This window comes from Copadichromis virginalis, linkage group LG17 (assembly GCF_057382275.1).
Source record: "Copadichromis virginalis isolate Kocher_CV1m ecotype Utaka linkage group LG17, C_Virginalis_male_GT1.1, whole genome shotgun sequence".
Taxonomy (NCBI): Eukaryota; Metazoa; Chordata; class Actinopteri; order Cichliformes; family Cichlidae; genus Copadichromis; species Copadichromis virginalis.
In genome coordinates this window covers 9,375,523-9,447,611 of record NC_140634.1, presented here as the reverse complement: position 1 = coordinate 9,447,611, position 72,089 = coordinate 9,375,523, and the positions used below count along the sequence as shown (strand labels likewise).

At 39.9% G+C, this 72,089-nt stretch overlaps 2 protein-coding genes, 1 long non-coding RNA gene and 1 pseudogene across 6 annotated transcripts; all 4 read left to right on the top strand.

The window, feature by feature from the left end:
* The first annotated feature begins 26,192 nt into the window (after positions 1-26,192).
* Positions 26,193-32,760, top strand: LOC146688978 (uncharacterized). Of its 2 annotated transcripts, XM_085437044.1 has the most exons (9): positions 26,193-27,235; positions 27,479-28,068; positions 28,363-28,542; positions 28,911-29,051; positions 29,319-29,356; positions 30,104-30,120; positions 30,279-30,432; positions 31,541-31,619; positions 32,154-32,760. In XM_085437044.1, the coding sequence occupies exons 1-9, from the start codon at positions 27,034-27,036 to the stop codon at positions 32,193-32,195; spliced, it is 1,443 nt and encodes a 480-aa protein (XP_085293170.1). In that variant the 5' UTR covers positions 26,193-27,033; the 3' UTR covers positions 32,196-32,760. The 2 variants fall into 2 exon arrangements, with proteins under 2 accessions (XP_085293170.1, XP_085293169.1); XM_085437043.1 differs by lacking the exon at positions 32,154-32,760 and having other exon boundaries at positions 31,541-31,979.
* Positions 32,761-41,152: 8,392 nt separating this feature from the next.
* On the top strand, positions 41,153-45,605 carry LOC146688977 (uncharacterized). Of its 3 annotated transcripts, XR_014916038.1 has the most exons (8): positions 41,153-41,601; positions 41,765-41,894; positions 43,387-43,518; positions 43,636-43,735; positions 43,854-43,913; positions 44,003-44,093; positions 44,260-44,417; positions 45,084-45,605. It is a non-coding gene; the product is annotated as an uncharacterized LOC146688977 (long non-coding RNA). The 3 variants fall into 3 exon arrangements; XR_014916039.1 differs by lacking the exon at positions 41,153-41,601 and having other exon boundaries at positions 41,706-41,889; XR_014916037.1 differs by lacking the exon at positions 41,153-41,601 and having other exon boundaries at positions 41,706-41,894.
* A 5,075-nt stretch (positions 45,606-50,680) lies between these two features.
* On the top strand, positions 50,681-51,346 carry LOC146688976 (claudin-22-like). Its single transcript, XM_085437312.1, has one exon. The coding sequence runs from the start codon at positions 50,681-50,683 to the stop codon at positions 51,344-51,346; it is 666 nt and encodes a 221-aa protein (XP_085293438.1).
* Positions 51,347-53,780: 2,434 nt separating this feature from the next.
* LOC146688975 (claudin-24-like) lies at positions 53,781-54,155 on the top strand (annotated as a pseudogene).
* The last annotated feature ends 17,934 nt before the right edge of the window (positions 54,156-72,089 follow it).

The window sequence follows — 72,089 nt, the reverse complement described above, 5'->3', positions numbered from 1 at the left end:
GTTGTAAAGGTGGGTGGGGGACCTGTTTCCAAGGCGACAGGGGTCTCATTTTTCGCCAGCGGCCCATTCCCAACCTGTTACCAAATGAGCCGGAGCAGCACCGCTGAAGCTTCAAAGAGCAGCAGCCTCAGAGCCGCCACAGGGGCTACTAATGTCAGGAAACTCAATACTGCAGCCAGAGCTGGAAGATTTCAGCTCAAGCTATGTAGACAGATGGAGAGACAGACACGTTGTTTAGCGCTTGATTTAGTGAAAGAAAAAAACAAACTCAGCCTTTGTCAAATCTGTCTCCTGTCTTCTATCGTCCATCAAAGCCGTTTATTCTCATCAACTCCAACTTCCACCGATGGCAGCATGTCCAATTCACATTTTACTTCCTGGGACTTTTCAAAAGTTTGCGTAAAATCCGCGTGATAGTTGGATGGAAACATTCAGTAACAAGTCTGCCTCGTCCTCACTCCTTCTTCATCTACTTGCATTTCTTGCTGTCTTTCTTTCGTGCCTGGAGGACGCAAAGCTTCAAAGTTTATTTCCCTCCATGTTAACTTTTGGATGGATGCTTGAAATGGAGAGAAGGGAAGAGAAGGTTATAGCACCAGAGAGCGGACGATAAAGAAAGGCACAGGTACACACCTAAAGACATTTTGGGATTTCAAAGTTTCCTCAACCAGGAGTTCAAAGTTTCTTAGGAAAGTTTCCAGATTATAAGTGTTGTGATCCTCTAAAGGGACTCTTTAGCTAATGATTGATTTTTTACAAATAATAAAACATTTGTTCCCAGCTGGTTATAACAATGGTATCAAACATAGTGATGTTCATATAAAGATGCAAGTGTTGTTCCACAAATTCACACCTGAAAATAAATGCAGAACGAATGATCTGAAGTGCTCTACGCATGACTTTACCCGCAGTTATGAAGCTGAGTGAGTAGCAAATATTGATCATTGTTATCTCTTTTATAAAGGTACAGATATAATTCCAACAAGTCTTGCTCTTTTGAAAAGTGCAGGCTCTTATTATTTGTCCTGTTGAAACCCATTTTAATATACTCGATAAAATTTTCAATATGATTATCTTAAGTCTTTTACAAATGTCTATAGTTCTAATTTAACATTCATTTCATTGTTTAATAAATTTGTTTAAATGTTAAGTAATAAATATCAAGCATTTTTTGTTTACCAAAAAATAAATAAATAAAATTATACTTATTTGGGAACATTGTGCATGTATTCAAATTGTTATGTATTTAACCCGTTTTATCCTGTTAGTGTAACGTATATAACAAAATAATAAAATAATGTATCCCCATATATTATTGCCTGTATGCGTATATGTTGTTAATACAAACAATGGCAACGAGAAACATAGTTTTAAATAGTTCTAAATAGCATTATTATTAATATTCAGATCAATCTATTGACCTTTCAGGTCAGAAGGTCAAATTTGAAATGATATATTAAATCTTTATGCAGTACTTTCTATATGTTAGCAATGCATATCATACTTGTGTGCATACTAGAATCATAGCTTCAAGTTTCAAGCTGCAAGTTTTTTGTCAGTTGTTGACTAATAAATCATTAAGTTGACCAGTTGTAAGCCAAATTTTAATGTTTTTTAACATGAACCCACTCCACACCTCTGCAAAGATTTATCAGAATCCAATCAAAACTTTCAACTCAACGTTTACAGACAGAAAGACACAAGTTCTACCAAAAACAACCACTTATGGCAGTGATAATAAAACAGTATAAGCGAGAGCCATAGCACGTAAGCTAAACAGTGATAGAAGTCACACTCTTCTATCCTCAATTATCTGCTTTTTAATGCCAAAACTAGGAAACATATGAGCCATTTCCTGTGGAAGTTGGGTCACTGCAATGTTCAACAGTTAAGGCATAGGTAGGTGTAAAGTCAAACTTATAGCAACATCCATCCATCCATCCATCCTCATCCGCTTTGTCCGGGGCCGGGTCGCGGGGGCAGCAGCCTAAGCAAAGAGGCCCAGACCTCCCTCTCCCCAGCCACCTCCTCCAGCTTATCCGGGGGAATACCAAGGCGTTCCCAGGCCAGCCGAGAGATATAATCTCTCCAGCGTGTCCTGGGTCTGCCCCGGGGCCTCCTCCCGGTGGGACATGCCTGGAACACCTCACCCAGGAGGCGCCCAGGGGGCATCCTTGTCAGATGCCCGAACCACCTCAGCTGGCTCCTTTCGATGTGGAGCAGCAGCTGCTCTACTCTGAGCCCCTCCCGGATGGCCGAACTTCTCACCCTATCTCTAAGGGAGAGGCCAGCCACCCTTCGGAGGAAGCTCATTTCTGCCGCTTGTATCCGCGATCTCGTTCTTTCGGTCACTACCCACAGCTCGTGGCCATAGGTGAGGGTAGGGACGTAGATCGACCGGTAAATTGAGAGCTTCGCTTTTACACTCAGCTCCCTCTTCACCACGACGGACCGGTGCAGCGTCCGCATTACTGCAGCTGCAGCCCCAATCCGTCTGTCGATCTCCGGCTCCCTTCTCCCATCACTCGCGAACAAGACCCCGAGATACTTGAACTCCTCCACTTGGGGCAGGAACTCATCCCCGACCCGGAGTGGCCACTCCACCCTTTTCCGGCTGAGAACCATGGCCTCAGATTTGGAGGTGCTGATCCTCATTCCCGCTGCTTCACACTCGGCTGCGAACCGTTCCAGTGCGAGCTGGAGGCCCTCACCCGATGAAGCCAACAGAACCACATCATCTGCAAAAATCAGAGATGAGATTCTGAGGCCACCAAAGCGAAAGCCCTCCGCCACTTGGCTGCGCCTAGAAATCCTGTCCATAAAAATTATGAACAGAACCGGAGACAAAGGGCAGCCCTGGCGAAGCCCATCACCCACCGGGAACGAGTCCGACTTATTGCCGGCAATGCGAACCAAGCTCTTGCAACGGTTGTATAGGGATCGAATGGCCCGTAGCAATGGGCCAGACACCCCATATTCCCGCAACACCTCCCACAGGACACCCCGAGGGACACGGTCGAATGCCTTCTCCAAGTCCACAAAACACATGTAGACTGGTTGGGCAAACTCCCATGCACCCTCAAGTATCCTGGAGAGGATAAAGAGCTGGTCCAGTGTTCCGCGACCAGGACGAAAACCGCATTGTTCCTCCTGTATCCGAGGTTCGACTAACGGACGAACTCTCCTTTCCACCACCCTGGCATAGACGTTCCCAGGGAGGCTGAGGAGTGTGATCCCCCTGTAGTTGGAACACACCCTCCGGTCCCCTTTCTTAAAGATGGGGACCACCACCCCGGTCTGCCAGTCCACAGGTACTGCCCCTGATCTCCACGCAACATTGCAGAGGCGTGTCAACCAGGACAGCCCTACAACGTCCAGAGCCTTCAGGAACTCGGGGCGGATCTCATCAACACCAGGGGCTCTGCCACCAAGGAGTTGTTTAACTGCCTCAGTGACCTCGCCCCCGGAAATTGGCGGGTCATTCCCCTCATCCCCAGACTCTGCTTCCTCCTCGGAAGACGTGTCAGTGGGATTAAGGAGGTCCTCGAAGTATTCCTTCCACCGCCTTATAGCAACATGGGTTTGAAAATAAAACATCTGCCCAGAGTTCAGATATAATCTGAAACACCTCTGACTTTCTCAGACTTGCATATCGTAACTAAAGTGCACGAGTCATAAATCTTAACTGTTTGTACAGTTTTTTTTGTTTTTTAACTTTACTCATATTTCAATACCAAGCCACCCTTACCCCAAATATATGACCATTATCAGGTGTGTAGACATATATATATATATATATATATCCGATACACACATTTTTAGGTGTGTGTGTGTGTGTGTGTGCCTGTGCACGCTATCACTCGTCCCCTGTCTCCCATATGTGCTGTTCTTGAGAAGTTTACAGTAGGCTTCACTTTTCCATGGAATTGCTCTTCCGTGTGTGTGTGTGTGTGTGTGTGTGTGTGTGTGTGTGTGTGTGTGTGTGTGTGTGTGTGTGTGTGTGTGTGTTCGTGTGTGTCTTCCCAGAAACAACAGCTGGTACACAGAGAAGTCTCCAGTTCCACTCTCTCCCCTTCCCACAGCTTTATTTCATAACAGATTTCATGGTTTGGGTCAGATGTTAGATACAGTAGGAGCATCAGACTTGATAAAGTTCAGAAGAGCTGCAAATGTGTCATCCCCACCCCACACCCCCTGCATGAAAATGACATACTTCCAGCCTCTATTCATGTCTGCTTCTCCCTGTGGATGTCTTCTCGTTCTCTCGACCTGGCCTGGATGCGTCGGTGCACCTACTCCTCACGTATCCACCTGCCTGTCTGTATATCCATCTATCTGTCTGGCTGTCCAGGGCTGTGTTCTCTCACCAGGGTTTGATTTCAGGCTGAATTGACGCCCTGTAAGACGAGTCGAAGCCAGCAGCTCCTTGGAGGCTCCAGGGAGGGGAGAGGGGGGCGTGTGGCCAGGTTTCATCCCGGGGAGGGTGCAGTGTTCTAGGGTTAGGAGTGGCCCGGGGGGCCCCTGGGCACGATGGAAGGATGCATGGGTGGATCCGCTACCTGATGATTGTGTTCCGCCAGAGGCAGAGCAACTTAGATCATGGAGGGTAGAGCAAGTGAGTGAGAGATTGCTCGGTGAAGTTGTCTATTTCATACTTCATGGGCTTTGACTGAATTTATTGCCCCACCAAAAAGTGTGTGCGTGTGTGTGTGTGTATGTGTGTGTGCGGGAAGGAAACAGCAAGCAAAGCAATTATATGTGCAGTATGATCACCAACTTCAGTCATTCATTTTAACAGGAGGCAGTTGTTTCAGACCTGTGATCCAATCTCACAGACAGAAGCTTTGATAGACTGTCTCTTTGGAGTCACATATTCAAATCCAGTTAAATTCAAAGTGACAGGAAAGCCATGTTTACCCCCATGATATTGCTCGGCTGTGGCATGTTCCATATTCTTTGTGCAAATGGCTGTTCTGGGTTCTAAAATGTATTGTTTGAATGCTCTCTGTTTGCCCAGTATAAGCTTGACCACAGGGTTTTTTGAGGTTGTTGTTGAATAAACTGACTTCAACCTCATCTGTTACCACTGGGAAAGAACAATCTAAATCTAACATCAACATCCAATCCTGTCTCCTAGCAATTAGGATTCAGTTCTGCCCAATGTCCTGTTTTCCTGTCTCACCTCCAACCGGTTGCAGATAGTTGCACCACCCTGCCAGAGGCTTCTTCCTGTTAAAAGGGAGTTTTTCCTTGCCGCTGTTGCCAAGTGCTTGCTCAAAGGGGGCTGTTTAATTGTTGGGGTTTCTCTGTATTATTGTAGGGTCTTTGCCTTGCAATTTAAAGCTCTGTGTGGCGACTGCTTGTTGTAATTTGGTGGTATATAAATAAAATTGAATTGTTCTGCTCAGTGGATTTTTTCCCCCAATTACCATTGATTTACTTTAGAGTTTTAATTTGAAAACATGTGAGCCATAGCAGATTGGTGTATGTGTTGGGTTACAACAAGCAGCTGTATCCTCTCCAGTGTAGCTATAGGACTATGTTGCTATGTATACTGGAGATCAATTAGCCTCAGCATGTCTTATAATCCGGGATATATATTACAACAGCCGCTATAGCTCCAGCTGGATTAACTCTATAACAAGTAACTATTATTACAGGACGCAGTTAACACTAATTCTGACTCTCTGTCGCTCTACCTTTCTGACAGCCTCTCATCCGGAGCTAAGTGGAGCTAATATACCACACAACCATTTAGGACGCCAAATATAGATTCAGTTTCCGCTTCAAGAGGACCATTTCATTAGGATGAGCTGTGGGAAGTACCTTTTGGTGTAATCCTACTTGTCAAATTAACATCAAAGAATTGGCATGAGCAGAGTGGGAGGAAGAACAGCTCTTAGGGAGGAAAAAATATTTCCTGTAATTGACAGATCATCAATCAAAGATGGTTTAATGTTGTTGTTGTTGGCGCAAAGTTCATGTGATTAACTTCTGTCTGACTGCATTCCATAAACTTCCCATGCCAATCAAAGCCCAAGTTCCGGGCTGTGGCCTCGGTTGTTCTTTTGATATTGCTTTATTTGTTTCACACGGTGCGGAAATGACAAGCTTATAATTTTAGGGGGTTATTAGCGGAAGAGCAACAGTATGACACAATGACTTCCGATGTTGCAAGCTAAAAGGTTAACTAAAATACATGCACTCATTTTTAAATATCACTTCACTTTAATCAGTGTTATTTCACTTAAACAAGTGCTGTCTTTTGTAGATCATGTACTGCACTTGTTTTTGGCTGTGTAGACATGTTTTTATTTAAATAAGGCAGTGAATAGATTACTTATTGAGTACCGGTCCCAAACCTACCCATTTATAGTTTTCCTTTCCATTTTGCTATATACTAGATTTGTCTGCAGTATAAAGTTAGTTATATGAGAGAGTTTTTACCAAATTATGGTGCATGAATTTTTTTTCCATCATTTCCTGTGGCACCCAGTGACAGTCATGCTTTGTCACAGAGGTAACTATGGTACTAGCCTAAGGCCTGTGAGGCCAGGGGGGGGAGTTCACCTCACCTTTGAAGCAGTTTTAGGTTTCTATGTGCCAGGCACAGGCTTTTAGACAGGCAGCCCTCAGCCTATAGCCCCCGATAACCCCCTGTTTTACACACGGACACACAAACGCACACGTACTAGAGCGGCTGTCTTCTTTTTTTATAGTTTTGCATTTGGATAGGCTCAGCATCACAACTGGTAGCACAACACGATACCTGGACGCTACAGGCGCTGCACAGGTAGTTTAATGTGTGTGATGGCACAGCTTTGTCAGAAGGTTTTCTGTGTCTCCTACTATAATCTCAAGAGCATGGAGGAGATTCCAGGAGACAGACCGTTACTCTAGGAGGAGCCTAGACAGGGGTGCTGAAGGTCCTTAACCCATCACCAGGACTGGTATCTTGTCCTTTGAGTAAAGAGGAACAGGATGAGCACTGCCAGAGCTACAAAATGACCTCCAGCAGGCCACTGCTGTGAATGTCTCTGACCAAACAATCAAAAACAGACTTCACGAGTTTGACCTGAAGACCCAAGAGACTCTAGCAAGCCCTATACTTACTGCCTGGCAACACGGAGGCCAATAGGTATTTGTCATAGAATACCAGAATTGGTAGATCCACCACGGGCACCCTGTGCCTTTCACAGATGAAAGCAGATTCACACTGAGCAGGGTGAAACGCAGCCCAACTGAAGTTTATGTATGGACTTGAGAGAAAGACCAGTTATCAGGGCGGGATTTAACCAAGGTGTGAACAAGGATGACAGCACTCATCAACAGTCATCGCCTTACAACCCTACTATGGTCACCAACTGTATATACCGAAGCCCAAGAGGGATTTCAGGAATGAATTTGTTGCTTTTCTCAACCATCTTTGCTCACTTGCTCCTAGTAAAAATATCACAAGTTATGAAGTGAAAGTAAACTCATATCTTTTTTTTTTTTGCTTTGTTTGTTAGATGGCCCTTTTCTCTCTGATCCTTATGGCATTTCAGAGACAAAATAAAATCATCATCTCCATCATTACAGTCAAATGCTAAAATAGCAACAGGAAAAAAAGGATGAATAAAACTCAGTGTCTTAGAGTGGATCTGTCCTTGATGGGAAAGTCAGATATGTGTATTTTTAAAGTATATTAAGGTTATTTTGTCAATAACACATTCTTAAGGAAATAGTGAAATAATTGAATGTACAAGGATGGAGTATATCCTTGGAAATAAAGGAAAAGTCATACTTGTTTTACAGATGTTTTGTTCACTGCTGGATGGCTGATTTACTGTAAATAGCGTGTCAATTTGTCCCATCCGCACCATTTCCTCTTTTTCAGATTCCGCCGTTATTCCCGTAAAAACATGGAAAGGTTTCTAGCAATGTGTAAACACTGTGAACACACTTAAACACATGTATATTTATAACAGATGGAAGCATGATAAAGAATGACAACGCGATAATATTCCAGACAGTTAAACCTAACCAATGCTGTGATACCTGCGTGTTGATGTTCCCTTCACAGCTGAATTATGCAAAAGGGAGTTTTCTGGTGCTGGCTTGACAACTGTCGCCTCTTACACCTGTCTGGCTGGACTGCCTCCCAGTCTGTCTCTGATCATATAGATAGAAAGCACCACTAAACACATCTGCATAAATAATGAGAGGACATAGTCAGAGGTCCTCATGGGAGGACATAGGATTAAATTCAACAAATAACCATTAGCCAGTACCATCTTTACTTCCTTCCTGCCACCTGTTGGTCCACTTTTCATTCTATAATAAATACTTTGTTGTATGTTTCAATGTATTGATTCATATCTGCATGAAAATTTCGTAACCACTTAGGTTTTTAGTAATTGTATTTGGCATTAAGAGTTTACGCTTCACGGTACAAAGATTGTTAACATGAATCTTTATTTCATTTTCACTTTGTTTTTGGATTACACATAAAAAATAGTCCATATTAAATAAATGATCTTGGTAAAACATAAAACAGAAAGAGCAGAGAAAGTATTGTGCTTTTGCCCTTCGGCTATTTCACGTTTGCAAGCTGTGGGGAAGTAAATGAGACATGTAACATGTTGTCCACACCCACCAACACTCACGAAAACACACGGCAGTTGGCCCGAGGCGTGTTGTTGAGTGGAGAAGGACAGGTTTGTGGGATGAGGCCTGTCATTACTGCACCACATGTAGACTGCTGATTCTCTCCACCTTCTTCCCCTTGAACGCGATCTTTCTTCACTCATACTTCCATACAGCTCTACATTTCAACCAGTGTTTTTCTGTGCCACAGTTTGGGACTTTTGATACATGAACATTCTAAAACTCACAACATAGTGACTTTTTCATCTCCTGACATTAGTAGTTGTATCACTCTTTGATTACATGCTTTTAAAGTTGTATATTTCATACATGAGTGGTGCATTGTTTACTATAAAATCCCTTTTTTTAGTACCAGTTGATCATCATGTAAAGGAATGTGCAATGTTTTTGGAAGTATGTTGTGCTAATATTTTATTGTGGTTCACAGCATTTTCTTGAAATGGCCTTCTGTAGAGCCCTATGTGCATTTTAAATCATCTGCTCACTGCCCGTCACTTCTTGCTTATTTAATCTTGATATTTTGGCAATTAGTTATCACCAGCAGATCAGGCCCTCCTGTCTCTACATAGCCGGCAAGAGGCGGCTAAACAACAACATAATGTTAGAAGCTAACGTCATGCCAGTTAACGTCATACTCTAATGGCAAACAGGCGCTAATAGCAGCTAACAGAGGCAAAACAGCAGACCTTACTGATGGAAAATTACAGATGTCCTCACCTCAGCATCCCTTTCATCATCACAAATGAGATACGTTGACTCATTGACAATGTGAGGAATATGCAGAGACGTCCAGTGACTGGGGTTTGTTACCTGTCTTGACACAAATACCGATAAGCATGCAAACTTTTGTAGGCCTTTGGATCTCATCCAGTATAATTTGAGCAGTTGTTGATAACAGAAGGATATAAATTATGTGGTGTGAAGTCGAGGAGAGTAGCAGGATTGTACTTCACAGCATCAGTAAGCACATTCGGAGGGAGTAAGCTAACATCCACCTTCAGTCCTCCCTTGCTCAGTTTCAACATTACAAACAAGATGCTTGTCATGAAAGTGTTTTACTTCCTATGTGAGCGTAAACACACTTGGTGTATACTCATAGTTGCCATACTTCATCTCATCTATGTCATTTTTAGGTTTTCCACTGCTCGTCAGTATAACACATCCAAAATTTAGGTGAAGTGGAAACAGGTGGAGCAAACTAGACACAGGTAAAGACAGATGGGAAGAAGTAGAGCTAAACACAAGAAACATAACACAGAGGGAAACACCGACAGCACAAGCCTGTAAATACAAGCAGTAACCAGAACTGAAATGAATAGGTAAGGTAAATACAATTCACAAAAGTAAGAACAAAGAAATCATAAAAGCAACCAAGCGTGATTTGAGTTGAGATTTAGTGATAGGTACAGTCTGCAGTATCCAATTATTCATTCAGTGTAATCTCAGTGAAAAGGCTTTTCTGTGCTTCTGACGCATTTGGAGTGATATTTCGATTGTCATTGTACACGATATCCTGTGGGTATGGCTGTATCATTTGCCACAGGTCCCCTTATTCTTCTTCTGCTTCTTCTTCTCTTCCTCTTCCTGGTAAGAAGATGACAGCCAAGTGTGTGTCACCCACAGTCTCCTCCTACTGTATGCCATGTCGGTGCGTAATAAACCTCCTCTCTGCGCCTCCATCTCACTCCTGCAGCTCTGTCAGTGTGTTTGTTGCCAAAATGAAAAGGATTTACTGTCACACACAGAGAGCCAAGGCTTCTTACAGCATGTTCTCACACACCCCCTGTCCCTCCCTTGCTAAGCAGCATGTGTGTGTCTGTGTGAGTGTATGTCAGGTAGGTTAATGCAGCCCTGTCATCAAAGGCCTTATCTCTGTTGGACAGGATTCAGCGCTCCACCTCAGTGTCAACTTTTAGATGTAAGCACACACACACACACTCAAAATGGCATGACTTATGTCTTGGCACCTCATTAACGTTTCCCTGAAAGTTAAACTCATAACAAATACCAAACCAACTTTATTTGGTTAAATGTCAAACATGTCCGTGTGTGTTTGTGTGTAAGTGCTGGGTTTGCAGATCACTCTGGGATCAGCTTTGGAAAACTAATGCTGAAAGTATTTCTGGATCCATGTCTGAGTTGCGATGCTTTTAGTTGAATCTATTAATCCTGGAATGAGTACAGCTTGAGTTCTCAAGAACTGCACGCGCACTTTCTTCTGCTTCTGTTCTGCAGAATTTCTTTTAATATTTTAGATATTTGGTCTTTCTTAGATTTATTTCATTTTTAATTGGTATTTTTTATTACTGGAATGTTATTCAGACAATTTAATATGGTGTCAAAGCAAAAGGATTAGAGGAGACTATATTATAGTTGTGTTTACAGCCCATTCTCATTGCTTAAATGTCACATACTGATGTTTGGTCAGGGCCTCAGTGGTACCCCTTTAGTATAATCTTTTTGCATTCGACAGGAGTTCATGCGTAAGTATGATAAACACAGAAATTACTGAACCTTGCAAGTTAATGAACCTGTTGCCCCCTGAAGAGTCCATCGATGTGCGCGTGTATATAAATGTTAGACAAAGAGCTTACCATAGAAAAAGGGCTTGGATGAATGTGTGTGTAACTAGACAAATGACGCTTGTTGTACAGAGCACTTCACATGGTCATTTGTGGTGAAGCACTATATAAGTACTAATCCATTTATCGTTTACAAAGAGAAGAAATTTACCTTTTTTGCTGTGAAAGGGGGTATTTGAACCAAAATTATCGTTTTTTTTTCCTCCCTAAACCTAAACTTAAGAGCCAGTCAATCCTGAAAGTGAAAAATACTTCATTTCAGAAAAGACTCTGTGCTCTTCATAGGGTATCCTGGTGAATTTTTAAAAAAATGAAACTAAGTATGTACCCCTTCATCAGAAGGTTCCTGACTATCTGAGGTGTTGAGAAAGGCCTAGTTTCTATTGAAATAAACAGGATGATGCATTTATATTTTTTTCTGCCATAGCAAACAAATTTAAACAAAACCATTAAAAAAATCAAAAGAAGGAAAAAGAGAAAGAAAGAAATGACGTGTTCCTGTGTTCCTCTGTAATAACTGACTACAAAATATTAACAAATTATTTGCAGTTCCTCCTAAGAGTTGTGATTCTAAAAGTACAAAGTTATTAAAGACAGCTTGGTGGTTTTTCTTGCTCAGCTAGTCAACATCTTCAAATCAATAGCCAAGTGTCGACCAGTTGCTTAAACTGTCTTTCATTGGTCCAGAGTTCTAACTAAACATTGGGTATCATCTGTTTGTTAGTAGATAATCACTTAAAAATTGCTTGGACTGATTACCACAAGGTAGTTTCAGTAAGATTTCAGGTAAATGCACATGAACGAATGTCCGCACAAAACATTAGCCCCTTTTCCAATTTACAGTGTGTAACAAATAAATGGAGTTCACTTGCTTATGTCAATAGTAAAGCAACACATCTTGGAAGTTGTGGCCTGGTATGGAAGCAAGACACATATATGCAGATGCAGTGCCCAGATAGAAGTACTGAAAGCTAATGCATTAATATAACACTGCTTTTACAGTCATCATTACAGAACACCAACAAAGAGCAGCAAACAGATTATGCAGATTATGCAAGAACCTTTCTGTTCTTGCATAATCTGCAAGGCTCCACAGAGCTTTTGTCAGCCATCACAGGAAGTATACACAATAAAATAGCCTAAAGACTGGTTTCTCTCCTCTAAGATTGCTTTCTTTCTGTAAAATAACCGGCCAATGTTTTCTGCTTCTCTTTGAATCGGCACCCATCTGTTAACTGTTATCTGGGACATGAGGATTACTGTTACCACTTATTTGATGAACAGAAAGCATTATCTGTTTAACCCTGCACCTACAGGGGTGCCCACTTAATAATATCCACCCTTAATGATAATATTAATGTGTAACAAAGCACGAGTCAAGCAGAACAATTGGAGTCAAGCAGCCACAGAGCGTTTGGCAGCTTATCGCAGCGCTGCTACAGTCAAAGACAATTGGCATTATCTATAAAACAACTTATTACACTGACTATCAACTTAAAGAGGAGAAGGAGGCTGCACACATGCATGCACAAACACTCTGATAGACAGAGAGGGAAACATGCACACAGGTTTATCTGTGGGGTCAAACCTATTATTAACCCCTGGGGTCTCGCTGTTAAACTCCTGACAAACAAAAGATCCTCCTGAAGGGAATAAAAAAAATCACACAACTAGCAAAGAAGCAGACCGATAACTTGTTAAATTGAGAAAGCCACATGAAAACCATAAATAAGCTGTGATTGCTTCCTCCTCTTCCTCCTTCCTCCCACTCACCACTCACACCCCGAGGCTCACGAGTAAAGGCTTGGTATCAGGTGAAGGCTGATTTGGGTTTACCACCATTCCCATTGTCAGCGCCCTTTTATGTGTCATATTAGTTACAAAGAGACAAAGGCAAGATCGAACCAGCGGAAACCAGGTACAGCAAGAGGGAGATGGGAGGAGGGAAAGACGAGAGAGATGGCGAGCAAGGCAGAGAAAGCGGAGGCAAGCACGTTAATATCAAGGTTTTTTCCACTGAGGTCAGTGGGACGGGAACCCCTTGTGGCACACACACGCACACACAAACACAAAAAGAGACAAAAACTCATCATCCAGAGGGAAAGCAATGAAGGCTACAGTTGCTGTCCTGTCCCAGAAATAGAGGATTGGCATTTACAGAAAGGCACTATCACGTTCCGATCACAGTTAATCAGTTTATCCTGATTTATTACAACTTTAGTGTTGCTTTATTAAGTTTGGCCCTTTGGTCCTGTTTTCACTAAGCCGAGTGTTGCAAACCAGGCAGTTTAACCAAATCATTTGAAATACTTTTTGTTGTTGTGTGAGATACTGCAAATTTTGGTATCAATCCAATACCAAGTAAATACAGTACTGCAGTATGGCACTTTTGCCGATACCAACACTAATACTATCAACTTAGGCAGCTTATGTGGTGGAGATCAGTGTGTCATGATTTATGAGATGAATCACTGCCAATATGAAAATTATGAAGACATTTTATTGATCACTGTGATTTTACTTTACATAATTAAAGTGCTGTACATAATAAAACACACCTTTCAGTGTTTCATGTATTTTTAAACTGTGGTATTTTGGGGTTGTTTTTTTTTTTGGAGACCTGGTATATAAATGTGCCTGTCCCTAAAGCACTTTGGCTCTAGCGTCTGTTCTTTAAATGTGCTATAGGCTGTAAAAAAAACAGTCAACATCTGGCATTTTACACATAAATCTGCACCAACTGTGTGAGGGTATCAAGTCAATGTTAAATGTGTTCAACACAGTGCAGTGTGCTACATACTGAACTTAGAAACAATACAAAAAAGGGATCAAACCTAACATGTTAGTATTGATATGATATTAATACCACCATTGGTATCGATGCCATGAATCAAACCATCCATTTTCCTTATTTGGGAGAAAAAAGGTGTACACACATGGATACTGTAACATTTTTTAGGTCACTAAACATATAACTGATACAGCAAAACATGAACTACCCTGAAAAACTAATAAACCACTGAGTTAAAGGATTGTCAAGGCAATTAGAGGGACTATTTGTATGAAATATGTGTATTTGTGCATATGTAATGCATGTATATACTGTATAACTGCTATATCTTCATGATAAGGCCTCCTAAAAGTATATGAAATGTTTTTATTTTCTTGTGATTCATTAGTGTTATTCATGCTAATGCACTTTTTGGATACCAAGAATTATCTGATTTTTTTTCTACTGCCACACTAACTGAAGAGAAAGGGGAAGAAGAAGCTCCTCCACCCAATCCCAGGGGACTCGAATGGGAACAGTTCTGATCAGCGGAAGGACACTGAAGTAAACAATAAGATTCCTCAGGTGAGTGACATGAAAGCAATTTGATAAGAGGTGTGTAGTATCAATGATAGTCTGGTCACCGATGAGACCAGATCCCAAGACGTGATCACTCACTGGCGGAACGGGCTGTTTATAGTTACACTGAAGAGATTTGCAAACTATTTGGGAAAAACTGTTCTCTGGACTAAATATTAGTTTGAAAACATGACTTTAAACTTACAGGTTTATGTAGGGTTTAGGCACAGGTTTTAGCTGTAAGGGTAAGCCTCAAACGCATTAGCAGTTCAAGGTTTATGGTCAGAGCCAGGTGAGTCTAGAAGTGTTTAAATGGCTGATTGAGTGATACTGCAACATATAAAAAGTACCATATGAATAAAATGTTTGTGCTGTTGAACATCCTTCGAGATGCACAGTCGCCACTTTTATGCCTTTCTGACATAACTGTTATTTTTAAAGAATAATTTGTGGCTGAGCTGATGTTTGTTAAACCAAACCTACATATTTTAAATATTAACTGGCCAATATGGAAATTTTTTGCAGCGTGTTGTAGTCAAGGTTGGACACGCTTTTGCCTTCAGAACTATCTTAGCTCTTCATGGCATAGATTTCTTAAAGATTTTGGTCCATTTTGACTTGATAGCCTCACACGGTTGCTGCAGATTTCAGTCTCCAGGTGTGTCCTTCAGCTGCTGTAGCATTTAGAGATGCTCCTTTGCATACTTTGGCAGTTGCAAGTGGTTATTTGAGTGACTCTTCTATTCAACTTAAAGCAGTCTAGTTACTCCCCTGACCATTGGCATCAACAAGGCATCTCTTAACAAATATTCAATTGAGCAAATTAAAATCAGCATAACCTGCAAAAAGAAAACCCCAAAAACTTTCACATTAGAAAAAGTAATATTAGCTTCTGCCAAATCATTACGCAAATGTAATATTTTTTTCCATGTAGTTTTTGAGCTAATGAATGAACACTTAATATCCGCTTCCACTGAATGAGCAAATTGTGCATTTGATGCATTATAGCTTAATTTATTTAATTTTGACTAGTCGGATTCAAATATATTCAGTTAAAGTGTGTTTAGCAAAAAAGTGCCATATGCTATGTGTTAAAGATAAAAGCATTGAGGGCTTTGCTGAATATGTTTGCTGCTTTGTCACCTCTAATTACACTGCAGGCATTTCCCAACAAGCATCCGAGTGTCAGACAGAAGTCTTCATCGACTGCTACTTATTCTTGCTCACACATACACACACAGAAAAAGAACATATTCAGCAGCTAGCCTTGGCCTCAGTGACTCCAAGATGCAAAACTTCCATCTAGCTCCAGCTTCAATGAACATCAAGGTTACAGTTATATTCAGTGCCTTCCAGCTGCTTTAATAAACACCAGGGGTAGATGACCTCGGACGCCTGGCGTTTTTCTCAGAAAAGAAAATGAGACTGGGACTAACACAGACATCCTGATTTTCTGTTTAGCCAAATGTTCCAACTTACAAAAAAAGGATAATTATTAGTATTGTGCAGCTGTTTATCCTATTGTTTTGATAATGACCCAAAGCACTTCTTCATCAGCAGTGTGTACTGTATGTGATTCTTTCATGGCCCAGTCAATACTTTTTAATTTTGGTTTAAAAATTAAAACGTAATGCTGTAATTGTTTTTTTATTTTGCACCATCTCTCATCTGCCAGTCAGATCAATGCATGAAATGAGGATGCCCCCAACAAGCCAACCAGGCCAAGGCAGGTGTCTATGTCGTCAGGCAAGACCTCTTTCTTGTTTTGTTTTTTCGAGCTGAAAATTCTTGCTGAATTTTGAAAATAGCTGAATAGCTGAAAATGACCATTGTGGATCTCTTATTTCAGTTATGAAGCAAAAAAACAAAAACGTTTAATAATACCTGGATTTAACTGTTTGATGCAGGCTCGCTTCCTCTCCCCTACGGTGTTCTCTGGTTTCATAGCAGGTCAGGGTGGCATGAGAATGACCTGGCAGGTAGGGTCAGAGGTTACAGGGTCAGCACTATGCACAGGTACAGGGGTCATGTTACACTTGAGGAGACAGGAAAGGGGTCTTGTCACTCACTGTCAGCAGATCATAGCACTGAACCATAGCCTTCACCTCCCTGACAAATCTCTCAGCACTGTGGCCTGTAGTTCCAAGGACCAGGAAAGATGTTTAAATATGGATCAATATTGAGTTACTGACCTTGAGACAATCACAGAGACTTCAAATCAAACTTGTTTCATCCACAATGGGTGGTAGACCATACTCTAATGTAGTTATCACTAATCCCATTCATAATACCAGTGTTGGGGGGTCATTTCACAAAAATAATGCAGTACATTAGTTGATCATTTGTAGACTACTTGCTACTCTACGACTCTACTCTCATTACTCCATAACTTGACATGAAACAGACTGTAAAAATAGTTACTAGTTAACAATATAAGCCTCAGGCTACAGTTCCATTTAGCAACATCTTGAAGTTTTTACATATGAACAGAAAGCAAAGATGAAAATCAGCCTAAAAGACTCTAAAATCACTGCTTCTGTTTTCCTTTTGAAATTCAGGCATTGACTGCTGTGCTAGTGTCTGCATACACTGAGTTTTATCATCACTCTGGGTTTTTGGCTTGCTTTGTGTTAGCATGCTGCCTGCGCAGATGATGCAGACAGCTGAAGTTATGTTAGCAGTGTCATGCAGTTGATTCTGTCTTGGAGGCAGTTTGTGCACCCTTGTCCTTTTGTACAATAAAAATAAAAGTAATGTCCATATCGCCAATCCTCAAAAGCTGAAGGTTTCCTGTTCCCACACACAAACTGAAATCTACTGATTGTAGCACAAGAGCACATTCGGTAATGAATTTAGTACGGTAATGCACTAGAGTACTGCATTACTGAAAAATGCACAGTGATAGGAAAGTGTTACAGAAACAAAAAGTTTTATGTTTCATGTTTAAATGCCCTGCAGATTTGAGATATGTGGTTTTTAGAAGCCGAAACTGTCATGATTCAGCAATGCTAACAACAAAAAAACACAACAGCTAAACACTACTTTTCAACTACAGCCGAAAAGTAGCCTTCTGGCTAAATCTGGCCTATTTACATTAATTTATGTTCATTAATATGCATTGTCCCTTTTAAATACATAAATTCAAATTCAAGGTAGTGTTCAAACTTCTTAGATCACTGAAATTTTAAATAGAGCAACGTGGTCGTTGCAATGAACGGTTTGGGAAGTGCATTCATCTGGAGGACAGAAATAGTTTTTCTTACAGTAACTAATACAGATTTACACTCAGTGGCCATTTTATCAAGTGGACAATTTAATGTAACTCCACAAAACCATCATGCTCCAAAGTCTGTGTTTTAATATGTATAGTGTATATTCAGGCTGTTCTCATTCCTCCGGCATGAAATTAGGCAGTTTTTTTAAAGCCTTTGGCATTTCTCTTTCTGACACAAGGTGTTCTTTGACCTTGACTTGCCCAATTTTGGAATTAGTGAAAAAGCCTCATCATTTTTTCAACATGAAATAGTCTTGGTGTGAAGTGATGAACCTTACCATAGGCTAGCCAGAAAAAACAAATCAAATGGTAGAGTGAAAAGAAAGCAAAGCAAAGAGGCTCAAACAAAATGTGAACCACAGTCTTCCAGCTAATAAAGCTTCAAGTAAGAACCACCCTTCCAATCTGTATATCATCAGTGGCCACTTTCAGTGGCCAGTACTGCCTATTATGTAACACCGCTGGATGTTATCATGAACATCATGCAGACGCAGTCTGGCCCTGTGTTAACACACATGTACCATTCATTCTATGCTGAATTACACTGAATTGTGACCCTTTGAATGCAAAAAGAAACATTTTAAATGTTTGTCTATCCACATGCCAAGTGTGCCTGACGTAAAAAGCATGTTTTCCATGTTTGTACACTACATTATGTGATGTGAGACTTGATGCTTTACATGGGTTTGGTACTGTATGGCTTCTTTTTTTAATCTATTCATATAAGACGTCACAACATCACATGTAACACTGCATCGTTTTAAACCATGTAAATATATATTATAACCATATGACATCACTATACCAGCATTAAACTAGAAATAATATCTACTGTACATCTGCACATAGTTCACTGGTTTTGAAATCTTTATATTTAATGCCATTCTCTGTCTCCCTCTAGTGCTAACTGGCCCCTGGCTGCGAGAATGAATTTTAATATACCCACATCCAAAGTTTTTAAAAAACAAGCAATAAAACACATCACACAACAGCATTCACATGAATGTAGCAGTCCCAAAGAAGAACACAGCAGTAAGAAATCACAGTTATTCTAATAGGCTATGACCTTGTTTCCTAAAAACTGATTTCAGCAGATAGAAGAAGTCAGGAAGACTAAATGTTAAGTTTCTTGAGAAGATGAAAAAACAGAGGCAGTTCATTCAACTTTATACAGGTGACTTCTTTTATTATTTGAATTTTGTGTGCGTTGAGCTTTATTTTCCCTCATTTAGGTTTCTGTATCTGGTTATACTCATATTACTCCATACAGAATGCTGCTGTATATTTTGATGTGTTTGCAGTTTTTAGCAGCTACAGGCACACACAGATATGGCGTACTATACTGTAGATGTGTCCACTTTTCGGGATATCCAAGAATATAATAATTATGCCGTTGGCTGTTTCGCGATGTCAGAGTGTTTAACCTGAGAACTGCAAACGCACACACTTACACACACACAGATTCACCAGGCTTTGGGATCCAACAGCTTAGCATGAAAGCAAAGGTGAAACTGAATCTGTAAATTGCAGAGCAGGGAAAAGGAAAGAGAGAGAGAGAGGCCGAGAGGGATAGACAGAGAGCTGTTATCAGAGCAGGGGCGTGTGTAACCTCATCCCACTGCTAGAGTTTCCTGATCGGGTCACCTGACTGCAGCCTCGAGGTACGATTGGCTGATTGGCTCTTGTAGTCAGGTAATGATGTAAGGTGAGTGTGTGGGAACGACAGAGGGTGATAAACCTGTGTGTGTCTGCGTGTATGTGTGTATCGGTGTGTGCGTGTGGGAACAGGGTAGGTCGATAAGAGCTTTTCCCATCGCTGCCATATGACCCACTCACCTGCCTACCTAACACTGGTTATCACCAAATCCTACACAGCAGGAGGTCTGGGTGCGTGTGAATGTGTGAGCATATGCATGTGCTGATGGAAAATGTGTGCGTCTCCCTGTGTGCGCAGCCATTCAGTGGTACATGTGAGTGTTTGAATAAACCAAGTGAACAGAAAGTGCCAGACTTAGGAAAGAAGGGTTTGATCGACCAAGGTGCAAACTGCAGATTGTAATCACTACACAGCACACTCGGACGAATGACTGATTAAGATTTTAGTATGATTCAGTTCAATTCAGTTTTCTTTATATAGCACCACATCACAATAAGCTTCAAGGCAATTTGCACTATATTATAATGTAAAGACACTACAATATTAGACAGAAAACCCAACACTCAGACGACCCCCTATGAACATGTTCTTAGTGACAACGGGAAGGAAAAACTCCATTTTAACAGGAAGAAACCTTGAAGTTTTTTCACAAAATAATTTCAGTTAATTTTCTTTTTTTTTCCAGAATCCAATTTTTATTTCTATTTTAGTTATCTAAAATGTTTTGTTTGTTTTTTGTTTTTTTATCTAGTTTTAGTTTTCACCTAAAAAAAAATATTTTAGTCATATGACAGAAAAGTTCAATCTGGCTCTGCTTTGGCTAGAATGCAACTCAACATCATCCTGCAAGAGGTGAGATGGATAAGAACAAATAATGTGAGCTTAATTTCTAATGTTTACCTTAAGATAAACTCAACTTTTGCTGTTTTTTGGCTTCAGAGTATTTCCTGTATAGCACTTTAAGCCTGACTTATACAGCTGTCTGTGTACACTGACAACAGAAATAACATCTGTCATTGAATGCAGTCTGACAATCTTATATCTTATAGACTGGTTTGTGTGAAAACCAACTTTTTTATATATTAAAAATCCAAACCTGTTCTTTAAGAAAACACTGATTTACTTTTTGAGACTGGGCCTCGGCGCTCTCCGGGGTTGTTCAACAACCATATTCACATGCAAACACACACAAACACATAGACACCATCACTAACAACAGCTCCCAGCACCCCTGCCACGGCCATCCGCACCATCCAACACTGTTCCCACATCTTCGTTGCCCAAAACCTTAATTGATCTTGGCTTTTAGCTCAGCATGTGTGTGTATGTATGTGTGTGTGCGTCTGTTAGTGCTGTGTGTGCTGCATGTGTGTTTGTGTGTGTTCTTTTTGGACAGAGACAGAGAGAGACAGGAAAAGAGGGAGTGACAGTCAGTAGGAATAGATTTTCTGGGAACTGGGAGCCTCCAGGAACACCACACTACATTTAACACACACACACTCACACACATCAGCCCCCTCAAGCTGGAAGAAGCTGGCTGGTTCTCAGACACCTGGTCATTACCATTGCTAATTAGGTGCCATTAATCAGGCCTGTATGAGTGTGTAAGTGCAAGCATGTGTGTGTGTGTGTGTGTGTGTGTGTGTGTGTGTGTGTGTGTGTGTGTGTGTGTGTGTGTGTGTGTGTGTGTGTGTGTGGTTTTTATTTTTAATGTGGGAATGTGTGAGAACTAGACCAAACAGGAAAAAAAGCTTTTTTTAATGATACAAGGTGAGAGTTTTAACAATGTCGCAGTGGCTGAAAACATCCCTCATAACCAAAACAAAAACCTTCCACTTGTGTGTCACTGTCTGCCACAGTCTACCACCCACAGGGGACCCAAGCCAAGCCATATAGGGCACAGTATGTTACATAACTATTTTTTTAAAAGAAAAAAAAACGAAACTAAAACTAAACATCTTTACACTGGCTCATACTTACTTACAACTATCTCTAATTATTCTAATTGGATAATCTGACTGTAGTCTATAATTGGGCAGTTTTTTTAATTTATTTTTACATTATGTATATGATAATTTGCTTTTGTTTTTTACGCTTCCCAATTTAATTGTATAGTCCTAGCTGTGGTGGCCATTGTAGAACAAACAACCCAGCCTGCTATGTATCTATAGTGAGTGTAGGCTGTCAGTCTGTTGTCTAGCTCAACCAGGTGTCCATATTTATCTACACTGGATGAGGCTGTAGAACTTCGTGAGAGGAGTCGGTGAAGCTCACTTCTGTATGATGACTTACTAACGAGGTAAGCTGTTGAGGATATCCTGAACTTAACTTAACACCACACACAACTTGCATGCTTTCTCTTAAATAAATGTAGCAAGTTTTTAGAGTGTAGTGCTGCTATTATGTGGTTAGCTGCCATTAGCTGGCGTTAGCAAAACTTTCTTTGAAGTGGCTCAAACATTGCCTGACTCGAACATCTAGTCAATAAACTCTTATATGTAAAATATATTCAAGCTGTTTACCGAAAGGAAAATTAGATTTATAGGGCACTCTGGCCAAACATTAGGTGGTGTACTTTCAGCTTTTAACCAGCTGAACAACCTAAACAACCAGCTTGTTTAGGCGGCTCGTTGTCAGCTGTGCAGAGACAGGAGGGTCATGTGTCTGATGTGCTGATAGTAAGTAATTGCTAAAATATCTGGAATAGCTAATCATGTTTATGCATGTGTTAGAGCCCCGACTTCAGTTAAGGAGATAAGGCTTGAGGTGAGGAAGAAGAGAATGAGCTGAAAATGAGGCAGGACAGAGAGCAGTGGTAATGGAGAAAGACATAATGAGAAAGCGATGATAAAATATACATGTACAAATATTACATTGTAATATATAGTTTGAAAGAGCTATTAGTGATCTGTAGAGCTTAGATTTTTAGTGAAAACACTGGTTGTTGGACTATTTCATCATTGGTTGGGACAGAAACAAGCTTTCTTGTAAAGCAATAAAACAAATTTTACTGTTTTGTTTCATTTCATGTTATTTTCATTTCAACAGTGTTTTTTTTTTTACTGTTACAAAATTAAATAAACTTTTACACATTACATTTTACACAATGTTAAATAGGTTTGGTGAGTGTGGCACTGCTAGCACAGGCATTCGCCTTTCCTTCCAGGTTATTGGGTTAGCATTCATGCTGTGCAGTGAATGGAGTTACATATTGCTCTGGTCAAGTGGCTGCAAGTCAATTTAATGTGACAAAGCTTACATCCCACAATTATTTTCTAGATTAAAAGAAGGTCCTTGTTTGTACAAATCTGTTATCTGTCCCACTTTTCACATTGAAAGTATCATCCGTTTGACTAATCACACACATGCACAATAATGATTTTCTAATGGCTGACCTATGGTCAATAGGCTTGACCATTGCTACACACAAAACGACTTTCCTGAGCATTTCTCGCAACAGGTGGATTAGTGTGTGATCCAGTAATGCTGCACTAATGAATTAGACTATTCACTTTAGCTAAAGTTATTAAGTTAGCTAAAGAGTTGGGATGCTGTGTAAGACATAAATAAAGCTAAAATACAAAGGTTTGGACACCGTTTTGCATGTTTCCCTACTGTAGGGGTCTCTGCAAGCATACAGAGGGGGTACTCTGAGAGGGTCCAAGATGACAACTTTGGAATTCTACTAGAAACAGTCGATCATATTTGTTGTCAAAGCTGAATCCAGGGCAAACTACGTTAAATTAGCGTTTTTAGCCAGCAGCTACAATAAGCATAAAAGTTACCTTACGGCTATCATTTGTTAACATGACGCTTGTTCTTATACATGTAATACATTTATTACCAACCTGAGAGTTCATCCGCTGGTCATTCGACATGACGAATGACTTCTGAAGTCTTAATTCAGCTCAAGACGCTGTAGATTCCCGTCGGTAACACTTTCGGTCCGCTAGTAAAACGTAGTTCTATTAATCTGCGCTTGAACCAGAATCGGATGTAAGTTCCAAAAAACTGAATTTTGGAACTGAAATTGAATTGTAGAACTGAAACTGAATGGTGAGAAGTGAAACTGAAATTATTCGAGAGCTGAATTTTTAAAGGATAAAATGCCGTTTCAAAGCAAATCAATTCATTTTCAAAATATAAAATTCAATTTCAATTTACTGATGATCATTTTCAAACCATAAATTCAATTTCAAATTAGACTAATTCAAATTCGGTTTTCAAAAGCATTTATTCAAGTTACAATTCAGATTCAATCTGAGCAATTCAAATTCAAATTTAACTTATTCAAATTCAGTTTCTGATGGCACAGATTTCTGCCCATAGAGATGCATCAGTGAGCCTTGTCAGGGTGTTAAGGAGGGAGTTGGTTGCAAATCAGAACACACATCTCCTACTGTACCATTACATTCCTCAAGTGTTAGCATAGGCAACCCTCTCTCGCCAGCTCAATCAGCACTAAACAATAACAATGCAAATATAACAGAAAACAGAATGCAGGACACGTTCTGAATCGTATAAATAGAAGGTTTGAATATCCATGAGTAAGAATATATGTGGAAATAGAATCGTTCATTTTTAAAATTTCTTGTTTTTTTCAGATCTACTAAGCTTCTGGTCGGAACTGAAAAACACGGAGCTGATGCTGAAAAGTACAGTTCTGACAAAGCACAAAACAAATGTCATCTTTATGATTAAAGCCCAATGCAGCCAATCTTAAACCAATATTAAAGCATGAAGTTGATGTCATGTTTTAACATGTCAAGTTTTAACATAACATCAGTTTGTTTAGTCTGTCTGCTTCCTCTTTGTGGCTCTCAGCCCAGAGTAACAAGCTAGGCAGAAAATCAACAGGCAGCTCTGGTTGAAAAAGGAAAAAACACGGACAGGTGTTAGGAGCTCGGCGACTTTGAAAAAGGGCAAAAAGATACCTTGACAAAACATGAATAAAATATATCAAATCAGACATTATTCTGGGATATTCCAAGTTTTTTAAGCAGTTAGTTTCCACAAAAAGTAAACTAGTGACAGGGTCATGTGCACAAGACTCATCTGTTCATTTATTATGAATGAAGGGAGAGTTGACTGTCCTGCATGGTCTCATACAAGAGCTACATTACATTACTGAAAATCTTAATAGTGGGTATGAGATCAAGGTGTCAGAGCTCGCATGCTGACAACTATCCACCACCAAAAACACCTTCAAATGGAAGACTATTGACAGAACTGGACCATGGAGTGACGAAAGAAGGCTGGCCTGGCTCCTGTACTACAAACCACATACCCACAATATCTTTTTCTTATCTGCTTTCTCTTGATCTAACATTGACAGTCAAGCTAAGCAGTCACAAGATGGCTGTTATCAGTTTGATAAGTTAACCCGCACTGTTAAAAAAATCCGTAAATTTAGGGGTCCCTTTACCGTGGATTTGCTACGGATTCGCTCCGTTTTGCGAAATACGGAAAGTTTGCTGTTGCGCAAGGCAGAATTTTCTCCCCCAGCCAGAATATTCCGACGCCATTACTTTCAGTGCGGTCAGTGCCTACCTAAATTTCTGCAAGTCACAAGGAAAGTTGGAAACAGGTTGGTTGTGTGGAATGAGAATGAGAATGGAGTGCCACCTTGTTCCCCCTCGTACATTAAATTGGTCTCGATAGGCAGTTGGTAGTGGTGTGTATGTGAGTGGACGTTTGCTGCTAGCTGCATTAGCATTAGCCAGCCGCCTGCGCTTCGTAAGTACGTCAAAAACCATTTTTTCCCTCCCTCTTACATGAAATTTGGTCTCGATAGTCAGTTGGTAGCCGTGTGTGTTTCATGGTAACATTTGAATGTGTGGGTTTTGCGTTATTTTGAAGCGTGGTTTGCCCAACTAAAGTTAACGTTAGCCTATAAGTTGGATGCGCGCGCTTGTGTGTGTGGGTGTGTGTATGTGTGTAAATTAGCCACATGTGTGTATTGTTATAGCTCGCTGTGTTACGTTAGCATCCAACTGAACATGGTAATAATTAAAAGGGGTGATAGTTAAGTAGAATCAGATTTCATTGCAGAAAACATTGCAGCCCAAAGAGAGTGGCCCATGCAGCCCAACACAGATTACTTATTTGAAGGTACCTGAAAAGTGAATATGCTTCACTGTGCTGATATAAATTTATTGTTTTCATATTGATTCTGTTCTGATTCTGGCTATCCGTCAATTGGCAAATTCAATCTCTTAAAAATGTTGACTTGTAACATTTGTGGCTTTAACGCTCGGTCTTCGACTGATTACTTGAAACACTGCCGAACACACAGAAATAATAATAATGTATCTTTTTTATGTGGCCATAGGGATTGCAGAAGGAAGTTTAACACATACAGTAGCCTTGCTGTGCATATGTCACGAGCTCATGTAGACAGAAGGAGCACACAAACATGGAACCGTAATGTGTCTGTACAGTTAAGGTGCTTGTTTAATTTTTGCAGCAGTGAATATGATGATCTTAAAACTTTAAAGTGTCATTTGAGTGGTCACATAGATGAGGGTTTGACTGTAACGTGTCCCTTTGATGGATGTTCTAAGACATTCAATGTAAAGTCATCCTTTTTAACGCATATTTCCAGATACCATAAAGGGTGGGATGTTACCAAGATAGCCCCAGTTCATATATGTGAACCAAGAGAACGGTCTTTCCAAGGTGAAGGATCACATGTAGAACCTGAAGAACCTGAAAGTTTTAACATTGATGCAGAACAAAGTGATAATTTCTGCAGTGATCAAGTGAAAGACAACTTCACAGAGAGTCTTGCTCAGTTTTACTTGGGTTTACAGGCAAAATATTTGGTTCCAGCCTCCACAATAACAGAAATAGCAAATGAAATGAGAACTATAAGTGATATTCAACAGGAATATACTGTGGATGCACTAGCCTGTGAACTGGGGCAGTATGGTGTTCCAAGGGAGACTGTAACATCTCTTGGGAATAGTATATACGAGCAGAGCCCTATGCACAAGGCATTACATTCTTATTTTAAAAGGTGCATTAGGGCAAGTAAGAACTTCATAAATGTAACCAAGTCTCTGGCTGAACGGCACCAGTTGCTTCAGGCTTATCAGTCTTGTGGTACCTTGTTTCGTTCCCAGGTTCATGTCTCAGACTCAACACGGTTCTATCCAGAGCTCTATGACCAGAACATAAAGACAGTGGTTGGAGAATTTGATTTGAACTCAAGTAACTCAGTTGTCACAGAGAGTGTGCAGGTTAAAGGCACTACATATGCAAATGGAATGCTGAGCTACGCAAAAGGACTACTGCAGTTAGGACAAATAGCAAGCATTTTTGTAAAAAATGAAACTACTGTCCTACTTTTGCTTCGAGGGAAAACTGCCAGCTGGATACCTGATCTTGGACTCTATGAACTTGATGAAAATGCTTCTGACCTGTTCAGTTGCCATGATTTGAACAAACTTGATGATTATCATCCACTTTATTCTTACCAGAGAGGTACTCGGTGGCTCATTCCTCTTAAACACACACCAACATGGAACTTGTGAAAAACTATGTCAAGAAAGCAATGCCATCGCTAAGTAGCGATCAGATGGATACACTCATGGCTAAACTGGAGGAATTAGGAGTTCTCTCTGTAGATGACCTGAGCCTTGTGGACCCGGAGGACATTAAAGACACTCTGCCATTCATTCAGTGCAAAAGATTCGTCAGAGCTGTCAAAGCATTGGAAGCAGGTGAGTTTTTGCCCCTCTGTTTTAATGCAAGTTTTCTGAAACTACAAAGGTTTATTCCAAAAATGTAAAAAAAAGTTGCCATCAGCTGTACATGGCAATAATTACTCTATAATTGGTTTTCATAATTAGGTCCATTTGTATTCCTGGTTGACCCAAACTGGACATTGAGGACCAATGTATTAATTGATTTGCAACAATTGTGATGTGTTTAATTTATGGAGATGTTTGTCATGTCATCCATAGATTCACAAACTCCACCGCAGTTCACCCGGCCTGGCCCCTCATCAACACCTGAACCACAGAGGTTTCAGCTGCCCTCAACACCACCTGAGACAGCCGACTCCCCATCCCAAGACACATATTCTGTACCATGGCACAAATTTCCCTCAAAAGTCATGGATGAGTTGCGTGAAAAAAAGTACATAATGGGGAAAGACAGACGAGAGATGGTTCGGATCGTCGCTGAAGATTACCTCCATAAACACCCAGGAAGACCTGGTAGACAAAAGCTGAGGGAACTCGCCAGTATGATTGTAGGACAATATCCTGCCTCCTTCAAGCTGACAGAGCCGTTTGGAAACAAACCTTTTGCAAAAGATGGTTCTGAAACTCTCTTTCGTCAGCTGGAACACAGAATTGAAAATATGAAGAGGCCACAAAGCTCACTGAAGAGGCAAGCAGGGGGTGAAAATTCAACAAAGAAAAGGCCCAGGAATTCAGATCTGTATGGATGTGTGGCGTGGGATCCAATCATTGAGGGGGCCGTGTGTAGAGAAGACCTGCTGTCTAAACGAGATGAGTTGAAACGTGCCTTTCAAACCCAGGATCTTCAGGTGGGTCTGCAATCATCCATTACAGATACAGAAAGCTTTATTAATCCTCGAAGGGCAATTCGGTTCCTACAGTCCACCATCTAGACATACAACCATTCACACAGCAATAGTATATAGCAGGAGTAATGCGATAAGGTCTGGGTCCAAGTACAATTTAGGACACATTGTGAAATTGTAGATCGTCTGTAGATCACTATGCCCATAGTCAATTGAAATTGATACCCCGTTTTATTATTTTAATTGGTTAGTTTGACTAACTGTTTGACTGTTTGTCTAACTGCCTCATATCTTTAGGAGTCATCTGTTCGAAAATTGATGACTGAAACATATCCCATTCAGCGTGAAATCCTCAACGATGATGATACCACTATTGCCGTTGTAAAGGACGAGTGGCCGTTCCTGTTTGAAGTTCCTCACCTGTTTGATCATGCATCTAAACTCCTTGGCTTCTCTGTACAAAACAAGCTGGCACAGGTGTGTTGTTATTGTTATTATTATGATTGTGCTGTGCTGCTCCATATGGAGAGAATTTTGTCTTTATTAATCAATCAGAAAAAGATTTGCAACCAAAAAGAGAGTTGAGACCAAAAAAGATAAACTGGCAACCAATCAAATAGAATAACTTGGATGAACAATCAAATGGAATAGATTTGAGACCAAAAATCAGGAAGTGACAACCAAAAAAGCAGGACATTTGAGATCAAAACAGAACAGGTTGCAAATGAAAATGAAATAATTCATTTTTATTTTTATTTTTTTCAAAATTCTCTCCATAGCTCCAAACGAAAATGAGTGTTAGTCTTATGTACTTGTACAAAATTAACACCTTGAACCTTGAACAGGAACTTTCCAAAAAAGAAAAGGGGATCAATGACTTCCTTGACTCCAAAGGGATGAAGATGGGCGAAGGTCCAATACAGCTCATCTGTGGCATTTCAAAATACTTCAAGGAAGACTCTTATAAACTCTTCCACAAAAAAGAGGTAGATGTTGTAGATTTTAAACTGTGTGCAAGATAATTATTTGCATCCAGTGGTGAACCAAGTAACCAACCACAGTAGGAAGTATAGATTCCCCTAATTGTGCTGCTGATATTCTCTATAAACTCTCTATCTATAAACTATTTACATTAATGTTTGTGCATAATGGCTACCTCTGTCTGATGAAGACACTAGCAGATAGTCAATTTGCCAGCAGGTTTGTGTGCACTGGAAACATTAATTCATGTATCATGTCTGTCACCAAAACAGATCTCTGCAGATCCTGAAGTCGAACTCCCAGTGACCCCATTTAGTATTTATTTATTTATTGTCATTGTCAAGAACAATGAAATTGCGTTTGGGGCTTCCATACAACCCAAAAAAAAGAAGAAAATAATAAATACCCCTTAAAACCCAAGTGTACATATTTAACCCAGTGTGACTCCAATGCAATAAGACAATCCTTAGCAATAATGTTCGTAGAAATTCAGACAAAGACCTGAGAAACATGACAAAATACAACAATGCAACCCATTCAATATTATTGTACTGTGAGATATGATATCAGATATGATAGTTATCTATTTAAGAAAGAGGGGGGGGGGGGGGGCAGGAGGGGGAAGAGAATAAAGATATGATGCACCAATGCAGACCAGTTCATTGCTATTAAGAAGTTGGATATGGTTATTGTCTGTGAGAGGGGGGCAGAGAGTTCAGGAGCCTCACAGCCTGTGGATACAGGCTGTTGGCCAGTCTGGATGTTCTGGCCTGTATAGACCTGTACCTTCTCCCTGAGGGCAGCAGATGGAAAAGGTGGCGTGCAGGGTGATGTTGGTCCCGCAGGATACTGTGCACCCTCCTCAGACAGCGAGTGGGGAAGATATTACTGATCTCTGGCAGACTTGTTCCAATAATTCTGCCAGCTTCTTTCACCACCCGCTGGAGTGCTTGCTGATCGGCCTTGGTGCAGCTGGGGAACCACACTAGAAATCCATACGTCAGAACGCTGCTGATGGCACAGTTGTAGAAGTTCAACATCAGAGATCTGGGAATGTGTGCATCCTAATCAGAGGTTTGTAGTTAATCTTTTTTTGTATCCCAGCAAGCTGTTGTTAGCAGTTGTTATAAGCTGTTGTTGTGTCATATTTATTAAAGAAATGTTTTGCTTGCCTTAAAATATAGGATTTTTTTTTTTTTGTAAATGGTACATGGTTTTTATCTGTGTTTAAGGTGACCAGCAATTCAAGATTGCTGTTGATGGGTTACTTGTCAATGACCACATCACCTCTCCCATTGTGGCCTTGAGCTACGTCTTCTCCATGTTTTATGTCTGCAACGTCCAATACCCACCGGAGATGGCTTTTACTCTCGAATTCATGCAAAGGTAAGCACTCATTGTTTGGAAATACTTTGTAAATGTGACTTTGCCGTGCCTTTCTGCACCTGACCTGCTTTTTGTCAATCTACACTAAACCCGTTTGTCTGAGATGTACAAGCTCAAAATGTGTCGTCACATGCTGTGAGCTTTTAGATCAGCTGTTATTGGCTTATGATCCCCCTGAATATGGATTTGTTCAGAGATTTTGTAGCTCCCTGTTGAAGACTATTGTTGGAATAAATGTGTCATATCTTTTTAAAGGGCAGGTAACAGGCTTTTTGCTTTAAATAGTGTCCTAAGTCAATCAATAACAAAACAAACATAACATGATTCTAGTTGGGAAATGGAGCAAAAACATATTTTTCTCAGAATGGTTTGTTCACACAAAATTCGTTTGAGCTATCTCTTTAAAACCATTAGCACCTGAGACCAGGTTATGTCAGTGGTGGGCAAACCTTTTCATGTCAAAGACACACAAACTGAAATTTATTTGGCTGCAGACCCCAAACTCAAAATATGTTGTTCCAGGGACACCCCCCCCCCCCCCCCCCCCCCCCCCCCGAAGGAAAGACTAAACATATTAATTTAAAAAATACTACATAGTGGATTCATGCCCAAATGTTAATACTTGTACTGATGTGTAACGTGCACTGAATGTCACAGTTTCTCCACTCCATGTTTGAATAACCCCCAGGACAGTCCGTGTTCAAATGTGCTGTTACACCTTTTGATAGGACAATGTCAACTGTGTTTTCTATCCCCTTCTGTGTTCTGTGCATTTATAATATCCCTGCATACACATTGAGGATGCATGCTGTCATGTGTTGGTGATAAGCAGACTTCTCACCCTTGCAAACATTTCTGTATATGCGCAGTGTGAATGCATGTGTCTTGAAAAGACAAAGGAAGAGATAAGCTTAGCCACTGGCACCAGCACCACAACAACATTGGGTTCTAGACAGATGGTCAACTAGAATGATAGAGAGGTTCACACATAGGGGCATATTGAAGAAAACAAATGTAGGATTTTATTGAACTGCTCCACTCCTGTCAAGCCACACTACATGTGCAAACTTTGTCTGCATATCACTATTGTTTTGTTTTTTTTCCTCAGAGTTTTCTTTGGGGTCAATCCTGAGCGAGGCTCCAAGGCAGAGAAGAAGGGGAAGAAACGGCACTTCATTCCTCCACAGGTGTGCAAGCTGGTTTCTCAGCTGAAGGAATTTGAATGCAAGCAGAAGGAATCTGAATGGGCCATTTGAGTTGTTCTCAGAGCTCAGAAAATACCTTTTTGGACTGAATGTACACACACACACACACACACACACACACACACACACACACACACACACACACACACACACAAAGGCGAATCCAAAAACATGGGGCTTGGGAGTAGAAATACAGATTTTTACAGTATTAGGTGAGTTCAGATGTTTTAACTAGATGCCCACAACACACATGCTGCAGTTTCAAATCCCCCATGTTACGGGGGAGGGAAGGTGGGCGATATTTGTCATTCCAGTTAAGCTTTTCCTGTCATTGTGGAGTTGGAGGTGCAAGTTTTAATTTTTTTTTAGTTTTAAGTTGTTTTAAGAGTTTTAAAAATCTCTTTATGGCATGTTGCACAGTCATCCTTCTAAGGTCATGGTTGTTATTGCTGCACTGATGTTTTATAGAAAAGTTGTATAATGTAATACTTCTAATGTTCTATTTGTTTTTTGTAGAAAGGTCAGCCACTGGTTGCAGAGCTCTGCCTGTCGGTGTGATATGTGGAGTTGGAGGTGTAGGTTTCTGCATCCTCCTGGAGGGGGCTCCTCATTTTGCACTGACAGGTGAGACAGCAACAGCAATGCTGGCAGTTTTATTGTCTTATTTTGTCATTGTATTTAACAAATTAATTTGTTATTAATGCCTGTCAGCCTGTGGATGCTAAAAAGTTGCTAGATTTGGCATCTCCCTGTTAAAGGACATGGCTGTACTTCTTTGAGAGAACAGCTGGTTTATGTATGTAAAATTTATCTGAATGTGAAGGTGATGTTCTGAATGTTTTAATGGTTGTAATGTAAATATTGCAAATCATTCACCACAAAAAGTGAAATCACTTTAAAGCACTGGCAGCTGTTAAAGGAAATAAATAATTGCTGTGATTCTACATTTGTGCTTTATTGATGGTAAACGGTATAGAGAATGGTACAGAATTAAACATTTTAGGATGACTGAAGTGTCCGTAAATGGTATGGATTGAGTACTTAAATAATACGGAATATTCCATTTTAGGTTTGATGGAACTGTCCGTAAATGGTAAAGAAAAAGTCAGGTAAATCTACGGAAATATCTGTTATAGGGTTTACGGAATTGTCTGTGCAATAACTCCAAAATTTATGGAAAATACGGAATTTTCCATTTTAGGTTTGACGGAAATGTCCGTCATTGGTTTGGCTGCAAACAAGTTCTCCTGAAAAGGGTGGCATTGGCAGGATTTGACAGGTCACAACCATGGATAAGTCTACTAACAGCAGAGCAGCTAGTCTTACAAGGGAAGAAAAACTATATCTCATCCTTGTCATGGGAAAAGTAGTCTACAGTAGTTAAGTACTGAAACACACACAGTAAGAATGTATGTGTGTTTTAAACACTTTCAGATGGCTCAGTAAGACCGAGTTCATTAATAGAATAAATAGGAATATATGAATAAAGCCTATTTAAAGAGAAATGTTGGCAAAATTGTAAGTTAACAGAATATGAACATTCTGTCATTAAAACACAGGATAATCTAATGAATTACAATTATTACTCCATTAAATTTTCATGTGTGTCTGTGCATAAGATAGTTGTAGTTTTGTTTTGTTGCTTCTTTTTAATATCAGCCTACTGTGACGACCTCTTGTGACAAGAGAACGAGCTTTCCCCTCTTCATCTAGGAACCTAGATTCCTTACAGGTGCTCATCAAAAGACTTTAGATGTTATAAAAAAAAAACTTAGGACCTTTTGGCTCTTTGCACACAGAGGTCTGAAGGATCTTTCAGGAAGGGGACACATTTTTCCCAAGAACTGATTGGTCAGTGGTTGGTGAAAGTATTCCTGCTAATAATCTGGAACATAACTTGCTCTGCAGCAGGTTAGTCCTGCAGCATAAGTTACTATGGTGATGTACCCTGGTAAGAAGTAACTGCCTCCGTAAAACTGAAAACCCAGCACTAACACCACAATTACCTGGATAATCCTTCTTTGTAGTACAGGCCTCTGGTCTGAACAATGTTTCGTGCATGTCCAGATACATGCTAAGACATAAAGGTAGAAAAACAATGGAAAGTGACATTCCATGCATCTCTGTAGTCGTTAATTTCTCACATAACACCTACTTAAACACTGTTGCAGGGGCATAAAGTGCTCTGCCAAACTCCAAAACACTGTTTAAGAGTTTCAGAAAGTGTTGACTTGGACCCAAATTTTGATCCAGCATCCACTGGATGTGTTGGAAAACAAACCCAATGCAAACAAGGCCTAATCTCTGAGTTTACAGTATTCCACAATGTTGCCTTATACACCTCCAGAGATTTTGTTGGGTACATCTCTTGGTGCATCAGAGCTGTTCTTGGGCCCCGAGGAATATTAGGCAGGGCTTTTTTTTTGTGAATAGCACAAAGAAATTCTGTCTTAATTTTATTATTTAATAATTTTTTGAGTCTTGAAAATAATATGTGAGTATTTACAGCAGCAGTATAGTAGTATGTGCAGGCTTTTGTCTAACACAAGAACCAGCCAGGGCATAAGTGAGGTTCATCTATGTAAGTCCCGGGACACCAGCATCATGTGTTGGTTACACATACCATTTTTGCTAAAAACATTCACTCAGAATGGTTTGAGTTTTCTAGCGACTGGTTGACAAAAAAGGAAGGCACCATAAGTCAGTTTCACCCTATGCTATAAAATAAATGTGCTTATCTCAAGGTTGTCCACAGGCCCTGTCAGAGTAAGGCCAGGCGGCTGAAATCTAACCCTAGGTATTCAGCGCTTGTGACAGACAGTCTCAGGCCCATAGGAGTCTCTTGAAAATGTACTTGTCAAGGTTATGAAACTTCTCTGAATCAATCTTTCACAAAGCGCCTTTGATTTCAATGTAACACCATCTGAAACAGCAACTTTCAGAATTCCACCTTAATAGATAACAACTATCAGCAAAGCAATGTAATGTTCTCTCATCTTCAGCACTAATTGCCCAGCAGAATATTGCATCGGCTGAAATCTTCAGTGCTGAAATCCAAGTAATGCGACCTCATGTCCTTTCATTTCTGAGTTTTATACACACTGGCAGTCTCCTAGTTTCCTCTTGCTTAGATCGATCGTTCATTTGATGAGTTCGCGTTGTGAGGGTTTAATGCGGTGTGCTCACAATAGTTACGAGCCAGGAGTCATTCGCCACGGTGAAGGATTTCAGGTTGGCTAGAAGGAAAAGCAATGTTTAAAATCAAATCAGAAAGAAAGGAAGTGATTTGATTTTAATATAAAAATGTTTTAAAAATTAATAATCATACATTAAGTACACGATGGTTGTTATTAGTTTCAGCTGCCACTTATGTTATTTTCATTTGGAGGTAAAAAACTCGAACTGGAAACATGTTACTGAACACGAGCCCACGTGTGTACACATACAGATCAATTCCATTTAAGCTGACTATTTCAGCAATGATGAGCAGTAATCTCAAAGCTAGTAGAAAGGGACCCCTCATCACCACCACTACCACCTCTCTCTGTCACTTGCTCTTTCTCTCTCTCTCTCTCTCTCTCTCTCTCTCTCTCTCTCTCTCTCTCTCTCTCACACACACACACACACACACACACACACACACACACACACACACACACACACACACACACACACACACACCAACTCTCTGTCGCTGAAGTAATGGAAATTCCTTGTGGGTGTAAATAGTTGTTTATTGAAGTCACTGCGAAGTGTGTGTGTGTGTGTGTGTGTGTGTGTTAGATCTTGTTAACAGGTTGAGTTACTGCTCACACCTGCTGTACGGTGTTCTGGGAATCCATCCTACCTGACAAACCATCCTACCTGTTCTGCGTTCTGCGCATGCACATTCTGCCTTTGTTAATATGAGCTAGAAGCATACTTTAACGGCTAAAATTAATGGGCAAATCATGCTACCTTTGTGCATGTTACCTACAAGCATACTTTAACGGGTAAAATGAAGTGCCAAACTGTCCTGGCTTTATGAATATGAGCTGGAAGCATACTCTGATGGGCAAAGTTAAGTGGCAAACCGTCATACCTACTTACATTTGTGCTGGAATTACTCTGTTCCAGCAGAAATGTGCATAAACTACTTATGGTAGGACGTTTTACCAAAGTAGGATGGTTTGTCAGAACAATGGAACTAACGCAAACCCACACAAACAGTATTTCACTGTATGCACAGCATGTACCCTGTCATCTGTCAGTGTGTTTCACATTGTTATTATTTCTGCTATTATATAATACTTTAATAATAGACGCCTTAACAGAGCACTGCACTCATAGACAATGTAAAACATGGACGTATCTTCCCGTCAGAAAAAATAACCCAAAAAAGGAGTGTCCTAAATCTGCATTTCATCTGAAGTCCACTAGATGGCGATAGCTGTAGTCCTTGTCCTGTAGAAGTCTATGGGAAAAGTTGATTTCTGTAAACACTTTCCTGCCTGATTTATAGGCTCACTGACTCGTGTTGGGTCACAATGAATGAAAATTAAGTCAGATTTGTAGCTCATGGTCATACCACATTTCAAAATGAAGGGGTGTGAGAGTAAATCACATCTTTAGCCAATGAGCATACGGTTTTACAGTATGACCTGTCCTGCATCCCATCTGTTTGCATTTTTTAACCAAGATGGTGATGGCAAAAATACTCATCTCGTGGCTTCAAGGTAGAATTTCAGAATCCAGTGGGTGACATAACAGTAGCTACAGCCATCTTTTATTTTGTATATGATTGTGCTATATAGTAATTAACACACCAGTAGAACATTCATAAAATAAAAATCTACAGTAGATAACCTTTGACCCTCTAGTGATTCTAAATTATATTACAGTAGGCAATGTTCAAAAGACAAAAGTGTTGCCCCACATCATATCACTTTGCGTTTTTCCTCGTAGCCTATCAACCACTATCAACATAGTACACTGAACAATAAACACAGAAGAAATAACAATGTAACTATGAACCAGGAAAATCAAATCTTCCACTTTCATATCTGTTCCTATTTCCATACTATGTTCTATAACATTTTGCAAAGATAAGAGTGGAGCTATAACAGTAATGATAAATACAGGCTACATTGAGAGAGAAAAAATCCCAATGCTCTCTCTGCAGCACTAGCAACAACAATAAAATACAGAGGAATCCCCATCAGTATTGTCATTACTGGAGATATCAAAACTTACAGTCAGATGTGTTTTGTTGTCAACCTGTGAGGTTACTGTATGTCTAAAAATCCCAAGAAAACAAATAGAAAATATGTCTGTATGAGCTCCAGAAAATTGAATACAGTACTATTCATATTTTGGTAGAAAAATGAAAAATAGGTGCAGTGATTTATCAAAACATGTGCAAAAATAAATGGAAATACAGTGTATAAGGCAAAGACAAGCTTGGAAGTCAATATTTGGTATCACCACTTTATTCTTCAACACAACCCAAACTCTCTAAGGCAGTTTTCTTGTATTATCTTTAAGTAGTTCTTATGAATCATTCTTCAGGTTTCTTGAAATACATTTAAAGCTCTTCTTTGGGTGATGACTGCCTTTTGTTCTGTTCTTTATTAAGATGACCCAACACTGCTTAAATAATGCTGAGGACTGAACTCTGGGGAGGCCAATCCATGACTGATCATCTTCCACTGTGTGTTATTCTATCCAGCTATGCTTTTACTGTGCTGACAGAGTGTTTGTGATCACTGCTATGCTGCCAAATGGATCGAAATCTGGTAATATTCTTCTGGGTTCATAATTCCATTTGCACAAGATCTTTAATACAAGCGACTAAAATGCAGCTCCAAACCTTGACAGAGACTCTACCATGATTTATAGATGGCAGTAAGCACATCCTCCTTAGAAAGAAAATGTATAGAAATATAGAACCCTTTGCACAGTACTGTACATCTTGATTTTAAAAGTATATTAAAATATATTCATATATAATTGAAGCCTGTTATTGATGATTTACGGTGATGTAACCCACCAAATGATTTTTAAAGTATTGATGGCCCATTTTCATCATCTAAATGATCTCTGTACTGGCATCCATTGCTAACCTACTACAGAGTTATCAACTCTTTACAACACGTGTTGGCCAAAGTACTTAGCACATGAAAAATCCATCTGCTAAGATAATAAATCATAGTATTTTGGTTTTAAAAACATATCTGCAAATTAGCACAAAAATGTGCAGCTCAAAACTGACCACAGATCAGTGAAAGCTGATAGGGATAGTCTGTCTAGCACAGCAGTCACTCATGAGTCTCTATCAAAAATCACTGGTTTACTAACAATAAAAAAAATGTTTAAAAATATCCTCTAATCTAAAAAAATCTAATCCTCTCAAAAATCAACAACCAGACAACCTCTTCTGAACAACGACTTGGTGAAAGTGGGAAGGAACAGCTCCCTTTTAACAGGAAGAAACCTGCAGGTTAGAACCACGCTTAGGAAGGGGCGACCATCAGCCATGTCTAACTGGGGGTAAGGGGAAGAAGACAAGACAAAAAAGACACGCTGTGGGAGAGAGTCACAGATGAATAATAACTGATGACTAAATGTAGTGTATAAATACAGAAGTGAATGAATAGAGGTGAGTCAAATAGAAATGCTCGATAAAGAGACTCTAGACCTATGATAGCGTAACTATGCAGGGTTCGGGGTCAGCTGATTCAGCCCTAACTATAAGCTTTATCAAAAAGCAAAGTTTTAAGGCTGATCCTAAAAGGTTGCCCGCATTCAAACTGGGAGCTGGTTAGAGAGGCAATAACTCACAAGATGAATACAGATAACTTGAGAGTGTTGTTTGAGCTGAAGGAAGGGAAATTCCTTTTATTTTACATGTTTTAACCGATGTCTGTTTTTAAATTTCTTTGGGCAAGCACTGCTAGTCTTGCTTGCCCTGACAGATATCCATAGTCTGTGAAGTAGTCGTTTTATAATTTGGCAATGATTATGTAAAGTAGTATTAATATTTAGTAAAGTATTGATGCTCTGTTTCCTTCACAGTATAGTGTATTATTAAATACAAATTGCTTCCATCCTGTGTTGACAGGAGAGCAGTAATTCTCCATCTCAGGACTACTGTAAATGCATCCATAGTGTTTAATCAGGTCTGGGATATGGTTGCCATAAACCAATCACAGGGGAATTGAGTCAGATGTGGAACCCATGGGAGAAGTGCTAAGTGGTTGGTGTAGAGAATAACAGCGACAGGAGCGGATCAGAGCCCAGCAAAGCTTCACAACAAGGTATAAACCACCACAGACAAAAGATTAGATTTACACTATGGAATGAGAAAGAGTGTTATTCATGTGTTCGGGATTATTAATAGTATATTTCAATACTAGCCTCACAGCTGGCAATATTCATTATGCGTAACAGCATTTGAATGAACTAGATATATTAGATACTGTGTGTAAGGCCAGAGAAAGGCCATGTGGAGCTGGAAGTGTAGCCCATTAAGTAATTTATGGGAACCTGTAACCTAGTTAGTGATTCATCTGTGGGTGACAAGAAAAGAGCTTATTCATTTTATTCACTCAAAGGTCGGTCAGTTTATTTGGGGACAAAAGAAATCACAGGTTATGAAATCTGCATATTCCATTATTTCTCTTCCATTTTCCCTTTGTGCTGTAAAATTAGTCACAAGCCTATAAACCGAACAAAACAGAAGCCAGTTAAAAAACTGAAATAAATTAGTTACTTTACTTGTGCTGTAAAATCTGCATCATTCAATTTCATCTTCACAACTTTCCTTTCGTTCTGCACTTTGCATGTGCTAAAAATGTCTCAGGACTTGAACAGAAAGTTTATTTCTGCAGCCTATTTTCCTTCGAACTAACTGCAGCTCAGTGTTTGAACCGTATTACAGTTGATAAAACCCATTCGGCAGATCCGAGGCATATGGGAGCCAGATTACCAAATGTTCCACACCACATTAGTCCCATATTACATTAAAATCGTGGCACTTTGGGTTTCATTTCAAAACATACTCAGAAATTAAAGCATTAATTACTGTAATGATGGTAATCTGAGGAAATGTGACACCACGTTAAAGCATGACAGATTTAGAATATTTCTGTACGGGGCTAATTTAAAAATGGTTTAATTCTAGCAGAGGTTTGAAGCTGCTAGGAACCCTGGGGGACTGTTTGACATGCTGCCATGTTGACAAAATGATACACCAACGAGTTCTCTAAACTTTTTCAAACCTGGATCTGTGCAGGAGATGGGACAGTGGTATAAGCAGGTTGTTTTAAAAAATACATTAAGTTTGAAAGGGTTCTTACTGCTGGGATAAACCAGGCAGCAGCCCTGCTGGGAACAGTTCAGATAATGGGGAAAAAGTATGTTCAAATGGTAGGGAGTGAGTGTTGTATTGTTCACCCTTACAGTACATGGAAGGACACTTATTAAGTTGTCAAATTTGGGAATTAAAGATATCTTTAAGATATGTTTAAGATTTTTAGGTCATTACTTTGAGTATAAACTGAGTCCTGTGACTGAGCTATCTATCTTTCTAAGATTTATGCTTTAAACCCATAGTTTGTGTAAAGTGTTATCCAAAAATGTCTAATGAAGTAAAGTTTTTCCAAATGGTAACACTCAGTTTGAACATCAGCATGCATGGAGCTGCCTGAGTACAGCTACAAAATGACAGTGAGAAAAACGAAAAAGGTATGCTCTTTTTCAGCTTATTATTTTTATTCTTTGGACTCTGCTCAGGTAGCATTTTTTCAATTTATCAGTCAAATAATCCTTACTTGCCTTGCACTGGTTATTGGACGACTGCTGTGTTCATCCATTGACTGAAAGAAACCAATTTAGCTTCCTTCCCCTAATTTTGAGCCAGTTTTTTTCTGATTGGCCTCCCTCATAAACAGCAAGGTGAGTGCGCAATGGTTTCAACAGCCCTCTTGTTTAGAGCAGTCTAAAGTATGGAATTTTAGCTCACAGGTATTATTTATACTTACTGGATGGTGCAAAAATGGACCTGCAGTGCAGTGAAGCATATTTGACCCACTTAAATGTTTAAAGTCATCAACAAATTTTAGTTAGTCTGAATAAGTACACTGTAAAAAAAGTCAGTAAAATATACAGCAAAACACCGTCAAATTCCAACGGTAATGGAGCGTAAAACCAAAAACTTCCTTTTACTGTATTAAATAGATTGAATAACCGTTAATTGTGAGACTGGATAAAACTTTGTTTTTTACTGTAATAAAATGTTGAAATTATAAATATTTTCTGTGAAAACAAATAAATATGCATACATTTTACAATTACATATTGTAATGTTGAAAATGTCTGAAAAACTTAGATTTTACGGTATTATTTGAGTAAAACTACATCTTTTGGGGTTGTGCACATTGGAATTCACAGTATAAAGCTGTAGATTTTTAAGCAAACAAAAACATTCATTTTTACAGAAACAAGATGTTAAAAAATAGGGTCCACCATAATAATACAACCAGTACATACCATTAAAAAAAAAGCAAATATCAGCAGTGAAAGACAATAAAACTGATAGTATTTTTTTATTTTAAAATTCAGATACTGATATACAGATTAAAAGTTAGGCCTGCAGTATATCATTGTTAACCTTCTGATAAAAAAATCAACAGCAAAAGAAGATGTTAAAAATAAAGTTTATGGTTGTGAATAAAATTGATTTCAATAATCTTTTTTAATTATTATTTTAAAACAACTTTATGTTGTTGTGTTTCACGCCATATTATCAGACCACCTTAAGTGGGTCGGCCTTAAATTTTGAATTTGTGTGATCGCTGTTGATTGGTAGCTAAACTGCTGGTAAACTGTGTACAGACGTTTTACGTTCGAATTGCAGAGAAAAAAAATCTGGTAGCAACATTGTGCAGTATGAGCGAACCATTTCACCAAAAAAAGGGGAAGCAAGGTAAGATGTGGCTGCAGCGGTCTGCAGACGTGACTTCTGATCAAATTCGAACCTCCTAAAGAAACAAAGAGCGACGTTACATTGCGGGATGACATCACCTGAAAATGACCAATAGCGCGGCGCGCTGCTGAGCTGTGTGCCAACCGCTCTTTTTTTCATGCAGGAGACTCAAGTTGGCTTCGCTAACGGACACAGTTTTGAACTCGTATATTAGCGCCATTTATTGCTGCTTGGACCACAGCATCTTCGGAATTTGTAGACATCCTGGCAGCTTACAATTAGTTCGAGGTGAGGTGAGTACATGCAACTTCAAGTTATCTCTGTTATAAAAATCCACCAGCCCAGCGTTTATAGATAATTTTAGCAGTTTGTTTTTTATGAGTGAGGTTGTGAATTTAGTTAGCATTTGTGAGTTGAGTTAGCATTACTGTTGCGAGGGAAGCATTGCTCTGGATTAGTTTCTGTATATGGCGTGCTTAATTCGCTAGGGAGGAATTACCAAAGTACATGGAGTTATGTTAACGTGTAATTTCTGTGGTAAGGTAGTTCAGTCATCAAGGGGCTACGTGCTTCATTGTAAACTGCATCGGAATGAGCCACGTTGTTTCTTTCGGTGTATTGAAGCAGGCTGCAAGCAGACATACACCAGGTATGGCGCGTTTAAGGCTCATTTTTACCGAAGACACTGCCCCCACCCATGTCACTGGTGTGGTGGTGGTTTCTTCGTTTACATGTGCAATGGCGATGTGTGAACGTCAGTGTCAGAACTCTAAAGAGTTAATAGCTCATCTGAAGAGCCATATTGTGGAAGGACACGTGGTCACTTGTCCAGTAAGAGGATGCACAAATACCTTTAGAGTTAAATCATCTTTTGCTGCTCACATGTCACGTAAACACAGAGTTTTCAGACAGCAGCATTGGTGATTTATATAGAGAGTCTGCATGTCAATCATCATCTGTTCCAACCACATCAGATGACTTTGTACCCTTGATTTCCGAGCCTGCTGCACAGTCTATTACACATGAAGATAACATGGAAATGCCCCCTGAATTCTGTGATCTTTTTCTGAGAAACGTTTCACTATTCTACTTAAAATTGCAGGGTCAGTTTCTACTGCCTGCTTCAACCATACAGAACATTGTAGAGGAAATGCAGAACATGCATGAGTTGGGACAGACATACAGTTTGGGTAAACTTGCATCACTGTTAAAAGATGACACATCATTATCAGAGGAGGACATCAACAAAGTCTGTGAGTCTGTCAAAAGCTATGATCTTTTTTCTGCATGTCATACCGGGCCATTGAGGACAGTGCACTCCAGAGCTCAGATCTTTAAAAAAGCCTTCAACTATGTGGAACCAAAGAAAATATTTTTAGGGAGAGATGAAAACAGAAAAGATAGGTTTGCCTATTATGTGCCTTTAAGAGAGACTTTGAGATGTCTGCTAGAGTCTGATCTGTGGCAGAAATCAGAAGAGCCCTCTACTGAGCCTCCTGCTGATGTTCTGTGTGACATAAGTGATAGTAAGCTGTTTTAAATAAAATGATTTTTTTGGTCAAAACCCATTGACTTAATTGATTTCTATCCATTAACATCTTACATGAAGTATGGGTACCAAATGGTTCCACTGAAACACAGTGTGCTGTCACAATAATGGTGCTGTTAGTTTGGTACTTACGAAACACTGTATAAAAGTGTAGTATCAAGCAAGATCAGCTTCATATTTTAAGACCAAAGGTACCACTTGGTGTAAATTGACCTTTATTCACATTCTTTTATCAGACATCTTGGAAATGGGGGGCAGCATAAGGAGTTCCATTACTAAGGTGCTGCCGGACCTGTCTGCCTCAATCCTTGAAATTGTACTGGAGGCACTACAATCATTAGGAGTGGAGACATCTGAGAAACAAACCAGTAAGTATTATGATTTCATTGCACAATAGCCATGAAGGACTTTCTGTTTTTTCTATTATGCTTTGGCCAAGGTCCAAAAAGTACAATTAATCTATTGTTTGTGATATTGTTTTACAGCACCAAATATGGAAATTTCAAGCCAGGCCAGCATATCGTCTCCATCTGTTTTAAGGTTTAAGGGTGGTGGCACAGCTAAGACCCAAGAGTCTCTTTCAAGGTTAGTAAAGTAAACAGATTCAAGAAGATATTTTACACATTTCTTTGTCGTCTGTCTCTAAATCTTATTTTGTCTTTATTATGATTAAAAAGGTTTGTTTTGTTCCTGCCCTTTTCAGACACTGAATTTGAGCAGAAACCATAAGGATACTCAAAGGACCTGTGACTCTCAGGAAATGGTGAGATTTCAGGTCATAATCTTTTTTTTTCCATTAAATTAATTTTCCTTTTTCCCTTTACAATATTGCTGTTTTGTTTTTGTAAACAGCATCAAATGAGAGGGACCGATGAAACAGTTTCAAGACAATGGCAGGAAAAAAATGCTGAAGATTGAAACAAACCTTGGCTGGAAATATTTGGTATGTGTTTTACCGTAAATCAAATTGTTGAAAAACATTCAGCTACACTGCAACACAGGGAAACTTGATTTGCACTTATTTTGTTACTTTAATTTCTTGTCTCATTATTTTTGTCAGTTATTATTGTTTATGGTGTATGCCCTTCTTGTTTTCCTTCTGAATGCAGAAGGTATCTAGCCAGTCCACAATGAAAGCTTCGTTGCACCCAATGAGTCTTCTGGCAGAAATGATGGCGGCTGTATTCTTTGGTTTCCCTAAACATCACACCCTGCCTGTTTATACGAGGCTCTTCAATTAAGTCTGCACCCAAAGATTCAATAAGAGGTAAGCAGTGGTATTATTCAAGTTTTGCTAAAGAAAGATGGACAGGAGACACTAATCTTAATCAGCCGAGCTCAGGTTCATGTCCAGGTGAGCAGTTTCATACGCTATAAAATGTAGATTGAATGATAGGTCTCATCACCATGCATTCAGCCATTAACTTCAAGTTCTATGATAAATCAATACGAAACTTAAATACGTTTTCCAACAAATTATGATTGTGATTAGGGCTGCGTTGTCTATGTATAACTTTTTACATAATTAGATTTAAAGTATAACTATTGCCAAAACGCAACCTGGGCTGTTTTTTTTTTTTTTTGTTTTTTTTTACTGTATCGATTTTGATGTGCTCAAATTTATGCCCCGGCCCCCTAGTATTCCCATTCACTGGCTATTGACCACAAAACAAAATCACGGTCAATCTCAAAAACGGCTTGTTTGTCGTAATTATGCTTTTAGATATATGTTTGTCTCGTTTACAGTAAAAAAAAAAAAAACTGAAAAAAACAGCCCAGGTTGCATTTTGACAATAGCTATCCTTTAAGAACTGTATATTTTACACTTAAGAAATCATTTATCATTAGATCTGGTTTTGGCAGCACGTTTTGTTCATTTCTGTGCATTTTGCTCAAGCACTGATCAAACTTTGTCCATTTTTTTTTGCTGCAGAGGGGATCCTGCCAGTCCAAAGTGAACTCCTGATGGACATTGAAGTACTCCTGCAGAGCTTGTATCTTCAACACCATGCGCATTAGAAACTCCACCGAGTCCTTTCCTTCACCAAGGCAGGACCCAGTGACTCATTACTGTTGATAGGTCAGGGGCAGGTAATATTTTGTTTCATGTTTATTCATTCCTCCATGGATTACCAGCCATATATATGGACACATGCTGTATTCTCAAGATCTATGCTGTTTTGTAGGAATAGAGAAAATAATATGTTTAGTCTGTTTTCAAATGGTATGTCAAATTTTCTCATTGTTTATCAGTAATATTCTCTACCTTGGTTGTATATGAGCATCTTTAGATTTTTCTATATTTAGCGGTTGCAAATGTAAAATGTACGGTAAACCATTTATGTTCCTCATATTGTACTGTATTTTTAGCGGTAAAATACCGGCAGCTGTGGTTGCCAGGAATTTACCGTAAAATGTATCTGGTCAAAATAAAATGCTGTAATTTGTTATACAATTTCACTGTGTTTTTTACTGTCAAAGGTTTTAATAAGGTTTAACATATTTCTGTTATTTTTACAGTTATTTACAATAATAGGGTCTATCCTATTACTGTTAAATTAACAACAAATTACTGTAAATATTATTATATTATTACTTTTTTTTTACTGCAAATATCCGTAAAAAGCTATGGAAAGTTGCATTTTTTACATTAAATTGCTGTATAATTGACAAATATATTTGGTTTTTTCTATCATGATTTTGGTAAAATAATACGTTGTCTACCTTAAAAATTAGGGTTACAAAACCAGTATACCGTATTGTCTTTTACAGATTCCACATTTTTTACACGGTATATTCCTGGCAACCACAGCTGCCGGTATTTTACCGTAAATTTGACAGATTTTTTTTTACAGTGTACAAAATGCAGTTTTTAAATGATGATTTAATTCGATGAGATAAAAAAAAAGTTAACCAAACCTACCTGGCCTTGTGCAAAAAAGCAATCAAATAAGTAGTTAAATCATGAATTAACTGCAATTAACCTTTTTTTTTTTCTTTTTTGGAAAGCGCATGTTTACTGCCACATAAAGTGGTTGCTTAATTCAACAAGAAATGTCTTAATAGTACAATCTGTCTGACAAATAAACATCCCAAAAAGCAACACAACATGCCACAACCTTAGGAAAGAGCTGAGAAACAAAGTCATCTATCAGTCTGGAAAGGGTTTGAAAGCCATTTCTAAGACTTTGGAACTCCAGTGAACCACAGTAAGAACCATTTATTTTTTGGCCAGCCAACCAAAATTATTCCAAGAGTGCATCAATGAGTCATCCAGAAGGTCCAAAAGAACATCTAAAGAACTGGTGGCCTCACTCGTCTTGATCAGTGCTCATGATTAAACAATAGGAAAGAGACATTGCAAAAATGGCATCCATGGAAGACAGACCAAGACAAAACCGCTGCTCACCAAACTGGGTTGTCAGCAAGGAAAAAGTTTGAATTAGAGGTATGGATTTTGAGGGTTATTTTTTAAAGCAAAAAGTACACAGGGGTTAAATACAGTATTTTATATTTCAGCAAACAATATTTGCACCTTCAAATAATCTTTTATAAGTCCAGCTAGAAATTGTCAGACTCTGTAAGAAGCAAAAGAAAAACAAACAAAAAAACAGGCCTTTGAGTGAACCCCACATATATTTAACTGGATTCAGAAGTAAATGGAAATCAATGTTGGAGCTGGCTACCTTCATAGCTGATCAGTGCTGATGGTCAGCAAAGGCTCTAGGGGCTATGAAGTGACTTGACTTGGCATAGACTCGGTTAGCTTGAAGGCCACATCAGCGTGAGCCAGGGATCACACATGTTGGTTAAAAGGATTAATTGGAAAAGGTTTTTTATTTCATTCAGGCCATGTGAACAGTAACAGACTGTAAAGCAGTAGAGTCAAGGCTCGGCTCACCCATGTGTGTCTTTGCAAATACGTTTGTGTGTGTGTGTGTGCGATTCAGAACCAAGTAGCACCAATTCGCTAAGTAGTCCAGTTGGAGTGACAGAATGACTAAATGGTCCAAAACGGACAAACAAAGATCCATATGCCCATGCTGTGCACATGCCAGATCTCTCGCTCGCTCGCTCTCTCACTCTCTATTTCTCACTCTCTCTCAGCAGGCCAAGTCAAATCTTGTTGCTAGGTTTTTGCATGCTGGCACCTTTCCAAGCCACTCATGCATTGGAGTGGACTGTTGGACTCTATCTGTCTCACACACACACACACACACACACACACACACACACACACACACACACACACACACACACACACAACCATCATATTTTTTCATGCAAAAGCAAAGTGAAAGCTCCCATTGATAGTAGAGCCAGACCTAGATGGGAATAAGAAGGAGGGAGACATGTCTCTCTCCTTAACAACCATCATCTTTAATCACCACTTCTAATTTCTCCTCCCATTGGCTGCCGCAAGCTCGTGATGTGATCCCCATCCACAGAATCAGCATCTTGGAACGTAAAATAAAGTTTAGAGAAAGTTATCAACTCAGTGGACTCACACAAAAGGCACTTAATGTATGCAATTTAATTAAAATTAATTGTGATGCTTTAATCTTTTTTTTTTTTTTTTGAATGAATCAAGTACTATCTGGACTATGTAATTTATTTAGTTATTCTTTGCAATGAAGAAAAACATTGCAGAAAAAGTCTGTAAACTGCTAAAGAGACAGAAATGGAATATTAGGCTTACATTTATCATTTTTGCAGAAGTTAATTCTAATCTGTGATCTGCAGCCCACCGCTTTCCCTTTTAAAGGTAGCTAGGTTAGCAATCTAACCTGCAAGTTAGTGTTAAGTAACCAATAAATAAAATACAAAATGTTCGCTCACCAACCCCAGAACACAAACATCTTGGCCGTTCGAAAAGCATGATTGATTAATTCTGTTGGCACATTTATATAATACAAACACTTAGCAATAAACCAGGTATTTAAAAAATTGATTTATGTCAATTTAATATTACAAGATATTTAACACTTTGCCTCTGTTTTTACAAATCAAATACTCTGGCCGTTTATATATTGTAAGTTTAAGTATCTGCATACATTTAGCAGAAGTCTGTCAAATTTGGTTGAAAGGAATCAACGAATCTCACTTCTAACAATAATGTGTCTGAGGTGAGCTGGTCAGGCAAAAACAAAGGGACACCAATTCATATTAAATATACTCTTTAGTCAGTCTAGGTCAGCCATAGACACAGCTACACAGTGACATGCACATTGGTGGGATGTGATGGCAGAGAGACTATGAAAGCAAAACCTGGACATTCCTGAAAATGCCTAAAACCACAAAAGACTACCCATTAACCACATTTTTTCCCTCCATCTTTTTGTCCCTGAAAAACACTGAAGCATTATTCAGTTGCATGAAATATAGCAATGCTTACTTTTTTGTAAGCAAATAGTTTCTCAGTGGGAAAAATGCAACACAGTATGTCATAGATTCAGGTGCTGTTGGCAAACTCTATATATGCTGGCTGTATGTGTGTTTCCATTTTGGGTTGGGATTAAAGTCACTACAAAGAGACACCAGCTATTTCAGACAAACAGCACACAAACACATGCATGCACCATTTCCAGTGTATTTATGTGGATCTATTAGGGCCAATACAAAGTCAGCAGGTACCTGCATATTAAGAGTTGTTGTAACCGATAGATAGATAGATAGATAGATAGATAGATAGATAGATAGATAGATAGATGTGTCTTTTATTTTGTATGATGTCAAACATTCAGACCACAATGGCCAAGCAAAATTTAATACTACTGCAATTCTTGTCATAAAGCTGATCTGCTTGGTGCTTATTGGTGAGTATGTATCACCATCTAAAGGGGAGGAAAAGAACTGCCCATATTAACTGTAGTACAGTAAAATTACATTTAGGCATATATAAATAGAGATAGATGGATAGATACTATATATAGAAATGACAAGTAGCATCAAATGTATTTGCAACCTGTAATATATGTTTGTGTGTTTGATAGTAAGTTCAAAAACAAAAACACAGAATAGGAATCTTGGAAATAATGAAAGTATTGTTTTGTATAAGTTTAAGTTTTGTCACCATTTTCTTCCTTTTATGGAAATATGAAAACTGTATTTGTAGCATCCAAGAGTTTGTTCACTCATTACAGTACAGTATGTGCTCCTGAAGCTATCCCCATAGGATGTCCTAGTTAAATGACTTCTTAGTGTACACAAAACACTTGGGAAACTTCCATGTACCCTTGTGCAGCTTCAAGATGATAAAGAGGTGATTCAGTGTTCCATGACCAGAATGAAAACTTGATTGTTCCTCCTCGACCTAATATTCAACTGTTGGATAGACTGTCCTTTCCAGGAGTTCCAGCACCCTGGCATAGACCTTCTCAGGTAGGATGAAAAGGGTGAACACTAGAAGATCAAGCCCTCTGTTCTTGATTCCTGAAAATCCCGGTCTGCCAAGGATATATTCATGACAAAAGCATGTCTCCCAGGACAACCCTACAACATTAAGAGTCTTTAGGAAAGGTTGACCCCAGATTTTTATTTACAGTAGAACCTGGAATGTAAACATGTACTGCATTTCTTTATGTGTAGTCTCTGCAAACTACCAGCAGGAGGTACCATCAGGCCCAAAAAAAAAAACTGGCTGAAATTTGATTTTAAAAAATAACTTTTCACATCTTTTTATGGACAAAAAAGTGTATATTTCAGTATTTATTATTTTTAGTTTAATTAGATATTGACCAATCTCAATATTATCAGTCTTCTCTTCACCACAAATAACCTAAAATTAGACCCAATCAGACTCCATTCAAGCTATCTGTACATTTTCACAGAAACTAAAGATATATTAATATTTTGATAGAATAAATGTGAATATCTTCAACACAAAATAATTTCAGTTTTATTTCCAAAACAAGTGTCCTACAAATCCTCTTTTTGACCAGATATAGAGTTTGGAATTTGGTGACACCTTTGAAGACTAAAAAGCTCAACTGAAAAAAAATAAGTGTTAGGAAAAAAGAAAATTCAGTGAATTAGGAAAAGTGACTTGCCTAAATAGGTTCATTTTCTCACTGTGTATTCCACCCACAGTGCTGTTGATTCTGTAAGTGTGCAGGTGCAAATTGTTTCTTGTATTCTGTTGATCTGCTGAAGAAAGCCTGAACTTTTTGCCTGATTGTGTAAAAGTGTCAGTTTTCACTGGTGATTCTGTGGGGAGGAGGGGCAAGGATGAAGAAAGCAGAGAAGCCGAGCGAGCAATGCCATTGACATCAAATGCTTTACAGTCAGAGATGCAGGCATCGATAACATCCTCTCTCGAAGAAAATCCTGCCTGCAGGTGACCTCACAGCAATCCTGTTGTTTCCAGTCGGCCAATCATAGCCTTCCTCTGCCTGGACAGGGTGTGATAACTTTTCCAGCTGGGCCTGACTGCAAAGTCTGTCTCTGCTAGCATTGATGTCCCAGCAGATCCCCCTCCTGAAAGGAGCAAAGTAAAGACCAGGACCCTCTGAGAGCTACAGCATCGCTGTCATGGACTCTAGCAATGGCACTCTAGAGCTGCTGGGGGTTGGTTTAGCAATAGTGGCCTGGATCTGTTCCCTGACCACCATCCTGATGCCTTCATGGATCACACTGTCTACAGACCTGCTTCCCACTGAGGAAACTAACATGGGCCTCTGGGTGACCTGTGTGAGCCAGGAAGCGACGGATAAGCTGGAGTGCCGGCCCTATGACAGCATGTTTGAACTGCCACCAGACATTATACTGGCCCGGATTCTCATGTCCTTGGTGCTGGGGGTGGGATTGTTGGGTGTGCTGCTGGCCATCCCCGGTATCCGCCTGGTTAATGGCTGCCAAAACCACCTGGATGACTTTAGCTGTAAGAGGGCGCTGAAGGCAATAGGCGGGGCACTGTGCCTGGTAACAGGGATCCTGGGCCTTATCCCGGTCTCTTACGTCGCCCACCTGACGCTTGTGAGATTCTTCGACGAGACAGTGCCTCAGATTGTCCCTCGCTGGGAGTTCGGCTATGCTCTGTTCTGTGGCTGGATTGCAGGCATCCTCCACCTGGTGGCAGGAACGCTGCTGCTGATTTCCTGTCTTCATTTCCAGAAGCTGGACAGGCCTGTGCACATCCCTCTGGGCATTGTGACACCAGGACCCAATTTTGAAAGAACCAGGACTGAGTATGTGTGAGAGTGCCTTCCAACATTCATTGTTCTGGTCCCTAGAAGTAGAAGACCCCACCCACCCAACTACGATGAACAGTTCTAAGTATGTCTGAGATACTCCAGCAGAAACACTTCTGTCCCACTTCTATCTCAGTCCCTATATTGAGGTTACCTTTCAAATCAAGGGTATCAGTCCAAACATGTAAGTTTTTTCGAGTGTTCTGAATTGAGCCATTTCAGATAGATTCACAAAGAGTAAAGTTTAACATTTTCTGGATCAGAGACCAAACATGGGACTAACTGAATTTGAATGAAACTCTCAGGATTGAAACTTTCACCAAATTAAGACTAATTCCGACTTCAAATCTTTGTTTCTTTTTTTTTCCAAGGTAAAAGTAGCATCCAGGAGAAATAGGTTTTTACTTTTTAACTCCCTAATTGGTTTCAACAGAAAAATTTGAGTGAAAATTTGTTTTCCTGCTTTAAACTGGACTACAGCTAGACACATGCATTACTCACCTTAAATGTGATAAACAACAAATGTGTCCAGCTGTGAATAAGGCCTGTGTTTCTAAGATTACATTTTTAAAAAAGGTTTAGAAAGCCAACTCATTTGTTAGACACTGCAGACTGTCAGGATCAATGAGAAATGTTCCAAAGTCAGAATAAGAACTAGAGGAAGAAAATAAAACTAGTTTAGATTCATTATTTCTCTCAGTGAGGTTCTAAACAATGCTCAGACTATTGAAAATACTTATTTCACAGATGAGTGCTGAAAACCAGTCAGACATTCAGTGGTTTAAAATCTAGTAGTAGTAGAGTCATGCACTTTGGAAACTGGATTTGACCCTATGTAGTTTTTTAAAAAGCTGATTTTTTTATAAGCTACTATATAGAGTAAAAATGATTACAAAGTTTCACCTGACTGAAACACACAAAGTTTGGAAAACCCTTGCACCTTTGAAACAGTTTAAAGTGTAAAACTCACCAATTCAGAGCTACATTTAGAAATAAGAATTTTAATGCAACTTTATTTTCTTTCTCTTTCCAATTTTAAAGCAGCAAAAATATATTTCTTAAAAAAGTAAATTTGTTTGTGGTGTTTGTTTTGTTTGTTTTGGGAGTAATTTTTATTTTTACTAAATATTTCCCTTAGACTGAAATCAACATTTGTCACAAAATTTCGACACTGCCAAATGCATCCACAGTTTTAAACTCTGAACTTCTCTGAAGGAAAACATTTTTACTTCTGTTTAGTTCTGGTTTAGTTAGACTTCTTGGATATTTGAGCAATGGAAACGTATATGATGCAGATTAACTTTAAAACGTTTCCCCACTTCAGAGAGTTTTACTGGCTTTTCTGTGTTTCATTAACTGACATGTTTGCTTTAGATTTCCTGGAGCCAAAGAGACCAGATCTCCTGAAGTTTCTTGCTATATTTAGTTCATTTAAATACTTTATGAGCTTTTAATTATGAATCCAAAAAGTGGGGTTGTTTTTTTTTTTCACTTTTAAGCACTTTTTATTGGTTAAGTCTTCTATAAAATCAAAGATTTATTGACTATAGAATGTAATGAAGATTTATATTTCCTCCTCAAAGAAAAACATATATTTTATATGCATATTTTAATGCACATTTTGCTGAAATAAAAGAATGACTTGTAAAGATGATGAAAGCTCTTAATTTGAGCAGCAGATCACTGTTTATAGTCAATAAAGACAGAAAAGTTAGATAGATAGACGGATTAAATTGTGAGAGAGGACTCATTAAACCCTGCAATGTAACATGGATGTACAGACAAACTAACACTGATTACTGTGACATAGATGGAAATAAAACTGAAATTTTAGGCAAATATGCTCATAAATAAATGCTCACAAGTTAAGATTGAAACTGGCTTAACAAAATTAAAAAGGACTAAAATTAATGAATAAAAAAAAGCAATATATTGGGAAAGTAACTAAAACTCAAAAGTGTGAGTTAAATAATCCTTGTCTTCACACACTCCTCTCCTCCCTTGAGTCTTCAAGGAACTGCTGATTTCATTATCAGTTCAGTTTGAAATCAAACCCTGGTGAGAAAACACAGGGGCGTGGGCAGCCATACAAATAGATGGATATACAGACACCCAGGTGGTTACATGAGGAGTAGATGCACGGTCACTTTCAGGCCAAAAATAAAACTGTGGGAAAAGGAGAGAATAGAATTGGAGAGTTCTCAGTGTACCAGCCATTTCTAAGGAGACACACAGGGACACACAATAACAATTGGACATGAATAAGCCGACTCTAAATTTCTAGAGCACATACAGAAGAAAGGGGGAAAAGTGATGTGGTTAAAGTTTCCATACACTCACCATGGGCTTAAATTTCATGGTAATTTCGCCATTTAACCCATAAGAACCCACCTGTCACCGCACCTTTACTGACTCTCCATAGTTATTTTCTGACAGTAAAAATGAGTCTGGGGTCTTATGGGATTTCTGGATGACTGGATGACCTGGATGACTTTAGCTGTAAGAGGGCGCTGAAGGCAATAGGCAGGGCACTGTGCCTGGTAACAGGGATCCTGGGCCTTATCCCGGTCTCTTACGTCGCCCACCTGACGCTTGTGAGATTCTTCGACGAGACAGTGCCTCAGATTGTCCCTCGCTGGGAGTTCGGCTATGCTCTGTTCTGTGGCTGGATTGCAGGCATCCTCCACCTGGTGGCAGGAACGCTGCTGCTGATTTCCTGTCTTCATTTCCAGAAGCTGGACAGGCCTGTGCACATCCCTCTGGGCATTGTGACACCAGGACCCAATTTTGAAAGAACCAGGACTGAGTATGTGTGAGAGTGCCTTCCAACATTCATTGTTCTGGTCCCTAGAAGTAGAAGACCCCACCCACCCAACTACGATGAACAGTTCTAAGTATGTCTGAGATACTCCAGCAGAAACACTTCTGTCCCACTTCTATCTCAGTCCCTATATTGAGGTTACCTTTCAAATCAAGGGTATCAGTCCAAACATGTAAGTTTTTTCGAGTGTTCTGAATTGAGCCATTTCAGATAGATTCACAAAGAGTAAAGTTTAACATTTTCTGGATCAGAGACCAAACATGGGACTAACTGAATTTGAATGAAACTCTCAGGATTGAAACTTTCACCAAATTAAGACTAATTCCGACTTCAAATCTTTGTTTCTTTTTTTTTCCAAGGTAAAAGTAGCATCCAGGAGAAATAGGTTTTTACTTTTTAACTCCCTAATTGGTTTCAACAGAAAAATTTGAGTGAAAATTTGTTTTCCTGCTTTAAACTGGACTACAGCTAGACACATGCATTACTCACCTTAAATGTGATAAACAACAAATGTGTCCAGCTGTGAATAAGGCCTGTGTTTCTAAGATTACATTTTTAAAAAAGGTTTAGAAAGCCAACTCATTTGTTAGACACTGCAGACTGTCAGGATCAATGAGAAATGTTCCAAAGTCAGAATAAGAACTAGAGGAAGAAAATAAAACTAGTTTAGATTCATTATTTCTCTCAGTGAGGTTCTAAACAATGCTCAGACTATTGAAAATACTTATTTCACAGATGAGTGCTGAAAACCAGTCAGACATTCAGTGGTTTAAAATCTAGTAGTAGTAGAGTCATGCACTTTGGAAACTGGATTTGACCCTATGTAGTTTTTTAAAAAGCTGATTTTTTTATAAGCTACTATATAGAGTAAAAATGATTACAAAGTTTCACCTGACTGAAACACACAAAGTTTGGAAAACCCTTGCACCTTTGAAACAGTTTAAAGTGTAAAACTCACCAATTCAGAGCTACATTTAGAAATAAGAATTTTAATGCAACTTTATTTTCTTTCTCTTTCCAATTTTAAAGCAGCAAAAATATATTTCTTAAAAAAGTAAATTTGTTTGTGGTGTTTGTTTTGTTTGTTTTGGGAGTAATTTTTATTTTTACTAAATATTTCCCTTAGACTGAAATCAACATTTGTCACAAAATTTCGACACTGCCAAATGCATCCACAGTTTTAAACTCTGAACTTCTCTGAAGGAAAACGTTTTTACTTCTGTTTAGTTCTGGTTTAGTTAGACTTCTTGGATATTTGAGCAATGGAAACGTATATGATGCAGATTAACTTTAAAACGTTTCCCCACTTCAGAGAGTTTTACTGGCTTTTCTGTGTTTCATTAACTGACATGTTTGCTTTAGATTTCCTGGAGCCAAAGAGACCAGATCTCCTGAAGTTTCTTGCTATATTTAGTTCATTTAAATACTTTATGAGCTTTTAATTATGAATCCAAAAAGTGGGGTTGTTTTTTTTTTTCACTTTTAAGCACTTTTTATTGGTTAAGTCTTCTATAAAATCAAAGATTTATTGACTATAGAATGTAATGAAGATTTATATTTCCTCCTCAAAGAAAAACATATATTTTATATGCATATTTTAATGCACATTTTGCTGAAATAAAAGAATGACTTGTAAAGATGATGAAAGCTCTTAATTTGAGCAGCAGATCACTGTTTATAGTCAATAAAGACAGAAAAGTTAGATAGATAGACGGATTAAATTGTGAGAGAGGACTCATTAAACCCTGCAATGTAACATGGATGTACAGACAAACTAACACTGATTACTGTGACATAGATGGAAATAAAACTGAAATTTTAGGCAAATATGCTCATAAATAAATGCTCACAAGTTAAGATTGAAACTGGCTTAACAAAATTAAAAAGGACTAAAATTAATGAATAAAAAAAAGCAATATATTGGGAAAGTAACTAAAACTCAAAAGTGTGAGTTAAATAATCCTTGTCTTCACACACTCCTCTCCTCCCTTGAGTCTTCAAGGAACTGCTGACTTCATTATCAGTTCAGTTTGAAATCAAACCCTGGTGAGAAAACACAGGGGCGTGGGCAGCCATACAAATAGATGGAATATACAGACACCTTTAACCATAAAAGTGCATAAATAATAGCAAATATAGTTGCATTAACTCTTGCATTAACCTGTAGCCCTGACCCCCATCGTAAGCAAATGCTTCGAGAAGCTGGTCAGGGACTTCATCTGCTCTGCACTACCCGACTCACTGGACCCTCTACAGTTTGCATACCGCCACAACAGGTCCACTGATGATGCCATAGCCCTGACACTACACACTGCCCTGTCACACCTGGAGAAGAGAGACACGTATGTGAGGATGCTGTTTGTAGATTACAGCTCAGCATTCAATACCATCGTTCCCTTGAAGCTGGACAGGAAACTGCAGGATCTAGGACTGAGCAGCTCCCTCTGCAGCTGGATCCTTAGCTTCCTGTCTGACAGACGCCAGGTGGTCAGACTGGGCAGCATCACCTCATCCCCCATCACACTGAACACTGGTGCTCCACAGGGGTGTGTACTGAGCCCTCTCCTGTACTCACTCTACACCTACGACTGCACAGCCACTAACAGCTCCAACATCATTGTGAAGTTTGCGGACGACACTACAGTGGTGGGTCTTATCACCAACGGTGATGAGACGGCTTACAGGGAGGAGGTCAGCGCCCTGACCCACTGGTGTCAAGACAACCATCTCACCCTCAACGTCGCAAAGACAAAGGAGTTGATAGTGGACTTCCGGAGGTGCAGAGAAGTACACACCCCCATCACCATCAACGGCGCTGCTGTGGAGAGAGTGAGCAGCTTCCGGTTCCTTGGCGTACACCTGGCTGAGGATCTTACGTGGTCAGTACACACAAACAAAACAGTGAAGAAGGCGCAGCAGCGCCTCTTCTTTCTCAGGAGACTGAAAAGATTCGGCATGAGCCCCCGCATCCTCAGGACCTTCTATCACTGTGCCATTGAGAGCATCCTCACTGGATGCATCACCACCTGGTATGGCAACAGCACCGCCTACAACTGCAAAGCTCTCCAGCGAGTAGTGCGGTGCTCTGAACGGATAATTGGAGGTGAGCTTCCCTCCCTCCAAGACATCTACAGGAAGCGGTGCCTGAGGAAAGCGGGGAGGATCATCAAGGACTCCAGTCACCCTAGCCATAAACTGTTCAGACTACTTCCATCAGGAAGGAGGTTCTGCAGCATCCGGTCCCGTACCAGCAGACTGAGAGACAGCTTTTTCCATCAGGCCATCAGACTGCTGAACACGTCATAGACACCTCAGCTTCACTACTGGAACTTCAACATTATGCACTCCATACTGTATATAAATGCCACTTGTTTTGCACATATTCAACTCTGTATATTTTATATATTTTATTATTATTATTATTATTATTATTATTATTATTATTTTCTTTTATTTTTTTACTATTTAATTTGTAAAAATGTGTATACACACACACACACACACACACACACACGTAGGAAAATATTTAGTATACACATCCAGAAATGCATACACTATTATATATTGTACATATATTTATTAGTTTCAGGTTGGCCATTCTTGTATTTTGCTCGTTTGTGTTGTTGTGTTTGCACATCTCTGTTGCTTGTGGGGCTCGCACACAAGAATTTCACTCGCATGTGCTGTGCCAGTGTGCCTGCACATGTGATGTGACAATAAAAAGTGATTTGATTTGATTTGATTTGATTTGAATACTCATAAGCGATGCTTTCTGTAAAACAACGAAGAGGATGGATGCAGATGTTTATCCGAACAACATGCTTAGTCAGTCTTTTCTCAAAGTGTGCTGCATTACTAACTCTGCAGCTAATAACAAACAAATATTGGCATGAAAGAACTGTAGTGACTCTTGCTGTTGGGAAGAAGAACTACACCAGCACACTCCCTGTCTGACATCTATTGGATGTCATCACCATCTTTAAGGATCAATGTCTCTATTAGTATTTCATAGCAGGAGTACAGTCTCTGTCACTGGTCTTAAGAAGGTTTTAGATGTTCCTCCAGAAGTAACCGTTACCTGAATCTTTCTGACATGTCCATCTTGGCTAGGAAAGGTCTCAACAACCACCCCCATGGGCCAGTGGTTTCTTTTAGCTCGACTGTCCTTTAGAAGAACTAGATCTCCCTTTTGAAGATTTTGACTCACAGATTGCCATTTTCTTCGCTCTTGGAGTGTCGGCAGGTATTGTGTTTTCCAACGGTGCCAGAAGACATTTGAAAGATGTTGCACTTGTCTCCATTGGGGTCCGAACAAATATTTATTGTCAAAGTGCCCGGGTGGTGTAGGTGGTAATCCAGTTTTCTGCGTAAGGAGGGTAGCAGGCGTAAGAAGAAAGGGGCAATCTGGATCTGTCAAGACTGGTAGTAGCGGTCGAGAGTTTACAATAGTGGTTACCTCTGCTAGAAGGGTAACGAGAACCTCATGGGTCAACAGGCGAACTGGGTTGACAGTTAGTCCAGTATGCGCTTCCCGATGCCAATCATGCACTCCCACCTTCCTCCCATATGAGAACTATGAGGAGGGTTGAAGATCCATGTGTATTTATTCTTGGATAAAAAGTCTTGAATTTCCTGGTTGTTGCAATGTTTTGAAGTTATTCCGAGCTCCTTGCACACTCCCAGAAAGTTGGTCCCACAGTCGGACCTCAACTGCTTTACTGGTCCTCGGATAGAGATGAATCGTCTCAGAGCATTGATAAAACTAGACGACTCCATCGTCTCGATGACCTCAACATGAATGGCCCTGATGCCCAAGCAGGTGAAGATGATGGCCCAGCGTTTGCTGCTGACAAGGCCTCCTCTTGTTCTCAGAGAGCTTATTGTCCATGGTCCAAAGACGTCAACTCCAATGTAGGTAAACGGGGGGCAGACTGTCACACGATCGATGGGTAAGTCTGACATTTTTTGCGTTTCTGTATTCCACCTGAGCTTGCGGCAAATTACACAGTGGTGGATGACTGAGCTGATGCTCCGTTTCCCACTGACAATCCAGAAGCCAGCCGATCTCATGGCTCCCTCTGTGAAATGGCGTCCCTGGTGCTGCACCTGTTGGTGGTAGTGTCGGATTAGTAGAGTAGTTAAATGGTGGTTTTCTTCACGGAGTTGCATTAACAGACCCAACAAGCTATTGTTGAGGTTGGGCCCAGTAAGAAGAACATCGTTGAGGGATACTCCATTGTGTTGTGCACTTGAGTCGAAGACAATGCGTATTTGTTCCGGTTTGGGCGGGGGGTACACTCCGAAGAAGGGGAGGTACCAGCACTCTTCTTCTTTAGTAAGTGGTGGCGCTATCTCAGCGTGGCCATTGTCAAACAAAGTTTGCATAAAGTCTGTAAACTGACCTTTTACCTGAGGGCGTTTGTTCAGCATGTGGCGTACCGACGTGAGGCGTTGCATAGCCTGCCGCTTATTGTTCGGCAGGCGTGGCCTGGGTGAACGAAAAGGTAGCGGCGCGACCCAACTGTTAGCACTGTCCTGGTAGACTTCCTTATCCATTATCTGTAAAAAGGCCCTTTCCTCCTGTGAGTAGCCAAGGCTCTCGTCCAAACTTGTTTGTTTGAAAACTGTTTCTGCAATTGAAGAGTGCTTTGTTCGCATTGGGGAGTTGACCTTGTTGTAGCCTTGCGAGTTGAAACTTTCCTTTACCTGAATGGCATTTTTGCATGGAAGGAAGTGACTTGGACGACCATTGTCTAAGATGTTCATTTTGAAAATGTTAGCACGCGCGGGTTTGTGAGCTCCACCCAGGCAAACGTTCCCAATGATCACCCATCCAAGAGCTAGCTTCTGTGCAAATGGCGCGTTTGGTCAAGAACTTTGTGTGCTTGAATAACGTCCCTTCCAATGAGCAGCAGGATCTGAGTGCTCTGGCCAAGAGCCGGGATTTCGGTTGCGATTTCCTGAAGGTGGGTGTGGTTTCAAGCAGCTTCAGCTGTGGGAATCTCACTGCGATTGTCGGGTAGCATATCACACTTGATAAATGTCTGGAGCTCAAGAGGTGATGTGCAATCTGCCGATTCCACGATGACGTTAAAAGCTCTCCTCCCTGTCACTTCCTCCAATCCAGCACAGGTTCTCAATTTATATGGAAAGGAGTTCCTGGTGACGCCAAATGTGTCAAAAACCAATGATTTTGCGAGTGACCTGTTGCTTTGGTCATCTGGGATGGCATAGGCCTTAAGTTTCTTTTCAGGTGAGTTCTTTGGGTAAATGAACACAAGACAGATCTTGGCACATGAGTGACTTTCAAATTCACTTCCACAGACTTGTGTGCATGTCGAGATAGCTGTGGGCCGTGCCGCATTGCACTCCCCGCCGTCAACTGTTAGGGGCTCTGCAATAGTAGCTGTTGCAGTAGTCGTTGGTGCCAGTCCCGGATGAAGAGCTGTAATGTGTAATTTTGAATCACATTATGTACAATGTATTTCTGACTTACATGTCTTTGCCTGGTGGTTTGTAGAAGCACAGCATTTGAAGCATATCATGTTTTTCTTGAGATAGGCCAGGGCTGCCCAATCCCAGTCCTCGAGAGCTACTATCCTGCAGCTTTTAGATGCATCCCTACTCCAACACAGCTGAATCAAACCTCTTCAGCATGCCATCATGTTTGGCAAAGGCCTGATAACAAGCCATTCATTTGATTCGGGTGTGTGGGAACAAGGGTGCATCTAAAAGCTGCAGCACGGTAGCTCTCGAGGACCGGGATTGGGCACCCCTGAGATAGGCCTTTCGCTCCTCCAGTGGCATTTCCCTGAATGCTCTGCATTTTTTTGAGAGCATGAGGTCTTTTGTGGATAGGACATTCCTTATTTGGGTCCTCAATGTTTGTAAGAGTTGATTTCGGCTCCGTACTGACAACTTCGTTTCTGATGACTGAGCTAGGTTCTCTTTTAGCGTGTTTTTCGTAAAGTTTATTCATCTTTGAAAGGGCAGGAGGCGGCGGCACAGACTGCTTAAAGCTGGGGTCGTTGCGCATTTTTGCTTCTCTACTGATGCAGGCCACAAATGCAGAGAATGGTGGAAATGACACACAATGGTCCTCTTTGTATTTAGAACCATAGTTCATCAATTTTTCTTGCATAGCATAGGGGAGTTTTTCCACCACTGGATTAATGCCTCTCGCTGTATCGAGGTAGAGTAGACCTGGAATGTAACCTTCACTCAACCCTCATCTATCTCTAGGAGCAGGTCCTGTAGTTGTGGATCTTTGTATGAAATTTTTGGGAAACGGTCCAATCTGTCAAGCAGTGCATTCTCTAGAGCTTCGGGGGAGCCGTAGCACTCATTTAATCTTTCCCACACCTTAGCATGTCTTTCAGAGGGATTGTTAATATGCACAGCTCTTAAACGATATGCATATTGCACTGATTCTGTGCCGAGCCATTTAATCAGCAAATCCAGTTCCTCACTGGCCGTTAGGTTTAAGTCACAAATCGCGTTCTCAAACGAAGATTTCCATCCCCAGTAATCTCCTGCCTTGTCACTGAACCTTCGGAGGCCACCAGTGAGTAAGTCGCGTCTTGCAAGAAACCTGGCTATGTCAGAAATGTTTCCTTGTTGCATGCTCACCTTATGTTCAAATCTCGGTGAAGTACCTGGTGACGTTTTCTGCATTAATTTCGGAGACTGGAAAACGTTTTCTCCTTTGTCAGTACTCAGAGGTTGAAGGATATATTCCTTTAAGGTGTCCGACCTGGTTGGCTCTTGTTTTGGCGTGAGGAATGTGACATTTGGTGCAGGCATTGAATTATACTCGGTATGGCCAATTGGGCTTGTGCTGTCTTTGATGATGAGCTGGTCTTTCACATACTTAAAGGTGCGTTCCAAAGTGTCAACCCTTTGAGGTTCTTCTTCAAAATCATTGACTGCTGTTTCAAAAACTATTGCTTCGGCGTGTGCCGCTTCCGCATCACGTTCTTGTTGGAGGGCTTGTAATGTGGCCTTTAGACGTGTTTCTTCTACGTTAAGCTCTGCTTTCTTAACTTGCATTTTGATTTCCTTTTTAGCATATTCAGCTCTTTTGCGTGCTGCTTCAGCTTTGGCTCGAGCGTTTACGGCGACCATACTGGCAGATGACCTACTTGTACCTTTTGACACATATGATTTCTCTGAACGGACAGATGATGCTTTATCCTCTCTTGGTTCAGAAAGAACTGTAGTGACTCTTGCTGGTGGGAAGAAGAACTACACCAGCACAAAATGCTTTCTTAAAATCAAAAGATATTCCAACTGCATATTGTTTTAGGTCCAGTGCATTTGTTATTGCTTCGATTGGTTCAGTTATTGCCAATGAAGTTGAACTCTTTGCGCTGAATCCATACTGACTTTGGTTAACTAAATCATATTTATTTGTGATTTATTTTTCTAGTTGATTGCTAAAAACTTTTTCCAAACTTTTTGAGAATTGGGAGAGGAGTAATGTTGGCCTGCAGTTGTGAAAAGATGTTTATTTCCTGCCTTAAATATCAGTATTACCTTCACAATTTCATTTTATTTGAAATTAACCAGTTTAAAAAGATAATTTGCAAATACAGTCCCAATCAAAAGTTTAAGACCACTTGAAAAATGACAAACATTCACATTTGACATGGCTGGATCTTAACAAGGTTCCTAGTAGTGCTTCAACATGCAACAGTAAGAAACGGGAGCGAGACAAAACATTTTTTGAGCATGTAATTAATCGAAAACAACACTTAACCTGAAACTGGCTGTTTTACAGCTGATCAAAATTTTAGGACCATGTGCCTTTATAAGGCCAAATTGATTAAAAAATGTGTATTCATTGTCATTTTCTGTCAGGTAGTCACACAGTCATGATGTTCTGATGGCAAAGGCAAAAAAAATCCCTTTTTGTGGTCAACCCGATCACGTTCAAAAATAACTGAGCTGAACTGCATTAGAAGGGTCCCTCGCAGCTCGCCATCACTGCTGAGGGATGCAGTAAGTCCATTGGAATTTCTTAAATTATCCTGAGGGTTATGGAACAAAACCGTCAAGTGGAAGACCGCAAAATATTTCACCAACACTGAGCCAGAGGATCCAATTAGCTGTCCGTCAAGACACTGGACGATCCTCAACCCAAATTAAGGCCATTACTGGAGCCAACTGCAGCCCCATAACCATCAGACAGGCATCGGACTGAAGGGCTTCAAAAACAAAAAATGTCTTCAAAGGCCTCGTCTCGTTGAACGCCACAGAACCGACCGTTTGGACTTTGCAAGAGAGCACCGAACATGGGGCATTAAAAGGTGGAAGAAAGGTTTATTCTCTGATGAGAAAAAATGTAAGCTTGATGGTCCTGATGTGTACTGGCATGACAATCAGATCCCAACAGAGATGTTTTCCATGCGCCACAGTGGAGGGGGCGCCATAATGGTCTGGGGTGCTTTTTCCTTCACTGGAACAATGGAGCTTCAGGATGTGCAGGGGCATCAAACGGCCGTTGTCTATGTCCAGATGTTGCAGAGAGTGTCCCTCTTGACTGAGGGCCCTGGTCTTTTTGGTAACGGCTGGTTTTTTCAACAGGACAGCGCTACAGTACACAATGCATGCGTGTTCCCCTGATCTAAATCCAACTGAGAACCTTCAGTGATGGATGGCAAGGGAAGTTTACAAAAATGGACAACGGTTGCAGACAGTAAATGCACGTCATGCGGCTGTCTTCACCACTTGGAGAAATGTTCCCACTCACCTCATGGAAACACTTGCATCAAGCATGCTGCAACGAGTTTCTGAAGTGATGAACAATAACGGTGGAGCTACTCATTACTGAGTTCATGTTTGGAACATTGATTTTTGTATTTTAGGGCTTTACAGGATTTTTAGGAGGTGGGGTCCTAAACTTTTTATCACATGTAAAACAGCATGTTTCAGTGTAAGTGTCGCTTTTGATAAATTACATGCTCAAAAAAATGTTCTGTCTACTCCCATTTCTTCTTGTTGCATGTTGAAGCTCTGAAACAATGCAAAATATGATTTTATTTTTATTATTATTATTATTTTTGGTGCCATTTTTTCAAGTGGTCTTAAACTTTTGATTGGGATTGTGCATGTTAAAAGCTACTTTTTTATCAATGTCACACCAATACCATCACAATCAGTAGATAATTTTTTTTTTTTTAACATATTAACAATAGATTGTACTTCCAACTCATCCACTGTAGAAAGAAAAAATGAATATGGTTGATTTCAAATTAAAGTTTCACTTTTGTCATCTCTTCTATGTTCTGGAATCTTTGCTGCTAAACATTTACAAAAAAGTCATTAAATCCATTTGCTAGCATATTTATATTATAATTGTCACCATTTTTGTCAATAAAATACTCTGGATATGTCATTTTCCTTGTGCCATTTTAAAAAAAACTGTTTAATATGTCCACGAGCTGTGGGTAGTGACCGAAAGAACGAGATCACGGATACAAGCGGCAGAAATGAGCTTCCTCCGAAGGGTGGCTGGCCTCTCCCTTAGAGATAGGGTGAGAAGTTCGGCCATCCGGGAGGGGCTCAGAGTAGAGCAGCTGCTGCTCCACATCGAAAGGAGCCAGCTGAGGTGGTTCGGGCATCTGACAAGGATGCCCCCTGGGCGAGGTATTCCAGGCATGTCCCACCGGGAGGAGGCCCCGGGGCAGACCCAGGACACGCTGGAGAGATTATATCTCTCGGCTGGCCTGGGAACGCCTTGGTATTCCCCCGGAGAAGCTGGAGGAGGTGGCTGGGGAGAGGGAGGTCTGGGCCTCTTTGCTTAGGCTGCTGCCCCCGCGACCCGGCCCCGGACAAAGCGGATGAAGATGGATGGATGGATGGATGGATGGATGTTTAATATGTTCAAGATTCCTTTAATGTTATTCTTATTGTAATTTAATAATTTCCTATATGTATAACCTCTTGCTAGCTATTATCACTTCAGTTAACCTATTTTTGTTGTCTTTATGTCTTTTTTCAGAGCACACCATTGTTTTTCTTGTGACATTACCAATAGGTTTGATGTGTCACATGGCCCTCTTCCTATTGAAAAAACAAAAGTTGCATCCAAGATGGCCGACTTCTAAATGGCCACCATGGTCACCACCCATCTTGAGGAGTTTGCTCCCTCACATATACTAATGTGCCACAAACGGGACTTTAATATCACCAACCATTCCCATTTTATTACGGTGTATCCATATAAATGGCCCACCCTGTACTTATATCTGTCTAATTCATGTTGTTCCTTTATCCATATGACTTTTGCTTCTTCTTCTGGTTTTCCATTTACTTCAATATATACCTTACAGTTTGATGTACATGTTGCTTGGATCCTGGAGTCTCTGCTGCTCTGGCATTATGTCCAGGGCTTGATCTCCAGTTCTCCAGTACTTGATTTTCAGTTCTTTGCCATCTTTCATCAGATCCATTATTTTCCTTAGCTGCAGCTTGAATGCTTGGTTGCTGGTTGTTGGTACTGGAGGCCTGTGTTTGGCCTGGCAGCTAAAGCTCTGATAGCTGTTAGTGGAGGCCTGGATTCAGCTTGGAGGCTAAGCTTCCGATCGCTGATGGTTAAGCCATCGAAAGCTCAGTGTAAGCTGCTGCTGTCCAAGCTGCCTGGACTCAGCTTGAAGGCTAAGTTGTTGGTACTAGAGGCCACATCTAGCTCCTCTACTTTCATAAAGAAAACTTTCAAACTGACCAGCATCAGGTGAGGAGACCAGGAGAATATTTTTAGACTTGAATGGCAGAATTTCATCCCTTTGAATACAATCTTTGTTTACCACTTCTCTAGCTCACCGAATTTTCGGGCCTGTGACTGTGCTTCCCAAAAATGAATATCCCAATGAATCAATGGGGGGGGGGGGGGGGAGTAAGCCTCCTGGAACAAGCATCTGACTCTGTGATCTATTGTTGACCCTGCAACTTCTTGGAATGCTGATATTTTGGAATGAGGTGATTGCAAAGAGGTGATGCATATTTGATGATTCTAAATTGCTCATAGGTGGGAATGTGAATGGTTGTCTGTCTCTCTGCATCCTCCTGTGACTGTTTGAATAATAATTTGATTTAAATGAATGGAGTCCACATCTGTCTAATTTTCCTGTTACATAAAGGTAGTTATTTGGGTAAAATTTGCAGTCGTGAAGTTGCTGCACAGCTGGGTAATAGCATTTGTATACGCTGCTGGTTCCCCTGCATGGTTGAGGCAATGTTTTGGTCCGGCCACCTGTTCTTGACTCTTGACAAGACTCTTCACTTTAAAATAATCTTTATTTAAATTGTTGTTGTTCTACCAGAAAAGAGAGTAGCTGAGCCATAAAGACCCTTGCTGTCCTCTTTGGGATCTGGCACCGGTTTTGTAGTTGGTGACCCAAAGAAATATTTCTCTCTTGTATATATTGTACATTGAGTCTTAATGAGACTACCTGTATAAATAAAGGCTAAATTTCAAAAATTTCATAAAATAAATTAACATTTACACAAACACCAATGACCCCAAACACAAGCATTGTGGCGATTCTGTCATCCAAATGTTCACTAATTCCTGTTTCCCAATTCATTTGCATGAGGGGACATTTTGTCAAGCAGTTGCTAGGAAGCTGGCTTGTGTCGGCTGGGGAAGTGGAGCAACTTTGAAGCTTATTTTTGATGATCAAAGTAGGGTGAAGATGTAGCTATGGAATATTTAGCCCAAATCTAGCACTGAAAATAGATTTGATGATATAGCTCAAAATTAATGCTATTCATCCCACATCTCAAATCTCGTGGCGACAGAGCCATCTCTGTGGCAGGTCCCAGACTTTGGAATAGTGTTCCCCTTATCTACACAAACACTTGATCAATTTAAATTGATCTACTAAAGACATATTTTTATGCCCTGGTCTCTAACACACTATGACCCAAGCATTTTGGTCTTAGTTATCTTTTTAATGCACTTATTTTCCTATTATTGTTTTATATTGTTATTTTTGTTATATATTATTTCTTTTAAATGACATTTTTATATTGTTAAGCTCTCTGTGCAGCATCATCTGTCTGGAAATGTGCTATATAAATAAATTTGATCTTGATATTGTTTGTGTTAGTCTATCATTTTTCTCCAGCTTCCTGCGGTAATAGGTTTTCCACTTGATGTTTGTCACCAAACATTCAAACAAATACATTCTTGATGACAAACCTATGTGCATCTGTGTCTTCCTGCAGCAGTCACCCCAAACTAACAGTGCTGATTGCCATCTGTCCTCGGGTGATCAGCCCAAATCATCTGGAAAAAAAACCCCAGAACAATTTCAAATTTCTTAAATTTTTTCTCCATGAAAAATTTAAAGTGCAATTGGAAATTGAGGTTGGTCTCTCCTGCTCTCCACTCTAGGTTCTTTATCAATTGTGATTTCAGCAGTGACTGACTACTCTGACTGACTACGGTTGTTAGGTACTCATCTCCTTAATGATTTGCCTGCAGGTAAGTGATCTTTTAGACTCATTTAATCCACCTGCAGGTTTTCCTGGATCAACAAGAAAGCAGAAAAGAAATAATTTGAGAAATTTCATCTTTGCCACCAAGATTGTTGCGGAAAAATAAATTGAGCATTGAAACCATGACTTATTTTCTGAAATGTATTGAAAGAAACCTTTGAAATATAGCACAAACAGTCTGTAGCAGCAGTTTTAATACCTTAAGGGAAAATTAACACCTCGTTTATACCTGCGTGGACACTGTCTTTGTTTCTTCCAGCTGTGGGGAGTTTTTTTCCCATAGTTATGGAGGCAGCTTCCTGGTAACTGTCAGGTTTCGTAGATCGGACTCACGCGCAGACCACTAGTGTCTTCAAAAGGTGCATTTATTTACAGTGTTCCTCTACAGTGGAATTCATATATACATATAATGGTGTCAAGGAAAAGGGGCCGGGGTTCCAGGGTCCAGGAGCGAAAAAGGCAGGAGTCCAGGAAGGGAAGGTTTTCATTCAGCCCTCACATATCTCCTCTCCTTTCCTCTATCTCTCTTGCTTCCATTCAGTCGCCAGGCACAGGGAAAGAACAGGTCCAGAGGCGATCTATACACAGGCAGAGAAAACCATTAGTTTCCTGGTTCAGACAGGCTCACAAACTGACTTAACAAAATACAGGATGACTGACGCTGATGGCTCAACGATCCAGCGACGAGTAGAGCAGACTCGCCCTCTTAAGAAGGGTTCCAATCTCTTCTGATCAGCAACAGATGTGCTGATCACCTCCAGGTGTGTAGGCCAGGAGCAGGAGCCCATACTGAGCTCCGCCCCGGCAGGAGAAAGAGAGAAAGGAAGAGGGCGAGAGAGAAAGGAAAACAAAAACAAATCACCTGACAGCTGTCAGCTGTCGAGGAGCGGAGACCATGACAGTAACGGTGGCGCTGACAGGATCTCATGACCTCCAACACAGGTTACAATTTGTTGTTTTGTATCTTTGCACGCAAACTCTTCATACAAAGAAGTTACTTCTTACAAGACTCTCATAGAGGGTTTTTTGTTTGTGTTTTTATCATTATTTGATAAGTGATTATTGAAATGAACAGAGTACACTTTTGTGTATAAGTTAGCACACTGTTCATAGATACGCCAAAGAACTTTCTACTTTCATGGGTGCATTTTTGCAAATGCATTATCAAGCTACTTTTGTCCCACAGTTGCAAAACTTGCAACTCTTTGGTGACACTACTCATGTCTAAACCAACCAGTGATCATTTCTCACAATTCATGTGTCAAACCAACTCCCTAAACACAACCCATTTAGAGGTCCTGTAGGGCGGGCTACAATTTCTGAGAATTCCCGTAGAGTCCTTTTCAAACATAAAAGCAATCTCACATGACACACACTGATTTTTGCCAACTGTCACTGACATGTTTATAAAAACAAATACAAAATTACCAAGGTCGGTGACCGCACAGCTGATTACGATGACTGATACAGAATGTAACATCAGTCATCGTTTCTCAGAATTTGGTCACATTGGGGTTCAAAGTAGGACATGAAAAAGATCGGACTTCTACTGATATTTCACACCTCTTATCAAGTTATTGTAAAGTCACGTGTCCTTCAAGCAGAACAGAAGGAAAATGAGAATGAGCTCTTATTGTTTATAACTGTGGTCAGACTTGTTCCCATTTATGAACCCTGGAGTTTCTTCTTCCCTTCCCCCTTCACTGCAGTACAGTGGCAGTGCAGAAATCGATCTTGCCTTTGTCTCTCTGTAACTAATATGAGATATAAAAGGGTGCTGACAATGGAAATGGTGGTAAGCGCAAATAAGCCCTCACCCAATACCAAGCCTTTACTCATGAACTTCATGGTGTGAGTGGTGAGTGCGAAGAATGAGAAAGAGCTGAAGACAATTGTGGTTTATTTCTCTTTTTCATGTGGCTTTCCCTTTTTAAGAAGCTTAGTTGTGTGATTTTTATTCCCTTCAGGAGGATCGTTGTCTGTCAGGAGTTTAATCGCGAGACCCCTGGGGTTAATAATAGGCTTGACCCCACAGATAAACCTGTGTGCATGTTTGCCTCTCTGTCTATCAGAGTGTTTGCACATGCATGTGTGCAGCCTCCTTCTCCTCTTTACGTTGATAGTCAGTGTAATGAGCTGTTTTATAGATAATGCCAATTGCCTTTGACTGTAGCAGGGCTGCGATAAGCTGCCAAACGCTCTGTGGCTGCTTGACTCGTGCTTTGTTACACATTAATATTACCATTAAGGGTGGATATTATTAGGTGGGCACCCCCAGAGGTGCAGATAGTACCTTCTGTTCATCAAATAAGTGGCTACAATAATCTTCGTGTCCCAGATAACACAAACTGATGGGTCCTGAGTCAAAGAGGGGCAGGAAACACTGACCTATTATTTTAAAGGGAAAAAAAGTGAGCTAAGAGGCAAGAAGCCAATCTTATCCAACTTATCACTGAACATTATCTTATGGTATATTAATGTTAAAATTATATTTAAAAAAAAATAATGAAGGATTAATATTTGAAAGCAGTTATTTGAGATGAAGATTATGTTTAAAGATCAAGGACCAAGCATTTGCTCATGCTTGTCTCTCTGATGGCTGGGGACAGATATTTGTTTTGAAGGAAATCGAACTGTAGTGTAAACTGTCTGATGCAAATACATTAAAAGCATTAATGGCAAGATACCCCCAAATCATAAACTGGGACGTTCAGCTTCAAGATCACTTTGGAACCCACTAATATGTAAAGTACAAAGATATGTACACATGTGCATTGTGCTAATTGTGGACTTGGTAAGATTGTCCGAGGTTAAGATTTGCCACGCATAGTTAAAATGTCAAGAGAAGAGACTGAGGAATGTAGGAGGATAAAACTGAAGCAGAACTCCTCGTGACACATTCGACAATGTCCAAATCACAAATCTGAACAAGTGCAGGATGTAGGAGAAGCTATAGGAAAGCATAATACATATCAGAAACATAGAGGGGGAACGAGACAATGGAGGGAGAAATACTGATGGCTGTTTTTGTCTTGTGAGGATACAGGGCATTGAGTTAAGGATAGTCCTGAAAAGCAAGAAACTGAGGCTGATTGAACTAATTTGATGGTCTTTTGGCATGGACCTTGGTCTTTCTTTCACCTTGCAGATGTTCAATGGGATTCAATGTGCACTTTCACTTTGGTCTTCTGGAGGTAGTTTTTCACCAGAAGTGATGTATGTTTTTGGTCGCTGTCATGTTGGAAGACAAATCGACAATCAAGACCCGGTTTTGCTGCTCACTGCTTTTCTCTCAGAATCTCTTCATTCTTCATGATTCCTTCTGTCTTGATGAGATTTCCAGTTTCTGAAGCACTGAAGCATCCCCACAGTATAAAAGTTCCTTCTCCGTGTTTAACTGTGGGGACTGTGTTCTTTGGGCTGTAGTCTTCTTATTTCTTTCTCCAAACAGTGTCTCTAATACCAAAGTGCTGTAGTTTTATCTTATCTGTAAAAATGATACACTTGCAGTCTGCGTTTTTTTTTTTTCACGTTTTTGTTGGTCTGCGACCTCAGATTCCTGTCATTGTCGCCTTTGAGACTAAAATACCTGACTTGGCAAACTCACAAGTGTCTCTGCAGTTGTTCTTGAGTCTATAACTACATCTCTCACAAGATTTCTTTCCAGAGTCTTTGAGATCTTTTGCTTCCTACCTCTGCCAGTCTTGTTCTGTGGTGTGTGGCTGCCTTTGGATTTCTTGATGATACTTCTCCCTCCAGTTCTTGACACTTGGAACTGTTGTTAAATATTTAGATGTCCATCTCCTCCTGTGTAAGCATGCAGAATTCCTTTACTCAGGTCTGAACTGATTTAGATTGTTTTTGGCATGCTTTCTCAAGTGACAAATCAGACCTTTGCTGTGGTTTTTGTACATTATGTTCATTGTAAGATAACCCTCAGCCTGAGTCCATTCAGTCAGCCTTGACAGTTAGGGGGGGATAATAATGCTGATCTCGATCATCTTTTTTTTTTTTCTGAAATAAATGTCATGGATTATTGAAATAGAGATGTTTCAAAAAGTACGGAAAACCAAAATCATGGTTTAAAAGTCCACCACATTACAGAGATGAGTCCTAGCTGATAGTTAGCAAGTATAAATGCATGCACCTTTAAGTCAAAGTTGTCCCCAGTGCCTGATAAAAAAAAAAAAAAAAGGATTTTCTTAATAAAAACAAAAAGGCAATAATTAGAATTAAAAATACTCAATTAAAAAAAATCTTGAACTGCCAGAAAAATTACCTTCCTTTGTTGTCAAACCAGACAATGAGGCCCCATGTAAAGTCCCTGTGTATTTTTCCATCTCTCTTTATCCCTGCTAACATTAAGACAAACAAAAACATCTTTAAAGACTTTTCGTAAACAAATAGTTACTCAGTAAGAAAAAGG

Coding starts and splice junctions, on each gene's coding strand:
- LOC146688978 (XM_085437043.1), top strand. CDS start 27,034: ATGGAACTTGTGAAAAACTATGTCAAGAAAGCAATGCCATCGCTAAGT. Junction 29,052..29,318: donor AACTCTTCCACAAAAAAGAG/GTAGATGTTGTA, acceptor TCACCAAAACAG/ATCTCTGCAGATCCTGAAGT. Junction 30,433..31,540: donor ACTCTCGAATTCATGCAAAG/GTAAGCACTCAT, acceptor TTTTTTCCTCAG/AGTTTTCTTTGGGGTCAATC.
- LOC146688976 (XM_085437312.1), top strand. CDS start 50,681: ATGGACTCTAGCAATGGCACTCTAGAGCTGCTGGGGGTTGGTTTAGCA.